This window comes from Bufo bufo, chromosome 10 (assembly GCF_905171765.1).
Source record: "Bufo bufo chromosome 10, aBufBuf1.1, whole genome shotgun sequence".
Lineage (NCBI taxonomy): Eukaryota > Metazoa > Chordata > Amphibia > Anura > Bufonidae > Bufo > Bufo bufo.
In genome coordinates, this window is record NC_053398.1 from 65,824,851 (window position 1) to 65,896,939 (window position 72,089).

Below are 72,089 nucleotides of genomic sequence, written 5' to 3' on the forward strand. Positions count from 1 at the left end.
TATTGGGACATATAACAAAATAAAACAAAGAATAAGTGCACTTGAGTACAAGAATGGATAGTTGAGGCTGGTATAAATGTGTATTCTGCACAAGGTACGGACAAGTCCTGTGGGATCCATGCCTGGTTCATTTTAATAAATGTAAGCTTGTCCACATTGGCTGTGGCCTGTGATAATGCTCTCTGCCGTGCTAAACACACGTTCACACTATACACTGGCTGCAGGGCAGGTCAGCACCTCCAAGGCTGACAAAGCTTTTCCACATTTGGGCCATGCTAACCCTGCCTTCTCAGGTGCTGGCGGTGCCCCAGCTGCGTTGGCGACCTCTTCCTCCTCCTCTGCCTTCGCCTTGTGCTTCCACTGTGCCCCCGCTGTCAGGTGGGAATGCCATCAGCAGCGTGCGCTTGTAGTCGCGCATCTTCCGATCAGTAACAGATGTTTTCACTAAATTTAGTTCCCTGTCAGCAATGCAGAGCAGGGGTTCATTCACGGCAAAAGGGGGTTCATGTCACCCAGCAATAGAACAGAGGATTTTGAGAGATTTAGGCCCCTGTCAGCAATGCAGAGCAGGGGTTCATTCACAGCAAAAGGGGGTTCATGTCACCCAGCAATAGAACAGAGGATTTTGAGAGATTTAGGCCCCTGTCACCCAGGCACAGCAGGGGTTCATTCACGGCAAAAGAGGGTTCTTGTCACCCAGCAATAGAACAGAGGATTTTGAGAGATTTAGGCCCCTGTCACCCAGGCACAGCAGGGGTTCATTCACAGCAAAAGGGGGTTCTTGTCACCCAGCAATAGAACAGAGGATTTTGAGAGATTTAGGCCCCTGTCACCCAGGCACAGCAGGGGTTCATTCACGGCAAAAGGGGGTTCATGTCACCCAGCAATAGAACAGAGGATTTTGAGAGATTTAGGCCCCTGTCAGCAATGCAGAGCAGGGGTTCATTCACAGCAAAAGGGGGTTCATGTCACCCAGCAATAGAACAGAGGATTTTGAGAGATTTAGGCCCCTGTCACCCAGGCACAGCAGGGGTTCATTCACGGCAAAAGAGGGTTCTTGTCACCCAGCAATAGAACAGAGGATTTTGAGAGATTTAGGCCCCTGTCACCCAGGCACAGCAGGGGTTCATTCACAGCAAAAGGGGGTTCTTGTCACCCAGCAATAGAACAGAGGATTTTGAGAGATTTAGGCCCCTGTCACCCAGGCACAGCAGGGGTTCATTCACGGCAAAAGGGGGTTCATGTCACCCAGCAATAGAACAGAGGATTTTGAGAGATTTATGCCCCTGTCACCCAGGCACAGCAGGGGTTTGTATACGCCAAAAATGGTAAAATGTCACCCGACAATTGAAAATAAGAATTTTTTTTTAATTTAGGGCACTAAAATTGGCACTTTTTTGCATTAAAATGGCTCTAAAATAGTCCTTCAAAAGGCTAGAGGGATGTAAAAGGCAGTAAAATGTGCTTAAGAGCATGGCAACTGCTCTGCAAACAAATGTGGATAAGGAAATAACTTAAACTGAAATAAAATAACTAAAAATTACAAATTATTAACCTGCAACTCAGAGAAGGCAACACATAACAGTATAGTGGGGCGCCAGTTGCACGTGACCGGTATTACAAGGGTAGCAGTATAGATATATTTGTGGTCATGGCTACGGCCAAGAGTTATCCGAAGAACCCTAGGGAGAGAAACAACGGGAACAACCTGACCCAGCTAGGCGTGTCTTAGCTGACCTGACTAAATGGCTTGTTGTGTGCCCTAAGCCATGATCGTGGGTAGGCCTATAAGTGGGCATACCCTGTGGAAATGAGAAGATAAGGGAGGGAGGGTGGGGCACCTGAAAACACACGCCTGGAAGTGAGGGTGTGGCTCGTATATGAAGAGCCTCCGCCCCTCCCACAAATGCAGGCTGACTAATCAGCCTTACCAACTTGTGGTCATGGCTACGGCCAAGAGTTATCCGAAGAACCCTAGGGAGAGAAACAACGGGAACAACCTGACCCAGCTAGGCGTGTCTTAGCTGACCTGACTAAATGGCTTGTTGTGTGCCCTAAGCCATGATCGTGGGTAGGCCTATAAGTGGGCAAAAACCAAGCCAAGTAGGGTAGAAAAGGAATTCGAATGGCATGTGCAAACTAATCCCCAAGCCAACTGCAAGGAGTCAGGGATCTCGAGCGAAAATTCGGGGTATATGAGGCAAGACCAGTAGGAGACCTACAACCCATCTTGTGGATGACAAGGCCAGAGACATGATGCTCAATATTGCGGATACTGCTCCAAAGCGGAATGGAGGACCGGGAATACGTTGTGAAATGGATCATAAAAACCAACTGAAACTAGTAAAGTTTGGTTCTAGTGAGAGTACTGGCAATGCCCTAGCCTCAGGAGATCGTGGGACCGCAACCTAACTGCCTAGACTATGCAGGAATGATGGCCAAAAAGAACTATGTAGATAGGAAGAGAGTCCTTGAATAGTTCCCCAGACAACAGCTAACTGCTAGCCGTGGTCCGCGCGTTTTTCTACTGTGAGCCCCTGAGAATTGTTATTACGATTGAGACGTGAAGACCGACTTACTATCCGAATCTTCTACCGTGAGGAAATGCTGGACTTTGTCCAAAATCCGATTCAACGTGGTTGTAGGGAGTCTGAGATTAGTGCAGCAAGAAGCTACGAAGCCATAATATACAAGATTCTGTCTATGCCCTCCCATGAGTGAGGGAATGCAATGCAATGAAGTTACCGGCGAAAATGAATTCCTGGTCGTGGTAAAAAGGCAAAGACTTTGTGCGGGGACCTGGTTCACAAGATATGGTCGACTACGATCAGAGACTGAAATGTTAGAGGGAATTACCCTACTTGTTCTTCCTCTGGCAGGACCTGAACGAAAGCATTAAAGAAAGATGAAATATCTGCGCAAGACATGACAATGATGCTGTAGGGCAAACCGGACCAGTTTGTGGTCAAAACATAAAGTGAGCAATCAACATGGAGTATTAGGAAATTAGGGAAGCAAGTATGTATGCGATACATAGGGGCCAAATCAGCACAGATGGACAACCAACCAGGCAATCAGCCCAGCAGGACTGAAAACAGTCATCGGGCCCCCAAAGCCATGGGGCCAAAGCTGTCATCGGGCCCCCGAAGCCATGGGGCCGAAGCGGTCATCGGGCCCCCGAAGCCATGGGGCCGAAGCGGTCATCGGGCCCCCGAAGCCATGGGGCCGAAGCGGTCATCGGGCCCCCGAAGCCATGGGGCCGAATCGGTCATCGGGCCCCCGAAGCCATGGGGCCGAAGCGGTCATCGGGCCCCCGAAGCCATGGGGCCGAAGCGGTCATCGGGCCGCCGAAGCGGTCATCGGGCCCCCGAAGCCATGGGGCGAGTTATTTTTGATTTATTTTTTATAATTATGACTATAAAAAGTGACCTGAATAAGGTGCAGGTGAAATTAAACCATGAGCCTGACCGATGTGGCAGGCGATACCTAAGATAAACTAACATGGCCTGAATAACATGCAAGGCAAAATATCGTTAGGAACGAGACCTGACCGACGTGGAAGGTGACCCCAATGTGAGTTCAACTGCATGACCTGAAAAGACGAAGGGAAACGTGACAGAAAATGGAGATAATAACGGGCATAAACTAAAATTAAACCTGAACAACATAAGCTGGCAAGCAGATAAAGATGTGAGTCATTCAAAACCAAAAGCATAGCTGCACAGGTGGACAGACAACCATTGGTCGGACCCCTGAAGCCATGGGGCCGAAGCAACCACTAGGGGCCCATGGGGCCGGGCAGCCGCCGGGATGCGAACCTTAGAATTAAGGACGGCTGGGGAAAAGATTGGGGCTTAACCCAACGGGTTTAGTAATGAACCGGGACTCGATAACCTAGAAAGACAAAATACATGGGGTAAAGCTTCTTAATGAAATGAGGCTGAAATGAACCACAAGTACTAATCTGTAAAATATAAATGAACAAAAGAAAACTTCTGAAAGGTGTGCCATGGAAAATAGTATCAGATGGCCGTATGACCTACCAATGTCGATGACAATTGTGAAATCCTCTAAGCCAAGAGCCATGCGTGAGAGCCCCTTATGGCGGGAGCCATGCGTGAGAGCCCCTTATGGCGGGAGCCATGCGTGAGAGCCCCTTATGGCGGAACAAGTATCAGATGACCGTGCGAACTACAAATGACGATGCCAGTTGTGAGGTCCTATAAGCAAAGAGCCACTCGTGCGAGCCTCTTATGATTTATTCTTTTTTTTTTTTTTTTTTTTTTTTAATAAACCACTTATGCAGCACCAGAATGCCTGGGGACTCGCATTACCATGACCCCCTCCAACAGCAAACCTGGAACACTAACCAGCCTACAACCATGTCGTACCCCTAACAAACAAAACATGAAAAAACGGTCATGGGGCCCCCAGAGCCATGAGGCCGGATCAGTCATAGGGCCCCCGAAGACAGAGGGATGACGTTGCGGTGACGATAAGTAATTAAAACGTAAGCCGGACCTGATGGCATATGAAGCGACTTGAATGATTGGATTGGCTAGAAGGTGGCTTAAGGAAGATGACTGCCAACAGGCGTTAAAAATATAGACATTAGTAATCAAAAGCACGTGCATACGTAAAACACTAACCACCGCGAACCATAAACCTAAACATGAAATTGAAACACAGATGGGAGAAAAAACAAGAGCCTGAGGCATTGCAAGTTCGCTAAGAGAAGTCTCTTATCGTGACAAACAAATAAACAGCTGTGAAAACATAGCAGGAAACTTACTGGCCCACTGACCTCTGCTGAGGAGGTGTTTGGTGAACTGGGGAAGGAGACCAATCTGAGTGAATACGAACCAGAAGTAAAAGGAGACCAGTCTGAATGAATACGAACCAGAAGTAAAAGGAGACCAGTCTGAGTGAATATGAACCAGGATTAAAACAGAAAGTAGGCCTATGGAATGTAACAGACCACCGAGGAAGGGAACGTAAGCCTGAAAAGAACGCCATTATGTTTGTCGGGAGAGAGGTACCAGAGCGGTGGGTGCAGACTGCCCCGGTGAGATTGAGCAAAACCATGACGTAGCAATGAACAGGAGAATGTAGCTTTGAGTGGGAGCAGAGTATAACACATGATGTAACAATAAATGGGTGAATGCAGCTTTGGATGTGAGTGGTACCTAAAAAACATGGTATGGGCGCAACTCTGAGTATGGGTAGCGCATGAAAAGCATGGTATGAAACAGACGTATAAATAACCTGAAAGTGAGCAGAGTATTGACGTGATGCGAAACCAGACACGTGGACGCAGCTCTAGTAGTGAAAGGAGTATAGGACAAGATGTGAAAGCAGACATGCGGACGCAGCTTTGGATGTGAACAGAATATTAACTTGATGTGACAGCAGACATGGAAAGCGGCTTTGGTGAGTGGGGTATACGACCTGGTGTAGCAGTAGAAGTGTGAACACAACTTTGGGTATAAGCAGAACATGGAATTTGGAATAAACGCAGCTCTGGTTGTGAGTGGAGCAAGGTGGGAACACCAGGGTGGTGCATCCAGAGCATGAAAACGGAGTAACAGTAGCAGCTATGGCTGTAAGCCGAGTATACAACATGTGATAACAGGCGTGTAATACGGATCCGGCTGTCGGCTGGGGATGGAATGAGATGTAACAGCCAACAGGTGACCGCAGCTTGAATGTGAGACCAATCTGAGTGAATACGAACCTAGAGTAGAAAAGTGCAGGACAGTAAGGACGTGCGGATGCAGCATAAGACATGAAATAAAAGCCGAAAGTGTAAATGCCGCTCAGGATAACAGCAGAGCATGAAAGTGTGGCAGGGTTTTTAAGTACATGGAGCAGTGAAATACGTGAAGTCTAAAGGATGGTGGTAGAGGGGGGAGACACATGGCAAGGAACAGCTGCAGCTACAGCAAGAGGCCTAAACAATAAACGCTGCGTCCGATCTCCAAACATGACGTCACGTGCAGCCCGGGTAACTATTTCTTTACAGCAAACCGGCTGAAGTAACTTTTCATACGAGACGAACGAAGCAAAGTGAAACTTGTAAGATTTATAGGAACTAACTCCTATTACCAACAAACAAAGTTGAAAAGAAAATAGAAGTATTTAGTCCCAACGAGCAAACCTGAGGTAGCAGATTCTGAGGCGAAGCCTCCCGTTCGCTAGCAAAATATCACGGTCGGCGTGGCTATCACATACGTGACACAGAGGGAGGGAACGAGGAAGGCCCTGCCCAAGTGAGAGGGAAGATGGTGACCCCTGACTCACCTGGCGGCTGGCACCTGGCTGCCCTGACGTCCCTAGACGGGTTCCTCACCCATACGCCGATCACGTGCCTCAAGCCCTGGCTTTCCCTGAGCTGAGCCCTAGGTAGTGAACAGGGCGATGGGAGCACTAGTCCGCACCACTAACTCTAAGGGAAAACACCAAGGGGAGGACAGACAACACAGACTCAACATATATTCCCAGGTGGGCGACAACAGGAGACAACAATAAGCCAAACAGGGATCCGGAGGGTAGCACACAGGAACGACAACCAGGATTAACCACTCCAGTGGGTCAGTATAGATGTCCAGGCAGGAAGCTCTATAACTGGCAACTAGAGAAGTGTGAGGGGAGAATATAAGGAGGTAGGGAGTGGCAGACAAGAAACAGCTGAGGAGGAGAAGCTACGGATCCCTGAGAGAGACAAAAGGATAGCAAGGCAAACACAGAAAACAATCATAAAGAAACACCGTGATCTTTAGATATAGAGCGTGCAGCCACCCGCTGCGACTTCCTGACCCCGGGTATAACGGAGTCAGACGTGGGTCTTGATACCCTCGTGACAGTACCCCCCCTTTCACGAGGGGCCTCCGGACACTCAGGACCAGGTCTCTCCGGATGAGAGGCATGGAAAGTCTGAATTAACCTGTTGGCGTTTACCTCTGACGCTGGAACCCACATTCTTTCCTCGGGACCGTAACCCCTCCAATGCACCAGATACTGAAGAGAGCGGCGGACCCGACGAGAATCAACAATTCTGGCTATTTGAAACTCCAGATTACCATCCACAATAACTGGAGGAGGTGGCAGCGGCGATGGTTCTAGAGGTGGAACATACTTCTTGAGTAACGATTTATGGAAGACGTTATGGATCTTAAAAGTCTGAGGTAGCTCCAGGCGAAAAGCCACAGGGTTAATGACGGCTACTATTTTATAGGGACCAATGAACCTAGGACCCAGTTTCCAAGAAGGAACCTTCAACTTAATATTCCTAGTAGACAACCACACATATTCATTCACTTCTAGGTCCGGACCTGGCGACCGTTTCTTATCGGCCATGCATTTATATTTACCACTCATCTTTTTCAAGTTAACTTGCACCTTCTGCCATACCGATGAAAGAGATGAAGAAAACCTTTCCTCTTCGGGAACCCCAGAAGACCCCCCCTCTTTGAAAGTACAAAATTGGGGATGAAAACCGTATGCACCAAGGAATGGTGACTTGCCAGTGGACTCCTGATAATGATTATTTATGGCAAACTCAGCTAACGGTAAATATGATGACCACAACTCTTGGTTTTCAGACACAAAACACCTTAAATATGTTTCTAGGTTTTGGTTGGTACGCTCAGTCTGTCCATTCGACTGAGGATGGAAAGCTGAGGAAAAGGACAAGTGAACCCCCAAACGGGAACAAAAAGCTTTCCAAAACTTAGAAATAAACTGGGTTCCCCGATCCGAAACCACATCGGAAGGGACCCCGTGAAGCTTCACGATTTCACTGATAAACACCTGAGCGAGAGTTTTAGCATTAGGAAGTGCGGGTAGCGCAATAAAGTGTACCATTTTGCTAAACCTGTCTACTACTACCAAGATAACTGTTTTACCCGCCGACAACGGTAAGTCAGTGATGAAATCCATTGACAGATGTGTCCATGGCCTATTGGGGATGAAAAGTGGCAATAAAGACCCTGCTGGACGTGTATGAGAGACTTTCGCGCGTGCACAAGTAGACACGAAATCCATTACATCCTGACGCAACCTTGGCCACCAAAAACGACGAGATAAAAGCTCCAAGGTTGCTTTACTACCCGGGTGTCCAGCAAGTGCCGAATTATGATGTTCTTTTAATAATTCAAGACGCAGGTTTAACGGTACAAACAATTTCTCTGAGGGGCAAGAGGCCGGGGCGTCCCCCTGAGCCTCTAACACCTTTCCCTCTAGAACAGAGTGTACAGCAGAGACAACCACTCCTCTTTGTAAAATAGGTACCGGATCACAAACATTACCCCCTCCAGGGAAACTACGAGATAACGCGTCTGCCTTGGTATTTTTTGCCCCAGGACGATAGGTGATAACAAAGTTAAATCTGGTAAAGAATAGCGACCACCTAGCTTGTCTAGGGGTGAGACGCTTAGCCGATTCTAGGTACAGAAGGTTCTTGTGATCCGTAATCACCGTGACGGGGTGGATTGCTCCCTCTAAGAAGTGACGCCACTCTTCAAGCGCCAGTTTAATCGCCAACAGTTCCCTATTTCCAATATCATAATTCTTCTCCGCAGAAGATAATTTTTTGGAAAAGAAAGCGCAAGGACGCCATTTGCCAGGAGACGGACCCTGAGACAATACAGCTCCCACTCCCACCTCTGACGCATCTACCTCGACAATAAAAGGCTGGGAGACATCAGGTTGAATTAGAACAGGTGCCGAGGTAAACCTCTCCTTTAGAGAGGAAAATGCATCTTTAGCGGCGTCAGACCATTTGGAAAAATCCGTCCCCTTCCTAGTCATGTCGGTAAGGGGTTTAACGATCACTGAATAATTTTTAATGAACTTTCTATAGAAATTAGCGAAACCCAAAAACCGTTGTAGGGCTTTAAGGTTCTCAGGAAGATCCCAATCTAAAATTGCCTGGACCTTCCCAGGATCCATGCGGAAACCTGAAGCAGATAATAGATATCCCACAAACTGTAATTCCTGAACAGCGAAGACACATTTTTCAATTTTCGCATATAATTTATTCGTCCGTAGGACCTGCAGTACTTGCCTGACATGCACCTCATGTGTTTTCAGATCAGCCGAATAAATTAAGATATCATCTAGGTATATGACTACAAACCTGCCGATGAGATGACTAAAAATATCATTAACGAAATGTTGGAAGACAGCAGGGGCATTGGTCAGACCGAAAGGCATAACTAGATTTTCATAATGCCCCTCAGGGGTGTTAAAAGCTGTCTTCCACTCATCCCCTTCCCTGATACGAATCAGATTGTAGGCCCCCCTAAGATCAAGTTTGGAGAACCACTTAGCACCCGCAATCTGATTAAAAAGGTCAGGAATGAGAGGAAGAGGGTATGGGTCACGGATGGTTATCTGGTTTAACTCACGGAAATCTAAGCAAGGACGCAGGCCCCCATCTTTCTTTTTAACAAAGAAAAACCCTGCAGCCACGGGTGAAGAAGAGGGTCTGATGTGTCCCTTAGCCAGACTCTCGGAGATATAATCTTTCATGGCTTGTCTCTCGGGACCCGAAAGATTATACAACCTGGACTTGGGTAATTTTGCCCCGGGAATCAGGTTAACCGGGCAATCATAAGGACGATGAGGTGGTAGTTTCTGACAACCCTTTTCAGAAAAAACGTCCTCAAAGTCCGAAATAAATGTAGGTAGGGAAGCTATGGAGGCGATTAAGCAATTGTTATTTAAGCAATTCTCTCTGCAATGCTCACTCCACTCCAATATCTCCCTGGCCTGCCAATCCACCACTGGATTGTGCGCTACCAACCAGGGAAGACTCAATACCACCGGAGAGGGAAGGCCCTCCAGAACGTAACATAAAAGACACTCATTATGGTGGTCCCCTACCCGAAGGTGTAAATTACGAACAATGTGGGTGAGGTTTCTCTGAGACAGAGGAGCAGAATCTATAGCGAATACGGGAATAGGTCTCTGCAGCGTACAGAGAGACAAACCCATAGTGCGGGCAAAATGGGCATCAATCAAGTTTACCCCTGCTCCACTGTCTAGAAAAACAGAAATAGACTCCGTCTTAACACCAAAAACAATGACCGCTGGTAACACAAATTGAGATGTTCGTATGGAGGAAACGTATACCCCCCGGCTGACATCCTCCGCACAGCCCGGGGTTAGTAGTTTTCCGACGGTCTTTTGTTTTTGAGAAAGGAGGGACAGACATTAATGAAATGACCCCTCCCCCCACAGAAAAAACAAGCCCCTCCCCTACGGCGAACCTCGGGAGGACGGACCTGACGAGAAGTTCCGCCTAGCTGCATAGGCCCATCTAAGTCAGTACAGGCTGACTGTTGCTTGGGAGAGGTAACCAATTGCTCCGGAATTTTCGATCTCTCCCTAAGACGTCTATCTATTCTGATAGAGAGGGACATAACAGCATCAAGGGAAAGGGGGGACTCATACAGCGCCAGTGCATCCTTAACCCTTTCAGATAACCCAGAGCAGAACTGACTCCTGAGAGCCGGGTCGTTCCACTGAGTATCCGTAGCCCACCTACGGAACTCTGAGCAATATTCCTCTGCTGACCGATCTCCCTGTAGGAGTCTCCGTAACTTCGACTCAGCCAGGGCGACTCGGTCAGGGTCATCATATATGAGCCCCAAAAAATCCCTCCACTGACCGAAGAGCCTGAGAACCAGGGGGTAACGAGAACGCCCAGGATTGCGGATCCCCCTGAAGCAGGGAAATGACAATCCCTACCCGCTGTTCTTCATGACCTGAGGAGTAAGGGCGCAACTTAAAATATAATTTGCAGGCCTCACGGAACGTCGCAAATTTGTCCCTTCCCCCAGAAAATCTGTCGGGAAGAGCAACCTTGGGTTCAGTGACAACCTGGTTACCCATAGCAACCGCTGGGGATGCGGTCTGCTGCATTTGCTGCTGTTGTTGGAGAACAGACGCCTTCAATCCTGCCACCTCCAAAGACAGGCTTTGAAGCTGTTCTGCCAAGGCATCAATAGGATCCATATTGGATTCTAAGTAGAGAGAGAGAAAAAAAAAACAAAAAAAAATTCAATTTTTTTTTTTATTTTTTATTTTTATTTTTCTCAAAAAGTAAGGGCCAGTTATAATATCACGGTCGGCGTGGCTATCACATACGTGACACAGAGGGAGGGAACGAGGAAGGCCCTGCCCAAGTGAGAGGGAAGATGGTGACCCCTGACTCACCTGGCGGCTGGCACCTGGCTGCCCTGACGTCCCTAGACGGGTTCCTCACCCGTACGCCGATCACGTGCCTAAAGCCCTGGCTTTCCCTGAGCTGAGCCCTAGGTAGTGAACAGGGCGATGGGAGCACTAGTCCGCACCACTAACTCTAAGGGAAAACACCAAGGGGAGGACAGACAACACAGACTCAACATATATTCCCAGGTGGGCGACAACAGGAGACAACAATAAGCCAAACAGGGATCCGGAGGGTAGCACACAGGAACGACAACCAGGATTAACCACTCCAGTGGGTCAGTATAGATGTCCAGGCAGGAAGCTCTATAACAGGCAACTAGAGAAGTGTGAGGGGAGAATATAAGGAGGTAGGGAGTGGCAGACAAGAAACAGCTGAGGAGGAGAAGCTACGGATCCCTGAGAGAGACAAAAGGATAGCAAGGCAAACACAGAAAACAATCATAAAGAAACACCGTGATCTTTAGATATAGAGCGCGCAGCCACCCGCTGCGACTTCCTGACCCCGGGTATAACGGAGTCAGACGTGGGTCTTGATACCCTCGTGACACAAAATCGGTTCCAACCGGCCAGGAGAGACGGCCCCGGCCCAACCTACTTACATAGTATGGCGCGTGCATACCACGGTAGCAGAGAGCAAAATAAGAAGCTCCATGCTGCAAAGAAAGATTCCTACCACCAGAGAAGCTAGTTTGCTAATGACACCCAGCAGCAGCTGTGCACCTGAAAACACACGCCTGGAAGTGAGGCTGTGGCTCGTATATGAAGAGCCTCCGCCCCTCCCACAAATGCAGGCTGACTAATCAGCCTTACCAACATGTATATATGACAATATACAAAATAGCTACAACAGCTCAGATGGCGGGTCTATTAATGTTATATTGGAGCTATATAGAAACATGCCATAACCATAATTAAAATGATAATTAAAATTAGAAATGAGTTAAGTCAAGGGACTTACTTCACCAGGGAGGAGGATGAACAGGATGGCTCAAGACACCTGTCCTCCTTACCTCCCTCGCCGAGGTCGCCTGTAAGATGGATACACACCCCGTCCTCGTGATGAAAGAAAACTTGAGGGCTTCAAACCAAAGATGCTTGTTTTATTCCAATTAAAAAGCTCGACGCGTTTCGGGGATTACAACTAAGTCCCCTTTATCAAGAGCATAAGTATAAGCACTCAGAGAAGGAGGTGGATATGGAGTCGGAGGTTGAGGAGGCGGTGAATGTGGTGTTGTAGGTGGAGGCAGCAATGGAGGAGGAGGAGGTAGCCAACAATGTTTTTTTTATTGGGGTAGGTAGCCCCCAAAATATTGGGACAAATAAAAAAAAAGAAAACAAAGAATCATTGCACTTGACTTGAGTACAAGAATGTATGTTTGATGGTGGTATAAATGTCTATTCTGCACAAGGTACAGACAAGTCTTGTGGGATCCAAGCCTGGTTCATTTTATTGAACGTGAGTTTGTCCACGTTGGCTGTGGACATGCGGCTGCGTCTGTCTGTAATGACGCCTCCTGCCGTGCTAAATACACGTTCAGAGAGTACACTGGCTGCAGGGCAGGCCAGCACCTCCAAGGCATACAGGGCAAGCTCTGGCCATGTGGACAATTTGGAGACCCAGAAGTTGAATGAGGCAGAACCATCAGTCAGTACATGTAGGCGTGTGCACAGGTACTGTTCCACCATGTTCAAATGCTGCCTCCTGCTAACACGCTCCATATCAGCAGTTGGGGCCGGTTGTTGCGGCGAGGTGACAAAGCTTTTCCACATGTCGGCCATGCTAACCCTGCCTTCTGAGGTGCTGGCGCTGACACAGCTGCGTTGGCGACCTCTTCCTCCTCCCCTGCCTTCGCCTTGTGCTTCCACTTGTCCCCCCGCGTCAGTCGGGAATGCTCTCAGGAGCGCGTCTACCAGCGTGCGCCTGTAGTCGCGCATCTTCCGATCACGCTCCACTGAGGGAATTAAGGACGGCACATTGTCTTTGTAACGGGCATCCAGCAGGGTGGTCACCTAGTAGTCAGCACACGTTAAAATGTGGTCAACTCTGCTGTCGTTGCGCAGGCACTGCAGTATGTAGTCGCTCATGTGTGCCAGGCTGCCCAGAGGTAAGGACAAGCTGTCCTTTGTGGGAGGCGTATCGTCTGCGTCCTCCGTATCCCCCCAGCCACGCACCAGTGATGGGCCCGAGCTGCGTTGGATGCCACCCCGCTGTGAACATGCTTCATCCCCATCCTCCTCCTCGTCTTCCAGTAGTGGGCCCTGGCTGGCCAAATTTGTACCTGGCCTCTGCTGTTGCAAAAATCCTCTTTCTGAGCCACTTCTAAAAGACTGGCCTGAAAGTGTTAGCGATGACCCCTCTTCCTCCTCCTCATCCTGGGCCACATCCTCTTCCATCATCGCCCTAAGTGTTTTCTCAAGGAGACATAGAAGTGGTATTGTAACGCTGATAACGGCATCATCGCCACTGGCCATGTTGGTGGAGTACTCGAAACAGAGCAACAGGGCACACAGGTCTCACATGGAGGCCCAGTCATTGGTGGTGAAGAGGTGCTGTTCCGCAGTGCGACTCACCCGTGTGTGCTGCAGCTGAAACTCCACTATGGCCTGCTGCTGCTCACACAGTCTCTCCAGCATGTGCAAGGTGGAGTTCCACCTGGTGGGCACGTCACATATGAGGCGGTGAGCGGGAAGGCCGAAGTTACGCTGTAGAGCAGACAGCCGAGCGGCGGCAGGATGAGAACGCCGGAAGCGCGCACAGAGGGCCCGCACTGTACGCAGCAGCTCTGACATGTCGGGGTAGTTGTGAATGAATTTCTGCACCACCAAATTCAGCACATGCGCCAGGCAAACCGGCTAGTCCCAGAGCTGCAACGAGATTTCGCCCATTATCGCACACCACCAGGCAGGACTTGAGGCTCACTGGCAGCAACCACTCGTCGGTCTGTTGTTCTATACCCCGCCACAACTCCTGCGCGGTGTGGGGCCTGTCCCCCAAACACATCAGTTTCAGAACGGCCTGCTGACGTTTACCCCTGGCTGTGCTGAAGTTGGTGGTGAAGGTCTGTCGCTGACCGGATGAGGAGGTGGTAGAAGAGGAAGCTGAGTAGGAAGAGGAGGCAAAGAATGATGCCCTGCGATCCTTGGCGGCAGAAGGACGTGCGCCTCCGCCTGTGGCCCAGCCGCCACTACATTTACCCAGTGTGCAGTTAGGGAGATATAGCGTCCCTGGCGGTGCTTACTGGTCCATGTAAATGTGGTTAGGTGGACCTTGCCACAGATGGCGTTGCGCAGTGCACACTTGATTTTATCCGATACTTGGTTGTGCAGGGAGGGCACGGCTCTCCTGGAGAAGTAGTGGCGGCTGGGAACGACGTACTGTGGGACAGCAAGCGACATGAGCTGTTTGAAGCTGTCCGTCTCCACCAGCCTGAATGACAGCATTTCAAAGGCCAGTAGTTTAGAAATGCTGGCATTCAGGGCCAGGGATCGAGGGTGGCTAGGTGGGAATTTAGGCTCTCTATCAAAGGTTTGTGAGATGGAGAGCTGAACGCTTCTGTGTGACATGGTGGAGATGCTTGGTGACAGAGGTGGTGTTGGTGGCACATCCTCTGTTTGCTGGGCGGCAGGTGCCAACGTTCCTCCAGAGGCGGAGGAAGAGGCCGAGGGAGCAGGAGGGGCCTGAGCCCTTTCTTGGTTTTGAAGGTGCTTACTCCACTGCAGCCCGTGTCTCGCATGTAGATGCCTGGTCATGCAGGTTGTGCTAAGGTTCAGAACGTTAATGCCTCGCTTCAGGCTCTGATGGCACAGCGTGCAAACCACTCGGGTCTTGTCGTCAGCACATTGTGTGAAGAAGTGCCATGCCAGGGAACTCCTTGAAGCTGCCTTTGGTGTGCTCGGTCCCTGGTGACGGTGGCCAGTAGCAGGCGAACTGTTTTGGCAACGGCTGCTCTGCTTTTGCACCCTGCTCCCGCTTTTGCTACGCTGTTGGCTCGGTCTCACCACTGCCACTTCCTCCGAACTCTGAAAGTCAGTGGCAGGACCTTCATTCCATGTGGGGTCTAGGACCTCATCGTCCCCTGCATCGTCTTCCAACCAGTCTTCCTCCCTGACCTCCTTTTCGGTCTGCACACTGCAGAAAGACGCAGCAGTTGGCACCTGTATTTCGTCATCATCAGAGACGTGCTGAGGTGGTATTCCCATGTCCTCATCAGGAAACATAAGTGGTTGTGCGTCAGTGCATTCTATGTCTTCCACCCCTGGGGAAGGGCTAGGTGGATGCCCTTGGGAAACCCTGCCAGCAGAGTCTTCAAACAGCATAAGAGACTGCTGCATGACTTGAGGCTCAGACAGGTTCCCCGATATGCACGGGGGTGATGTGACAGACTGATGAGCATGGGTTTCAGGCGCCACCTGTGCGCTTCTGCAGAAGACTGGGTGGGAGATAATGTGAACGTTCTGGATCCACTGTCGGCCACCCAATTGACTAGCGCCTGTACTTGCTCAGGCCTTACCATCCTTAGAACAGCATTAGGCCCAACCAAATATCGCTGTAGATTCTGGCGGCTACTGGGACCTGAGGTAGTAGGTTCAGTAGGACGTGTAGCTATGGCAGAACGGCCACGTCCTCTCCCTGCACCAGAGGCTCCACCAACACGACCATGACTGCGTCCCTTATTAGATGTTTGCCTCATAGTTAGCGTTCACAAAGCAAAGTGGTTAAGTCTGTTAAAAATAATTAACCGCCAATAAAAACCCTGATGTAGGGTATTGCACTCAATTGTTTTTTTTTAAACTCTATATGACAGTGGTATTTGTGGCCTAAATTTCACAGTAACTTATGCATGTCTAATCCCAGATGTGCAGTATATCAGAGGGGTTTTTCACCCCAGTAACCAAAAAGCCGTATTTCTGGCCAAAATGTGACAGTCACTTATGCACGTCTAATCCCAGATGTGCAGTATATTAGAGGGTTTTTTCACCCCAGTAACCAAAAAGCCGTATTTCTGGCCAAAATGTGACAGTCACTTATGCACGTCTAATCCCAGATGTGCAGTATATTAGAGGGTTTTTTCACCCCAGTAACCAAAAAGCCGTATTTCTGGCCAAAATGTGACAGTCACTTATGCACGTCTTATCCCAGATTTTGCAGTATATTAGAGGGTTTTTTCACCCCAGTAACCAAAAAGCCGTATTTCTGGCCAAAATGTGACAGTCACTTATGCACGTCTTATCCCAGATTTTGCAGTATATCAGAGGGGTTTTTCACCCCAGTAACCAAAAAGCCATATTTCTGGCCAAAATGTGACAGTCACTTATGCACGTCTAATCCCAGATGTGCAGTATATTAGAGGGTTTTTTTTACCCCAGTAACCAAAAAGCCGTATTTCTGGCCAAAATGTGACAGTCACTTATGCATGTCTAATCCCAGATGTGCAGTATATTAGAGGGTTTTTTCACCCCAGTAACCAAAAAGCCATATTTCTGGCCTAAATGTGACAGTCACTTATGCACGTCTTATCCCAGATTTTGCAGTATATTAGAGGCGGCGCTACGTGACTCCAGCTTAATTAGAGGCTGGGTCACATGCTGCAGTTGGCCAATCACAGCCATGCCAATAGTAGGCATGGCTGTGATAGCCTTTTGGGGCAAGTAGTATGACGCTTGTTGATTGGCTGTGCAGCCTTTCAAAAAGTGCCAAGAAAGCACCAAACCCGAACTTTTACGTAAATGTTCGGGTTCGGGTCTGGGTGCCGAATAACCTAAAGTTCGGTACGAACTCGAACTTTACAGTTCGGGTTCGCTCAACTCTATATACAAATAAACATCGACATTTCTGTTCCAGCAGGAAAAACATGACACTCCGAGACAAAAAAAGAACGCAGTGGTAAATGGCAGCGCCATAGCGGAGTGTATGAAGTAGCAAAATATATTGTCAGAGAAAAGGGTGAACAAACCAAGAACAATGTTACAACAAATTGATAAACCTAAAAACATAGGTGGAGATTTATCAAAATCTGTACAGAGGAACAGCTGACAGTTGTTCATAGCAACCAAACAGATTATTTTGTTAATTTTTAAGAGGCTTTATTTATTTTTTTACAAATTAAGGGTAGGGTCACACTGAGCGCATACGCAGAAATGTGCCGGGCAGCAGAAAATACGCTGTGTATGCGCCAGGAGCAGACACACAGGGCTTTTCTCCGCTGTGTCTGCAGTGAGGTTTGGAGGTGGCCCCACACGTCACAGTTACGTCGGTGCACTCGGCCCGCTTCCGAACCTTACTGCACACACAGGGCCGCGGAGGGAAAGCCCTGTGTGTCTGCTCCTAGCGCATACGCAGTGTATTTCCTGCTGTCCGGCACATTTCTCGCAGCCTCAAATACGTTGCGTATGCACTCAGTGTGGCACTACCCTAAGGGTGTATTCAAACGTACTGTATCCTGCACATATTTGGAGCTGTAGATTTGACATTGTGTTCAGTCATTCTATAGAAAACATTTATAATCCAATGGTAATTTTCATTTTACAATATGCTACTCTACCCAGGGAGCACTTGCGGTAAAGGTTAATTTCCTACATAACACAGATTTACCTGCAAAAAAAACTCCTATTTTACTTTCTATTATAGTCTATGTGCATTCCATTGTGTCATTCCCTTTGTCATTTCATAGAAACCTATGATAATCCCACTTAATCTCAATTTTAAATAATCCCACTGAACTTGAAGAGTAAACCTGCTAAAGATTTACTTGATATGTTAAATGGTTCAGACTCCAAATCAAATTTTGCCTCCCATTATAGTCTTTGGGCATTCCATTATGTCATTCACCTTTGCATTCTATAGAAAACCGTTATAATCCAAGGTAATTTTCATTTTACAATATGCTACTCTACCCAGGAAACACTTGTGGTAAAGTTTAATTTCCTACATAACACAGATTCCCTTACGTCCTAACAGCAGCACAGACGGGGTTAACTGCCCCCTGTGGACTGGTAGGACCGGCGGAATTTTTAATGAGCCCAAGAACCAATAATAAAGTTCCCACTCCCTCAAAAGGAGGGAACTACCCCCCAGCCACCGTGTTTTTTTTCTGTCCTTTGGACAGGTGGACTGGCGTGTAGCTCCCCCCTCCTTTTTTCTTTTTAGTTGGGGGGAGCATAGATTTTTCCCCTTGTATTTACTTCTTAGGGCTTTGCGATTGCCCTTTTCCTCTGGCCCCTCCTCCCCCCTCTAACCTGTTTTATCCTTGCGCTGTTCAGGGGAGCTCCAGCGATCCCGGTCCTCTCGTCGCTCTCTATTGCGGGTGCCGGCTGAGGGATTCCGGCGGCGCCGCGTCTGCGGCACTCGCCGCTACCTCCCCTGGATGACGTCACCAGCGACGTCACTTTTTGTGGCTCCTCCTCGCCAGCAGCTATGCGCTGCCGGCGCTGACTCCATAGCACGGGAGGAGAGGGGGGATTGTCTGACCTTTTGGGTTAGATTTTCTGTTAGGCAGGGAGATTATTAAGTCCCCTGTTTTCAATGGGGAATGACATCCCTAAAGAAAAAAAAAAAAAAGAGGAAGGAAAATAGGAGAAAAAGGGGGCAGGCTGCATCAACTGTGATTCATTTGCCTGCAATAGTTCCGCCCTAGGGCGGACCCTTACGCCTCCTTATAAGCCCTCAGTTGTCTTTCCTCAGTCTCTGGTTGTGCAGCTTTCTAAGCAAGCCTTCAGAGCCCTATTGCGCTGAGAGAGAATTTTCTCTAGCTTTCCTTGTGATATTGAGACCTCGGAGCTTCGTTCGCTGTTTGGTGGGCTTATTCTTAAGGTGATGTTTTGTCTTCTTATTGCTGAATAATATTTTAATCCTCCTCTTTCTTTTTCGCAGTCATGTCTTCTCCACGAGACTCTGACCAGCGGAAATCCACCTCCAAACGCAAGCACTTGGCCTGTTTCGACTGTAATACCCCCCCTAGACGACAACTGCCCGTATTCAAGATGTGACAGCTGCCGTTCCCGTACCACTACTGAACCCATTATGCAGGAAATGTATCAGTGGGCTAGGTGTTATGTGGATGATTCAATCAAGGGGGTAGTCAAGCTTTTGAATGAGAGGTTGCCGGGACCCTCCCAAACTCCTATGGAGGTCACCGCACCAAGCGAGAGACCCGCTGTCTTTTCTGTGGGCTCATCATCCTCTGACGAGGAGAAATCAACCTCATGTTTGTTTTTTCCCTCCAGAAAAAACTCAAAAGCTTTTGAAGTCCATCAGGTCGGGGGACCAGGATGTTGACGTTGGGGAGTCCTCTGATCCCGCCGGTCGGGCACAGCGTATCTTTAAGGCGGATGAGACCCTCCGTTCAGTCATGCGTACTTAATGGAAGAAACCGGAGAAAGGACCAGTCCTGACTCGCAAATTCAAGATGATGTTTCCAATGGCGAAACCCTTGATGGAATCGTGGGGTTCCATTCCCAGGGTTGACATGGTCATAGCCAAGTTGTCTAGACGCACTCTGGTGCCTGCAGATGATGGGTCGACTCTGCAAGACCCTCTTGATAGAAGGGCGGAGTGCACACTAAGAAGAAGCTATTCAGCCGCTACAGCTTCAGCATCTGCTGCCATAGCAGCATCCGAAGTGTCGTCCTTCTTGAGGAATACGTTGAATCAGATCTAGACTGACGTGGATCAGAGTGTATCCCGTGATGACATCCTGGCTGCCTTTAAAACTGGCTATGGACTTCCTATGTGACACTAGGCAAGTACAGCTAAAGCTCGCAGCGAAGACCATGGGCTTAGTCTCTGCAGCCCGTAGACCGTTATGGCTGAAACCATGGAAGGCAGATAATGCCTCAAAATATAATTTGTGTGGGCTTCCGTTTGAGCCCGATCGGCTTTTCGGGTCCGAGCTAGACAAAATTATGGAGGGCCTCTCCGATAATAAGGGCAAGAGTCTTCCGCAACAGCCCTTTCGAGGACGCTCCAGTCAGCATCGGGGGGCAGACAGGGCCAGCAGACTACTTCCCGTAGAAACTGGGGGGGCAGCGAAGATCTTCGAGGCGCCCCCGCAGACCCACTAAGGAGGCCAATCCCTCCTGACTGCGGGCCTCCCAGAGGCTCTTGGTTTCCCCCTGCTGTCCCTGCCGTTACGCCTCTGGCTTTCCCCGTACCCTCTCCCCAGATCCCCGTGGGGGGGCGTCTTTCCCATTTCAAGGAGGTTTGGACCCAGGAGATTGCAGATCCCTGGGTTCTAAGCATCGTTTCCTCCGGGTAACTCATAGATCTCATTTCTCTCCCCCAAGAAAGATTCGTTATCAATCGAGGCTTTCAGCCTGCCAAACAGAGGATTTTAGAATCCTACATCCAGGATTATATTTCAAAGGGGGCTCTGGAGGAAGTTGCGGCAGGGGAGCAGGGCCTAGGGATTTATTCTCCAGTATTTCTGGTTCCCAAGAAAACAGGCGATCTCCGGATGATAATCGATTTGAGATACCTCAATCGATTTATAAGAAGGCCAAGGTTTCGTATGGAAACCATAAGGTCAATCAGCCACATCCTCAAACTTGGAGATGTGATGGCCACTCTGGATCTCAGGGATGCTTACCTCCATATTCCGATCCATCCCGTTTCTCGGAAATATCTCAGGATCGCTGTCCAGATTTCCGGGGTTCTCAGGCATTTTCAGTTTGCCGCCCTTCCCTTTGGAATCTCTTCCGCCCCCCTTATCTTCACCAAGGTGGTGGTAGCAGTGGTGGCAGCACTGAGACTTCAAGGACTGACCATTGTCCCTTACCTGGATGACTGGCTCCTTTTGGCGGCCACCGTACCAGTTCTGACCCACCATCTTCATCTGGCAATTTCCTTTCTGCTCCGCCAAGGGTGGATCATCAACTGGCAGAAATCGAATGTGAGCCCTTCGACTTCAATACAATACCTAGGTTTCATAGTCGACTCTGTGGAGATGTCCCTTCAGTTGACACCAGAGAGGAAGTCCCGGGTACAAGACCTAGCAAGGTTCTTATCGGTACCACGACGAGTATCCATTCGGAATCTCATGAAGATGCTGGGGCTCATGTCATCGGCTGCAGACGCAGTCCCTTGGGCGTTATGGCACCTCCGCCCTCTTCAAACAGAAGTTTTGAACAGGCGGGACGGCAGCCCTACGGGGCTAGATTTCCTATACTCTCTATCCTCCCAAACTCGGAATTCCCTGAGATGGTGGTTCCATCTCCCTGCAGGGAAGTCTATGACCCAACCATCTTGGCTCATATTGACTACAGATGCGTCCCTAGTAGGCTGGGGCGCTCATCTAGACGGTTACACAGTTCGGGGAACTTGGTCTCCCAGGGAGCGGCATCTCTCCTCCAATATCCGCGAGATGCGAGCTATCCGGCTAGCCCTCTTTCACTTCGCCCCTCAGATCCGGAGCAAAGCGGTGAAAGTACAGTCAGACAATATGACTGCAGTTCTTTACATAAACAAACAGGAGGGTACGAGATCCCTACCCCTTCTTTCAGAGATTGGGGTAATTTTACAGTGGGCAGAGTTGAACCTATCCCATCTATCTGCCACCCACATTTGAGGGTCCCTCAACATGATTGCAGATCGTCTAAGTCGCAGATTACCGACCATGGAGTGGTCTCTGCATCCGGAGATCTTCAAGCAGATAGTCCTCAGATGGGGATTACCGGAGGTGGATCTCATGGCAACCAGGTTCAACGCCAAGGTACAGAGGTTCTGCTCTCTATACAGGGAGGACAACCCCCTGGCGATAGATGCTCTGTCGATACCGTGGAGGTTCGGGCTGGCTTACATCTTCCCTCCCTTTTCCATGATACCGAGGGTATTGATGAAGATCCGTCAGGATCGGGCCTCGGTAATAGCCATCATTCCGTTCTGGCCCAAGAGATCCTGGTTTACCCAGCTCATTCAGATGAGTCGGGGACAATACTGGAGACTCCCCCCGGAGCAGACCCTGGTGTCGTGGGACACACATCTCTGCCCAGATCTGCACAGATTCAACCTGACAGCCTGGAGGTTGATCAGTCCCTTCCCAGAGTAGAAGGGTTCTCTCAGGCGGTCCTGAGAACGCTATCACATTCAAGAGCGGAGTCCACTAAGAAAGCCTACTCCAGAGTGATGAGAATCTTCACCTCTTGGTGTGATTCCAACCAGGTGGCGTCTGCAGATCCGCCCCTTTCCGCCATACTACAATTCCTTCAGGATGGACTAGACAAGGGCCTTGCTCCGGCCACTTTGAAGGTTCAGATTTTTGCCATCTCGGCCTGTCTAAACAAGCCATATTCTCGGGATCCGCTCATCAAACGCTTCCTTAAAGGAGCCGAGAGATTGAAGCCTACAATACTGAGACCCATTCCTCAGTGGGATCTTTCAGTAGTGCTCAATGGGTTAGCATCTCCTCCCTTTGAGCCATTGGAGGAGGTCGGTTTTAAGTTTGTCACCTTAAAGACTGTTTTTTTTTTTGCTAGCTGTGACCTCAGCTAAGAGGGTTTCGGAGTTACAAGCCTTCTCGGCTCTGCATCCATATATCACCTTTTTGCAGGATCAGGTCCTCTTAAGGTTCTTACCCTATTTCAGACCTAAGGTTTTATCTTTTCAGAATGTTAACCAGGTAATTTCCTTACCAGTAATAGGAAAATGAGCGAGCACTCATACATGGAGTGCAGAATTATTAGGCAAGTTGTATTTTTGAGGATTAATTTTATTATTGAACAACAACCATGTTCTCAATGAACCCAAAAAACTCATTAATATCAAAGCTGAATATTTTTGGAAGTAGTTTTTAGTTTGTTTTTAGTTTTAGCTATTTTAGGGGGATATCTGTGTGTGCAGGTGACTATTACTGTGCATAATTATTAGGCAACTTAACAAAAAACAAATATATACCCATTTCAATTATTTCTTTTTACCAGTGAAACCAATATAACATCTCAACATTCACAAATATACATTTCTGACATTCAAAAACAAAACAAAAACAAATCAGTGACCAATATAGCCACCTTTCTTTGCAAGGACACTCAAAAGCCTGCCATCCATGGATTCTGTCAGTGTTTTGATCTGTTCACCATCAACATTGCGTGCAGCAGCAACCACAGCCTCCCAGACACTGTTCAGAGAGGTGTACTGTTTTCCCTCCTTGTAAATCTCACATAAACCTCAATGGGGTTCAGATCAGGTGAACAAGGAGGCCATGTCATTAGATTTTCTTCTTTTCTACCCTTTCTTGCCAGCCACGCTGTGGAGTACTTGGACGCGTGTGATGGAGCATTGTCCTGCATGAAAATCATGTTTTTCTTGAAGGATGCAGACTTCTTCCTGTACCACTGCTTGAAGAAGGTGTCTTCCAGAAACTGGCAGTAGGACTGGGAGTTGAGCTTGACTCCATCCTCAACCCGAAAAGGCCCCACAAGCTCATCTTTGATGATACCAGCCCAAACCAGTACTCCACCTCCACCTTGCTGGCGTCTGAGTCGGACTGGAGCTCTCTGCCCTTTACCAATCCAGCCACGGGCCCATCCATCTGGCCCATCAAGACTCACTCTCATTTCATCAGTCCATAAAACCTTAGAAAAATCAGTCTTGACGTTTCAGCTTGTGTGTCTTGTTCAGTGGTGGTCGTCTTTCAGCCTTTCTTACCTTGGCCATGTCTCTGAGTATTGCACACCTTGTGCTTTTGGGCACTCCAGTGATGTTGCAGCTCTGAAATATGGCCAAACTGGTGGCAAGTGGCATCTTGGCAGCTGCACGCTTGACTTTTCTCAGTTCATGGGCAGTTATTTTGCGCCTTGGTTTTTCCACACGCTTCTTGCGACCCTGTTGACTATTTTGAATGAAACGCTTGATTGTTCGATGATCACGCTTCAGAAGCTTTGCAATTTTAAGAGTGCATCATCCCTCTGCAAGATATCTCACTATTTTTGACTTTTCTGAGCCTGTCAAGTCCTTCTTTTGACCCATTTTGCCAAAGGAAAGGAAGTTGCCTAATAATTATGCACACCTAATATAGGGTGTTGATGTCATTAGACCACACCCCTTCTCATTACAGAGATGCACATCACCTAATATGCTTAATTGGTAGTAGGCTTTCGAGCCTATACAGCTTGGAGTAAGACAACATGCATAAAGAGGATGATGTGGTCAAAATACTCATTTGCCTAATAATTCTGCACGCAGTGTACACTTGGCAACCAAATTGACATGTGCAGAAAATATTTATTAAATCCCCATAAAATACAAGTAATAAAATAATGCGTTATGGGTAGATTCACTCTCCCTTCCTCAGTGGTCACTGGACCACTGAGGAAGGGAGAGTGAATCTACCCGTAACGCGTATAACATCTCAACATTCACAAATATACATTTCTGACATTCAAAAACAAAACAAAAACAAATCAGTGACCAATATAGCCACCTTTCTTTGCAAGGACACTCAAAAGCCTGCCATCCATGGATTCTGTCAGTGTTTTGATCTGTTCACCATCAACATTGCGTGCAGCAGCAACCACAGCCTCCCAGACACTGTTCAGAGAGGTGTACTGTTTTCCCTCCTTGTAAATCTCACATAAACCTCAATGGGGTTCAGATCAGGTGAACAAGGAGGCCATGTCATTAGATTTTCTTCTTTTCTACCCTTTCTTGCCAGCCACGCTGTGGAGTACTTGGACGCGTGTGATGGAGCATTGTCCTGCATGAAAATCATGTTTTTCTTGAAGGATGCAGACTTCTTCCTGTACCACTGCTTGAAGAAGGTGTCTTCCACAAACTGGCAGTAGGACTGGGAGTTGAGCTTGACTCCATCCTCAACCCGAAAAGGCCCCACAAGCTCATCTTTGATGATACCAGCCCAAACCAGTACTCCACCTCCACCTTGCTGGCGTCTGAGTCGGACTGGAGCTCTCTGCCCTTTACCAATCCAGCCACGGGCCCATCCATCTGGCCCATCAAGACTCACTCTCATTTCATCAGTCCATAAAACCTTAGAAAAATCAGTCTTGACGTTTCAGCTTGTGTGTCTTGTTCAGTGGTGGTCGTCTTTCAGCCTTTCTTACCTTGGCCATGTCTCTGAGTATTGCACACCTTGTGCTTTTGGGCACTCCAGTGATGTTGCAGCTCTGAAATATGGCCAAACTGGTGGCAAGTGGCATCTTGGCAGCTGCACGCTTGACTTTTCTCAGTTCATGGGCAGTTATTTTGCGCCTTGGTTTTTCCACACGCTTCTTGCGACCCTGTTGACTATTTTGAATGAAACGCTTGATTGTTCGATGATCACGCTTCAGAAGCTTTGCAATTTTAAGAGTGCATCATCCCTCTGCAAGATATCTCACTATTTTTGACTTTTCTGAGCCTGTCAAGTCCTTCTTTTGACCCATTTTGCCAAAGGAAAGGAAGTTGCCTAATAATTATGCACACCTAATATAGGGTGTTGATGTCATTAGACCACACCCCTTCTCATTACAGAGATGCACATCACCTAATATGCTTAATTGGTAGTAGGCTTTCGAGCCTATACAGCTTGGAGTAAGACAACATGCATAAAGAGGATGATGTGGTCAAAATACTCATTTGCCTAATAATTCTGCACGCAGTGTACACTTGGCAACCAAATTGACATGTGCAGAAAATATTTATTAAATCCCCATAAAATACAAGTAATAAAATAATGCGTTATGGGTAGATTCACTCTCCCTTCCTCAGTGGTCACTGGACCACTGAGCAAGGGAGAGTGAATCTACCCGTAACGCGTATGGTGACACAAGTGATGTACCTGCATTGAAAAGCCTCCGATAATACTGTATGGCCATACAGAAGAAAATTTCTACAGTAAAGGATTAACTATTCTTATCGTCGAAAGCTGTACCAAAGGAAATTGCGGAACAGAGTGGCAACTCCCGCGATCTTTGGAACTCCCGCAAAATTTAAACCAGCTTGCTGTATGGAGCGACTGAATAAGCCGGCAAATATTTAAAGCTCCATTGAAGCAATAGGGAGACAACAGACGCTAGACGGTAAGCCAAATATCGATTTAAAGTTTTCTTCGATTCAAAGCTCATATTGACCTTAAAAGGATATGCTATAAGAGACTTTTCACATTATCAGGATTCCTGTGGACACTTTATGAACATATTGCGCTCCCAGTGAATACACCTACAACATTTTCAGTGACATTCAGTTTCCCAAATTGGGATAGAGTGCTAGAAGATAATACCCCTCTTTCCCAAATAACAGTATATACTTGAAGTTTTTTGGTGTGATATATATTATTGAATTTATCGATACTATTGAGTGGTATCGAATATTTCAACATTGAATTTTCTACCATTCAATTTATCAAATATTTCTATTGAATATATTTTTATCGAATATAGTACCGATCATATCTACCACAATATATGTGACTGTAATGTTGTATATTATTGCTACATTGTTCTTATAAATTTTATTACTTGTATTTTATGGGGATTTAATAAATATTTTCTGCACATGTCAATTTGGTTGCCAAGTGTATGAGTGCTCGCTCATTTTCCTATTGCTACATTTGCCTTTTAACCCCTTAAGGACACAGCCTTTTTACACCTTAGGACCAGGCCATTTTTTGAAAATCTGACCAGAGTCCCTTTAAGTGCAGATAACTTTAAAACGCTTTGACTTATCCAGGCCGTTCTGAGATTGTTTTTTCGTCACATATTGTACTTCATGACACTGGTAAAATGGAGTAAAAAAAAAAATTTTTTTGCACCAAAAAATACCTAATTTAACAAAAATTTGGAAAAATTTGCAAATTTCAAAGTTTCAGTTTCTCTACTTCTGTAATACATAGTAATACCCCCAAAAATTGTGACTACTTTACATTCCCCATATGTCTACTTCATGTTTGAATTGTTTTGGGAATGATATTTTATTTTTTGGGGATGTTATAAGGCTTAGAAGTTTAGAAGCAAATCTTGAAATTTTTCAGAAATTTACAAAAACTCCATTTTTAGGGACCAGTTCAGGTCTCAAGTCACTTTGCGAGGCTTACATTATAGAAACCACGCAAAAATGACCCCATCTAAGAAACTACACCCCTCAAGGTATTCAAAACTGATTTTGCATACGTTGTTAACCCTTTAGGTGTTGCACAAGAGTTATTGGCAAATGGGGAGGAAATTTGAGAATTTCATTTTTTTGTCTAATTTTTCATTTTAACCCATTTTTTCCACTAACAAACCAAGGGTTAACAGCCAAACAAGACTGTATCTTTATTGCCCTGACTCTGCCGTTTACAGAAACACCCAATATGTGGCCGTAAACTACTGTACGGCCACACAGCGGGGCGTAGAGTGAAAGGTGCGCCGTATGGTTTTTGGAAGGCTGATTTTTATGGACTGGTTTATTTACACCATGTCCCATTTGAAGCCCCCTGATGCACCCCTAGAGGAGAAACTCCCTAAAAGTGACCCCATCTAAGAAACTACACCCCTCAAGGTATTCAAAACTGATTTTACATACGTCGTTAACCCTTTAGGTGTTGCACAAGAGTTATTGGAAATGGCGATGAAATTTGAGAATTTCATTTTTTTGCCTAATTTTCCATTTTAACCCATTTTTTCCACTAACAAAGCAAGGGTTAACAGCCAAACAAGACTGTGTATCTTTATTGCCCTGACTCTGCTGTTTACAGAAACACCCAATATGTGGCCGTAAACTACTGTACGGGCACACAGCGGGGTGTAGAGTGAAAGGTGCGCCGTTTGGTTTTTGGAGGGCTGATTTTGCTGGACTGTTTTTTTGGCACCATGTCCCATTTGAAGCCCCCCTGATGCACCCCTAGATTATAAACTCCATAAAAGTGACCCCATCTAAGAAACTACACCCCTCAAGGTATTCAAAACTGATTTTACAAACTTTGTTAACCCTTTAGGTGTTGCACAAGATTTAATGGAAAATAGAGATACAATTTCAAAATTTCACTTTTTTGGCAGATTTTCCATTTTAATATTTTTTTTCCAGTTACAAAGCAAGGGTTAACAGCCAAACAAAACTCATTATTTATGGCCCTAATTCTGTAGTTTACAGAAACACCCCATATGTGGTCGTAAACCGCTGTACGGGCACACGGCAGGGCGCAGAAGGAAAGGAACACCATATGGTTTTTGGAAGGCAGGTTTTGCTGGACTGTTTTTTTTTACACCATGTCCCATTTGAAGCCCCCCTGATGCACCCCTAGAGTAGAAACTCCAAAAAAGTGACCCCATTTTAGAAACTACGGGATAGGGTGGCAGTTTTGTTGGTACTAGTTTAGGGTACATATGATTTTTGGTTGCTCTATATTACACTTTTTGTGCGGCAAGGTAACAAGAAATAGCTTTTTTGGCACCGTTTTTTTTTGTTGCTATTTACAACATTCATCTGACAGGTTAGATCATGTGGTAATTTTATAGAGCAGGTTGTCACGGACGCGGCGATACCTAATATGTATACAATTTTTTTTATTTACCGTATATACTCGAGTATAAGCCGACCCGAGTATAAGCCGAGCCCCTAATTTTACCCCAAAAAAAAGGGAAAAATTATTGACTCGAGTATAAGACTAGGGTGGGAAATGCAGCTATAATGCAGAGTGTATGTGTATATAATGCACACACTCTACATTATATACACACATCTGCAAGAGGGTGACTCCCTGTATTTAATGCAGAGAGTGTGCATTATATACACACACACACACTCTGCATTAAATACAGGGAGCCATCCACAGATCTCCCCCCTAAACAGTGCCATCCACAGATCCCCCCTCCCCTAAACAGTGCAATGATGGCACTGTTTAGGGGAGGGGGGATCTGTGGATGGCACTGTAGGGGGATCTGTGGATGGCACTGCCATCCACAGATCCCCCTACAGTGCCATCCACAGATCCCCCTACAGTGCCATCCACAGATCCCCCTACAGTGCCATCCACAGATCCCCCTACAGTGCCATCCACAGATCCCCCTACAGTGCCATCCACAGATCCCCCTACAGTCCCATCCACAGATCCCCCTACAGTGCCATCCACAGATCCCCCTACAGTGCCATCCACAGATCCCCCTCCCCGGCGCTCACAGCAGTATATTTAAACTAATTAATAACCTTTAACTGTGGTTATCTTACTTTGTCTTTGCTCCGGTAATACAGGCAGTGCGGGGAGCGGCGCTCACTCACTGACGTCACGCGCCTTCTCCCACTAGGCAGCGCAGGCGCGTGACGTCAGTGAGTGAGCGCCGCTCCCCGCACTGCCTGTATTACCGGAGCTAAGACCTAGACTCGAGTATAAGACGAGGAGGCTTTTTGAGCACAAAAATATGTGCCAAAAAACTCGTCTTATACTCGAGTATATACGGTATGTAAGTTTTACACAATGATTTCATTTTTAAAACCAAAAAAATGTTTTAGTGTCTCCATAGTCTAAGAGCCATAGTTTTTTCAGTTTTTGGGCGATTATCTTAAGTAGGGTCTCATTTTTTGCGGGATGAGATGACGGTTTGATTGGCATCTATTTTGGGGTGCATATGACTTTTTGATTGCTTGCTATTACACTTTTTGTGACATAAGATGACAAAAAATGGCTTTTTTTACACCGTTTTTATTTTTATTTTTTTACGGTGGTCATCTGAGGGGTTAGATCATGTGATATTTTTATAGAGCCGGGCGATACGGACGCGGCGATACCTAATATGTATACTTTTTTTTTATTTATGTAAGTTTTACACAATGATTTCATTTTTGAAACAAAAAAAATGATGTTTTAGTGTCTCCATAGTCTAAGAGCCATAGTTTTTTCAGTTTTTGGGCGATTATCTTGGGTAGGGTATGATTTTTGTGGGATGAGATGACGGTTTGATTGTTGCAATTTTGGCGTACATGCGACTTTTTTGATCACTTTTATTACCTTTTTTGGGAAGTAAGGTGGGCAAAATTTCAATTTCATCATAGTTTTTTATTTTTTATTTTTATGGTGTTCACCGTTCGGGTAAAGTAACATGACCGTTTTATAGATCAGGTCGTTACGGACGCGGCGATACCAAACATGTGTAGGGAATTTAATTTTTTTCATTTTTTATCAGTGATAAATGTGTTTTTTGATTTTTACTTTTTTTTCACTTTTATTCACTTTTTTTTGACCCAGACCCACTTGGTTCTTGAAGATCCAGTGGGTCTGATGTCTGTATAATACAGTACAGAACAATATATATTGTACTGTACTGTATTTTACTTACACTGAACAGATCTATGCCTTTCAGCACAGATCTGTTCAGCACCATGGACAGCAGGACGCCTGAGAGGCGTCCTGTTGCCATGGGAACCTTCCCCGTCTGCTCAGAACTTCGCAGACGGGGAAGGGTAAGGAGGGGATCTCTCGGGGGGGGGGGCTGTCTGGGGGCTCTCTCCCTCTCCATCAGGGGGCTGCAAAGGCACAGCAGCCCCCCGATGGGAGAGGGAGGGAGCTCCCTGCGCTGTTAACCTTTTCCATACAGCGGTCCGTACGGACCGCTGTATGGAAAGGGTTAAACGGCTGACATCGCATCGCAGATGTCAGCCGTTTATACCAGGGTGCCAGCAATGTGCTGGCACCCTGGTATACCCACTGAACACCAATGAATTTTCAAGGGGAGGCGGGCGGGGGATCGCGATCCCGCCTGCCGCACCGCCCGCCTCCCGCACCGCCCACACCGCCCGCAACCCTCCCCCTGCACCTCCCGCCACCATAAAAATCATTCGGGGGTGCAGGGGGGGGGGTGAATAAAACTTTTTTTAGGCATATAAAGTTTCTGATCCCCGCGGTCAGGGACCGCGGGGACCAGAAACTGCAGAAATCGCAGAAAACCGCAGGTCTGAATTGACCTGCGGTTTGCCGCGATCGCCGACATGGGGGGGTCACGGGACCCCCCCGCACATTTAGCCTAGGTGCCTGCTCAATGATTTGAGCAGGCACCGGGTTCCGATCACTGCCGGCCGGGCGGCAGTGATCGGAACAACACATGACGTACCGGTACGTCATGTGTCCTTAAGTACCAGGACATCATGACGTACCGGTACGTCATGTGTCCTTATGAGGTTAAGAGAGGGTGGGGTGATTCCCTCTATATGAGCTTGCAGCACCATACCTTAACTACTTGCTAGTGAGCCACCACAACCTACCACTAATTTCCTTACCAGTTTTATTTTCTTCCGCCTCCTCCGATGTTCCTGTCAGACATCCTCTGGACATATCGAGATGCCTCCAGACCTATGTGGATAGGTCCAAGGAGTTCAGGATTGATGAGAATCTCTTCATCCTGTTTGCCGGTAAATCTAAAGGCCGCAAAGCGTCTAAAGTTTCCATTAGTCGCTGGATCAGAGAAGTCATTAGAGAGTCCTTTCTGTCTCAATCTCTGGACCCTCCGGAGTTTGTTAGGGCCCATTCTACTAGGGCCGTTTCAACCTCTGTGGCGGAAAGAAATAATCTTCCCTTATTTTTAATCTGTAAATTGGCTTCCTGGAGCTCTGAATCGACCTTTATATCGCACTACAGAGTTGGTGCTAAGTTTGCGGAGTTTTCGGCCTTTGGGCAGACTATCCTTAATTCTGCCAGGCAGGAAGGCCCTCCCTAGGGGTTTCTTCTTGTTATCTCCCCGTCTGTGCTGCTGGTAGGACGTAAGGGAATCGTTAATTTTTAACGATAATTAGTTTTCCCTTAGTCCTAACAGCAGCACACAAATTTCCAACCCTAAGTACGTATGCTTGCTGAAAACATGGTGGTTGGGGGGTAGTTCCCTCCTTTTGAGGGAGTGGGAACTTTATTATCGGTTCTTGGGCTCATTAAAAATTCTGCCGGTCCTACCAGTCCACAGGGGGCAGTTAACCCCGTCTGTGCTGCTGTTAGGACTAAGGGAAAACAAATTATCGTTAGAAATTAATGATTTACCTGCAAATATACTCATATTTTACTTTCCATTATAGTCTATGGGCATTCCATTGTGTCATTCCCCTTGTCATTTCATAGAAACCAATGATAATTCCATTTAATCTCAATTTTAAATAATCCCACTGAATTTGAAGAGTAAGCCTGCTACAAATTTACTTGATATGTTAAATGGTTCAGACTAGTGATGGAAGAACATCTGCCGGGACGGTTCGCGAACGTGATTGCGATCAAATGTTCACGAACCGCAAGTTCGCGGCGGGTCCCCTTCATTTTAATGGCAGGCGAACCTGAAAAACGTTCAACTCATATTTGCAGCCAAGAAATAATTACTAGAAGTGCACAAATAGTCCCACAACATGGACAGTGACATACTAGATGTATTATTCGAATTTGCGATCTCCATTCATTATTTCTTTCAATGCAAAATATCGGCAATATAATTTTCACGTACGGGGGCGACAGGTATATCACACCAGTTATAATTATTTTTTCCAGTACCGTTTGTCACTGTGTGTAGCAGAGGGAACGCAGCAAATGCTGCTGTACCCAAATGCACTATATAGAAAGTATATTATTTGTATATAACACCCGCTTCTATCATTTTTTTGGGAGGCGACTGGTATATCACACCAGTTATAATTATTTTTTCTACTTGCGTTTGTCACTCTGTGTAGAAGCAGTATCGCTGCAGAACCGCTTACCACTGCTGCACAATACAAATCCACTATAATATGCTTTCTATGTTAGTATATTATAAGTGTATTACACCCCTATATACTACACACCTATCAATAGTACACCTATACCAGTCCTTAACCCCTTAAGGACTCAGCCCTATTTCACCTTAAGGACTTGGCCATTTTTTGCAAATCTGACCAGTGTCACTTTAAGTGCTGATAACTTTAAAACGCTTTAACTTATCCAGGCCATTCTGAGAGTGTTTTTTCGTAACATATTGTACTTCATGACACTGGTAAAATGAAGTAAAAAAAAAAAACATTTTTATTTATAAAAAAATACCAAATTTACCAAAAATTTGTAAAAAATTGCAAATTTCCAAGTTTCAATTTCTCTACTTCTATAATACATACAAACCGGATTCCAAAAAAGTTGGGACACTAAACAAATTGTGAAAAAAAACTAAATGCAATGATGTGGAGATGGCAAATGTCAATATTTTATTTGTAATAGAACGTAGATGACAGATCAAACGTTTAATCCGAGTAAATGTATCATTTTAAAGGAAAAATACGTTGATTCCAATTTTCACGGTGTCAACAAATCCCAAAAAAGTTGGGACAAGTAGCAATAAGAGGCTGGAAAAAGTAAATTTGAGCATAACGAAGAGCTGGAAGACCAATTAACACTAATTAGGTCAATTGGCAACATGATTGGGTATAAAAAGAGCTTCTCAGAGTGGCAGTGTCTCTAAGAAGCCAAGATGGGTAGAGGATCACCAATTCCCACAATGTTGCGCAGAGAGATATTGGAGCAATATCAGAAAGGTGTTACCCAGCGAAAAATTGCAAAGACTTTGCATCTATCATCATCAACTGTGCATAACATCATCCGAAGATTCAGAGAATCTGGAACAATCTCTGTGCGTAAGGGTCAAGGCCGAAAAACCATACTGGATGCCCGTGATCTCCGGGCCCTTAAACGACACTGCACCACAAACAGGAATGCTACTGTAAAGGAAATCACAGAATGGGCTCAGGAATACTTCCAGAAACCATTGTCAGTGAACACAATCCACTGTGCCATCCGCCGTTGCCAGCTGAAACTCTACAGTGCAAAGAAGAAGCCACTTCTAAGCAAGATCCACAAGCTCAGGCGTTTTCACTGGGCCAGTGTCACGGCTGAGGATGGGGAAAACCCTCAGCCGTGCGATGTCATAGATGGTAGTCACTGCTTGGCCAGGAGCACAGAATTAGGGAGCAGGTCGCCTCCTAACGCATCCCTAATCTGACCCTGACTCCTAGCTGCATGAGCCGACCTTGAAGGTAAAAGGGCTCATGCTCCGGAACCTCGGATCCCTAGTAACCCTCCGCAGATCCCTAAAGCTAGGAGCAGGGTAAGACTACCTGTTCCTCCTAGACACGGAGAAACAGGAGTCTCACAGGCCAGGCTACCAAAAAGGGGAAACATAAACAACTTATGGCAATGGCAGGTAAATGCAACAAGTATAGCACCTACCTGCCACAGACACAAAGCCTGGAACCCATGCAGAAGCGCTGCTGTCCAAAGAACACACACGGACACAGCACACACCAGACATTACACAGGAACCCAGGACCATAAGCTGCAATAAACAAACATACCAAAAACACACCTTAACCTCTTAAGGACACATGACGTACCGGTACGTCATGATGTCCTGGTACTTAAGGACACATGACGTACCGGTACGTCATGAATGGTTCCGATCACTGCCGCTCGGCCAGCGGTGATCGGAACCCGGTGCCTGCTCAAATCATTGAGCAGGCACCTGGGGCAAATGCGTCGGGGGGTCCTGTGACCCCCCCATGTCGGCGATCGCAGAAAACCGCAGGTCAATTCAGACCTGCGGTTTTCTGTGTTTCCGGGATATTCGGGTCTCTGAAGACCCGATAACCCGGAACAGGATGGTGATGGTGGTGTGATTTCACTCCACCAATCACCATCCAGCGATCCTGAGTGGTGATGGTGACATCACCACTCAGGATCGCTTTCTGATTGGTCTGTGGGCGGTCCGGCGGCAGATTCAAAAGAGGCAGGCGCTCCTCTCCTCCTCCTTTTGTGTTCCGGAGCTGGAGGAGAGAGGAGCTGCCTGCACGTGTGTCTGCCAGCACCCCCAGGACCCGATCTGTGCCCCCAGGACCCGATCTGTGCCCCAGCACCCCCCATCAGGTACATAGGGACAGCACAGGGAAAGTTTGGTTTAGGCAGGAAAAAAAAAGGGAAAGTTAGTTTGTGAACTTTTATTGCATCACCCTAAGTTAGGGTGTCTGGGGTCCACAGCACAGCTGTGTGACCCTTGACCCCCCAGGGGTGCTGCCACTTCCCCCCCCCACCCCCTGCCCCCCCCCCACCTTTTTTGGGGTGCATTTTTTTCTTTTTTCTTTTTCTTTTTTGGTGTACGCTGACTGTGGCCGGCACTTAGTGTCCGGCCACTGTTAGCGCATCGCACACCTCACCGCTGATCAACTTCGGACGGTTGATCAGCGGTTTTAAATTTTTTTTTTCTCATTTTTTGCCCTTTTTTAATTAGTTGGTTTTTTTTGTTAGTTTTAGGGTGAGTTCGTGAACACCCGTGCCCCCACACACACGCACACAAAATAAAGAGTTACACACACGCACATATACACGCAGACACACACTCCCCTATGGCCCGCCGGACGTTCTCGGCCGAGGAGGCATACGCCCAGCTTGCCTCTGACTCCGAGAGTCCCAGTGAGGATGAGGATGACCCCACATTCCTGTTGTCATCCGCGTCCTCATCATCTAGCGATGATGATGAGCCCTCAAGGCGGCGGATACGCCGCCAGGCGGAGCAAGGGGACCGCCATGTTAGGGACCCTGTGGCCCAGCCTGGTACGAGCAGCTCTGGGGCTCGTACTGGTTTCCCGGCCCACCAGTTAAATCCACCGGAGCCCCCTGCCGGTGAACTTGTCTGGTGTAGCCCAGAGCGATACGAGCCTGTGATTCCTGATTTTGTAGGCCAATCAGGAATCCAGATTTCCACTAGTGGGCTACACTGAATATGACTTTTTTTGTCATTTTTTCAGTGACCCACTGGTAAATCTGATGGTGGAGCAGACGAATCTGTACGCCCAACAGTTCGTCGCTCAACACCCGGGCTCCTTTTTGGCCAGGCCCGGTGGCTGGACGCCGGTCAGTGCAGCCGAAATGAGGACATTTTGGGGCCTCGTGCTGCATATGGGCCTGGTCAAGAAACCCAGTGTCAGGCTGTACTGGAGTGGGGACGTCCTATACCAGACCCCACTTTACAGTACAGCCATTACACGCTCCCGGTTTGAGGCTATCCGGAAATGTCTGCATTATTCCGATAATGCAGCATGTCCACCCCGAGGTGATCCTGCCCATGACCGTCTGTATAAGATACGGACGGTCATCGATCACTTTGGGGCCAAATTCATGGAGGCCTATGTACCTGGAAGGGAGGTCGCAGTTGATGAGTCTCTCATTGCGTTCAAGGGGAGACTAATTTTCCGCCAGTATGTGCCCTCCAAGCGGGCGAGGTATGGCGTAAAGCTATACAAAATTTGTGAGAGTACCTCAGGGTACACTTACAAATTTCGTATATACGAGGGGCGAGATTCCCGGATTCAACCACCAGAATGTCCCCCCACTCTGGGTGTTACCGGGAAACTTGTGTGGGACCTTATGTACCCACTGCTGGATAAGGGTTACCACCTGTACGTGGATAACTTTTATACCAGTATCCCCTTGTTCCAGTCCCTTGCCGCCAGATCCACGTTCGCTTGTGGGACCGTGCGGAAAAATCAACGCGGCCTCCCTGCCCCCCCCCTCCAGGTACCTATCCCCAGGGGTGAGACCCGTGCCCTTACCACTGGAAACCTGTTGCTGGTCAGGTATAAGGACAAGAGGGATGTCCTTATGCTGTCCACAATTCATGGTAACGGCATCACCCCTGTCCCTGTGCGAGGTACCGCGGCAACGGTCCTCAAGCCCGATTGTATCGTCGCCTACAATCGGTATATGGGAGGAGTTGATCTCTCGGATCAAGTCCTCAAGCCATATAACGCCATGCGCAAAACCCGGACATGGTACAAAAAAGTTGCGGTCTACTTGGTGCAGGTTGCCATGTACAACTCTTTTGTACTATCCCGAAGCGCTGGCAGCACAGGGACATTCCTCCAGTTCTATGAGGCAGTCCTCATGGCCCTGATATTTTCGGACCGGGAAAGAGCAGGCCGGAGTACCTCGGGAACTGTAGGTGCCCGGATCGTCCCTGGCCAACACTTTCCAGGTGTGGCCCCCCATACTGGAAAGAAGGGACGAACCCAAAAAAGGTGCAGAGTGTGTCACAGGAGGGGGATACGGAAGGACACCACTACTCAATGTGACACGTGCCCCGATCATCCGGGCCTCTGCATTATTGGTTGCTTCAGGGAGTATCACACTTCCATGGAGTACTAAATTTATATCCCAATTTAGCACTGACATCGAAAAAAAAAACTGGTTCTCAGACTTGAGACACCCAAAAAAACGAAAATAATTTATTAAAAGTAGACATATTAGGTATTGCCGCGTCGGTAATAATCTCCTCTATAAAAATACCCCACGACCTAACCCCCCAGATTAACACGGTCAAGGAAAAAAAAAAAAAAAGGTGCAAAAAAAGATTTTTTTTTGTCACCTTACATAACAAAAAGTTTAATAGCAAGCGATCATAAAGTCATATAGCCCCTAAAATAGTGCCAATAAAACCATCTGCTCGTCCCGCAAAAAATGAGCCCCCACATAAGATAATCAGATAAAAAAAATAATAATAAATGACACCTAGACTTTAGAGATACAAAAAATTTTTTTTTGTATCAATAAGGATAATATAGTCTAAAACCTAAATAAATGTGAAAAAAGTAGACTTATTAGGTATCGCCGCGTTCGTAAGAATCTCCTCGATAAAAATACCCCATGATCCAACCCCCCAGATTAACACGGTCAAAAAAAAAAAAAAAAAGTGCAAAAAACGATAATTTTTTGTCACCAAACATAACAAAAAATTTAATAGCAAGCGATAAAAAAGTCATATAGCCCCCAAAATAGTGCCAATAAAACCGTCCGCTCGTCCCGCAAAAAATGAGCCCCCACATAAGATAATCGGATAAAAATTTAATAAAAAAATGACACCTAGACTTTAGAGATCCAAAATTTTTATTTTTGTATCAAAAAGGATAATATAGTCAAAAACCTAAATAATTGTAAAAAAAAGTAGACTTATTAGGTATCGCCGCGTCCGTAAGAATCTCCTCTATAAAAATATCCCATGACCTAACCCCCCAGATTAACACGGTTAAAAAAAAAAAAAAAAAACGGTGCCAAAAACGCAATTTATGGCACTTTTCCATTTCAATCCGTTTTTTCCGGTAACAAAACAAGGGTTAACAACCAAACAAAAGTTAATATTTATTACCCTGATACTGCAGTTTACAGAAATGCCACATTTGTGGTCGTAAACTGCTGTATCATTAAAAGGGAGGCCGCAAAAGGAAAGGACCGACATGGTTTCTGGAAGGCCGATTTTGATGGCCTTTTTTATTGACACCATATCCCTTTTGAAGCCCCTCTGATGCCCCCCTAGAGTAAAAACTCCCTAAAAGTGACCCCATCTAAGAAACTACACCCCTCAAGGTATTCAAAACTGATTATACAAACTTTATTAACCCTTTAGGTGTTTCTCAACAGTTAATGGCAAATGGAGATGAAATTTCAGAATTTCAATTTTTGGTAATCTTGCCTCACAAAAATGTAATATAGAGCAACTAAAAATCATATGTACCCTAAAAATAGTCCCCCAAAAAATGCCACCTTATCCCCTAGTTTCCAAAATGGGGTCACTTTTAGGGAGTTTCGACTCCAGGGGTGCATCAGGGGGGTTGAAACAGGACACGGTGTAAATAAACCGGTCCATAAAAATCAGCCCTCCAAAAACCAAACGGCGCACCTTTCACTCTACGCCCCGCTGTGTGGCCGTACAGTAGTTTATGGCCACATATTGGGTGTTTCTGTAAACGGCAGAGTCAGGGCAATAAAGATACAGTCTTGTTTGGCTGTTAACCCTTGGTTTGTTAGTGGAAAAAATGGGTTAAAATGAAAAATTAGACAAAAAAATGAAATTCTCAAATTTCCTCCCCATTTGCCAATAACTCTTGTGCAACACCTAAAGGGTTAACAACGTATGCAAAATCAGTTTTGAATACCTTGAGGGGTGTAGTTTCTTAGATGGGGTCATTTTTGCGTGGTTTCTATAATGTAAGCCTCGCAAAGTGACTTGAGACCTGAACTGGTCCCTAAAAATGGAGTTTTTGTAAATTTCTGAAAAATTTCAAGATTTGCTTCTAAACTTCTAAGCCTTATAACATCCCCAAAAAATAAAATATCATTCCTAAAACAATTCAAACATGAAGTAGACATATGGGGAATGTAAAGTCATCACAATTTTTGGGGGTATTACTATGTATTACAGAAGTAGAGAAACTGAAACTTTGAAATTTGCAAATTTTTCCAAATTTTTGTTAAATTAGGTATTTTTTGGTGCAAAAAAAATTATTTTTTTGACTTCATTTTACCAGTGTCATGAAGTACAATATGTGACGAAAAAACAATCTCAGAACGGCCTGGATAAGTCAAAGCGTTTTAAAGTTATCAGCACTTAAAGTGACTCTTGTCAGATTTGCAAAAAATGGCCTGGTCCTAAGGTGGAAAAAGGCTGTGTCCTTAAGGGGTTAATGACATCATGTGTGACATAAACTTATGACCACAAGGGTGGCCCACACTGGCAGATGGTAAATAACCAGGAGGATGCCTCCAGCAACAGTGGCGTCTCTAGCTTTCAAATTTTGGGGGGGCACAATGGGGGCCAGGACAAAAGTTGGGGGGGCAGCTATAACAACGATACATTTACGCAAGTACGCTTAGAAATGCTGCAATACTTTACCTAATACCTAAAACCGCAACAGGGAAGAAAAGTCCAGCTGTCTGTGGATGACACTTTTATAGAGAGGGGGATCTGTGGATGACACTGCTATGGGGGGGGGATCTGTGGATGCCACATACCGTATATAGCATCTTATGCTATATGTGTCATCCACAGATCCACCCCATGACAGTGTCATCCCCATTTCCCCCTCCATAACAGTGTCATCCACAGATCTCCCTCCCCGCCTCTCACAGGAGTGTACATATATAAAATAAAATAAACATATTTCACATGAACACTTACAGTTACTTGGCTTGGCCCTTGGGGATCTCGGACGCCACTTCCACACTTGGCCGGGGGCTCAGCCTAGCTGATGTTGTGTTTTATCCTAATGAGAAAGATTTCATAATAAGGATTTGGAGAAGGGGCAGAGGAATAGCAGAGCAGGGAGAGGTTGGTGCTGCTACTAGGGGGTCATACCATGGAGGAGTAATAAAACCCACCATAATGCCCCCCAGTAGAAATAATTCTCCTTATAATGTGCAAAACATACCCCCTTATGCCCCCAGTTGAGCTAATGTCCCCCATAATGTGCCAGTATAAAATACCCCTATATAGTGCCCCAGTAAATGCCTCCATAGTGCTCCTCTCCCCCCTTCCTGCTAGTGCCCCCCATAATGTACCAGTATAAAATGCCCCATATATCGTGCCCCAGTAGATGCCCTCAGTGTCCCCCATAATTTGCAAGTATAAAATACCCCTTCTTAGTGCCCCCCGTAGATGACTCCATAGTACTCCTGTCTCCCCTTCTCCATAGTACCCACCATAATGTGTCCCAGTATAAAATGCTACTGTACAGAGCCACCCATATAAAACACCCCTTCTTTGTGGCCTCAGTAGATGCCCCTATAGTGCCCACCAATAATGTGCCAGCAGTAAGTGCCCTCAATAACATGCCACTGCCAGTAACAAGAGCCCCCCAATGTGCCAGTAATAAGCCCCATCACGTGCCAGTAACAAGAGCCCCCATCACGTGCCAGTAATAAGCCCCCCATTACGTGCTAGTAATAAGCCCCCATCACGTGCCAGTAATAAGCCCCCCATCACGTGCCAGTAATAAGCCCCCCCATTACGTGCTAGTAATAAGCCCCCCCATTACATGCTAGTAATAAGCACCCCCCATTACGTGCTAGTAATAAGCCCCCCATTATGTGCTAGTAATAAGCCCCCCATTACGTGCCAGTAATAATGCAGTGTACTCAAGTTGTGTTTAATAGTGTTTCTGGGTGTAGTAGTGCAATAGACACTAACCTGAGACGGCTGACTCTCTGCATAGGCAGGTGATGGTAGGAAAATGTTCGTGACGCCAGTGCCAATTAAACGGTGGCACGCCGTTTGCTGATAGCAGGAATAAATGAGGAACACTGTGATGTTAAAACAGAACTCCAACTTTAGTAATTTTCATAGAGACATTAACGGAAGCACAGTTCCTTTGCATACAGTTGATTTCTCAATACGGTCGATGCAGGCAATACAGATTAAGCAAGGTGACTTCAGAGTGTGACACACAGGACTTGCAGTACAGGAGCTTGCACTCTATTTCTGACTGATCCTGGGACATAGAAAATCTTCTCCAAGGCCCAATACCTTAACTCTGGCTTATATCCTTGGTTTTAGCTTTATAAAGTACCTCCTCTGTTATCTTGAGTACCTCTTGCTTCTCTGCGCTTTGCCTCTGTCTCCCTCTCAGCTTCCTCCGGCTCTTCAACTAAGATATTCCTGTTTCTGTTTATGGGAATTCAGGAGGGGAACCTTCTCCTGGAACGCAGGCTTCAGGCCTGGACTTGTCTCTGACATTGTCTAGTCTCCAACCACAGACTCCCACTTAGACTAGACTCTAGAATCAACTCTAGACTCAACTTCAGACTGACTTTCCCTTCCCTGACTGGGCCTTATATAAACTAGGGCTCCCTAGCTCCCTCTAGTGACTAAGAGCTGGAATGACACCCCTAGCAGGCCTGTACATGCAAGTTTCACAGTAACAGGGAAATACATAGCATTACATTACATGACAATTTATAAAGATGACATATACCAACTTCCCCATAATTAAGGAGGGCCGACAGCACACCAAGTGACACTTTTGTAGTGACGGGAATTACAGTCCCCGTACACTACATACCCCACTGCTTTAAGCTGAGTACGACCTCGTACTCCATCAGGGCTCGCTCAACTGGAATCTCTACCTGAAACAGAAAAAGACACATGCAGGCATACATTTATGTAATTCATCTGCATTTACATTCATATCAGGTCCAATTGGCAAAGGTGAAGGGTAGTGACAAGGGGCGTCGTTCTCTTCTCTCAGGATAGTGAATGGAACTGGGGCGCTGACCTGGCACAGCGTAACATTATAACCAGGATAGTCCATGACAATGAATAAGTCCATAATAGAACAGCACAATAGATAAAACAGTATAAAAGTTCTTGGAGGCTCAAAGAACAAACATGAGTCCGTACCCAGGTTATTTTCCTAATAAATCACAGAGGCTCTCGTGCGGTGGAGTCCATCTCTGGGCACATTTCCTTTTAAAAAGAGTAAGAATCTCAGAGGCTCAGGTCCTTTTGAGTCTGTCTCCGGGCACGGTTCCTTAGTATCAAGTTGCACAATAAAATTGTAGAATATAAAACAAGTGCTGTAATACCCCTGATCAACCTGAAAAGGGGGTAAAGGGTAAAAGGTGCAACTCAGGAACAGGCACAACTTGGCGTGGGATAGCAAAAGCAGGCAGGAGGTCCTGGAAACAAACGTGGCTTTGTTGACTTCGTGATTTCAGTGGTCAACACCTACCACTGAGCCGTGGATGAACTGGCAGCAGCAACAAAGGACCAGGAAACGTAGGACCCCTGTCCTGGAAGGGTTAACAGCATATTTCGTTGGTGAAATAAATCAAAGGCCTAGCAGGCTGATTCACAGGGGTATGTCATCATTACCCGGCTCTGCTGGCAAGTACGGCCTGTAGTAGTCCTCTACAGGAGGATGGGCCCACATAACAGTGTTAGGGGGAAGCTGCAAGGTGAAGGGGCCCCTAATAGGTATTGGCCCCATGGGCCTAGAGGTAAACCCTTGGGTGGACCGTACCGGTCCCGGCATGATAATTGTGGGATGAAGTGGAGTGGATACCGCCGCCGCAAGCGGTCCGGTGGGCTCTGTGCAGCAATTCACAGCAACAGGGGGTCTTCTTTGGGGCACTGGCGGAGCGGTGGCAGCAGAAGGTACTCTACGGGTGGTGACAGGCACCCTTACCTCGTCCTTCTTCGGCGGCGTCTGGATCCTGGCGGTCGCGATCTTGCGCAGCTCCCGCAACTTCTCCTCCAGCCGGACAATCTGCTCACCGATGCTCTCCGTGTCAGAGTCGCGGTCATCTGCTGGCGCCGCCGGCGCAGGTACAGTCGTCGATGGCGCGGACTCGGCCTCTGCAGGTTCTGGTGATGCATCGGGTCTCCGACCCCTCCGGATGTTCTCAAAGGTATTTCGAAGTCCCTTTAGATTTTCCATCTCTTGCATGGTCTTCTCCCGACGAGGCAGCTCGGGGGAAGGGTAAGGGCTCACCCATTTTTCCAACACGGTTGGCTGCCAGAAGACGTTAGGCCCAATGAAGGAGCTCCGCTCCTAGAAGGCGTGATGGGCCGGCTCTGGAGAGCGTTCCGGTTCCCGCTCGCAGCCAGAGTAGTCTTCTTCTTCTGCCTCCCAGTCCTCAGGTTCTCGCTTGGGACGGGTCACGGCAGTGGCATAAGGGCCTCTCAGGCTCTCGGCAGGGGTGAACTCCACTTCCTCTCCCTCGCGGAGGCTGTGCTGATAGGAAGGGAGGTAGTCTCTCTTGACAAACCTTCTATTGACATATAGGTCTCTGCCAGTCATGTAATCTTGTATGAACCCGTAGCCACGGGTTTTGTCAAAGGACACCACCACTCCCTTTCTCCTTTCCAGGCGGGGTTGGGTGTTGGTGTGTCTTTCATGGATTGTCTTGGTCAACTCTTCATAATAGATCTTGGTCTTTGTATTCCGCTTTATAGCGGCCTCCCGGATCTCTGCCATTAGTGAAGACCACTTGAAAGAGGGCTGAAAGAAGTCTCTCCAAGAGCCATAGCAGGGCTCTGGTTCTTTCTCCCGTGGCGGGCAGGCGGGTTTCTCCGGTCCCGGAGAGTAGGCCGGTGGAGCCTCCTCTGGCTCTACACCAATATCACTCATTTTTGAAATCTCAGGTGCGGACGTTGCAGTAACGCTCTGTTCACTTTCCAACATGCTCGATCCTTCTCTGGAGAGCGATAGGGTCGCGTCAATTAAATCAGCCAGCTCCTCCCCTTGCACTGGGAGGCCGCCCCCCAGGTATTCCAGTATATGGAAGGCGGTGTCCATGCTGGCAGACATGCAAATGTCCAGATAAGCAGTGGCGCCTGACCTTGAACTCCTTCCCGCTATTTCCTCAGAAAGGCGCCAATTTTTCCCGCCTTTTCGGGATGAAGATGACGCAGCAGTAAATTCAGCAGGCTCAGCGGCCATCTTTAGCAAGAAACGCTGTCTATTCACTGACAGCAAGCAGGATTGTAAAAAGTCCACAAAACCACACTCCAATGTGGCGATTTCCTTCCTCTTGATAGCGCAACACTGCACAGCGCTTTTTGGAGGTTTTAGGTACACTTTGGGTAAGATTTTCAGTCCACAAAGTCCATTTTAAATAAACAGGCAATTTGTCACTTTGGTCACAGGGCAACTGTATAAGGCACAAAGTTCACGCTTCTTGCACTAGAAAGCGTGCGTATCCTGTTCGTGACGCCAAAAGAGAGGTGCAGCATACTCAAGTTGTGTTTAATAGTGTTTCTGGGTGTAGTAGTGCAATAGACACTAACCTGAGACGGCTGACTCTCTGCATAGGCAGGTGATGGTAGGAAAATGTTCGTGACGCCAGTGCCAATTAAACGGTGGCATGCCGTTTGCTGATAGCAGGAATAAATGAGGAACACCGTGATGTTAAAACAGAACTCCAACTTTAGTAATTTTCATAGAGACATTAACGGAAGCACAGTTCCTTTGCATACAGTTGATTTCTCAATACGGTCGATGCAGGCAATACAGATTAAGCAAGGTGACTTCAGAGTGTGACACACAGGACTTGCAGTACAGGAGCTTGCACTCTATTTCTGACTGATCCTGGGACATAGAAAATCTTCTCCAAGGCCCAATACCTTAACTCTGGCTTATATCCTTGGTTTTAGCTTTATAAAGTACCTCCTCTGTTATCTTGAGTACCTCTTGCTTCTCTGCGCTTTGCCTCTGTCTCCCTCTCAGCTTCCTCCGGCTCTTCAACTAAGATATTCCTGTTTCTGTTTATGGGAATTCAGGAGGGGAACCTTCTCCTGGAACGCAGGCTTCAGGCCTGGACTTGTCTCTGACATTGTCTAGTCTCCAACCACAGACTCCCACTTAGACTAGACTCTAGAATCAACTCTAGACTCAACTTCAGACTGACTTTCCCTTCCCTGACTGGGCCTTATATAAACTCCCTCTAGTGACTAAGAGCTGGAATGACACCCCTAGCAGGCCTGTACATGCAAGTTTCACAGTAACAGGGAAATACATAGCATTACATTACATGACAATTTATAAAGATGACATATACCAACTTCCCCATAATTAAGGAGGGCCGACAGCACACCAAGTGACACTTTTGTAGTGACGGGAATTACAGTCCCCGTACACTACAATAAGCCCCCCCATCGTGTGCCAGTATTAAGCCCCCCCCATCGTGTGCCAGTATTAAGCCCCCCCATGTTCCAGTATTAAGCCCCCCCATCATGTGCCAGTATTAAGCCCCCCCATCGTGCCAATATTAAGCCCCCCCCCATCATGTGCCAGTATTAAGTCCCCCCATCATGTGCCAGTATTAAGTCCCCCCCATCATGTGCCAGTATTAAGTCCCGACTCCCCCCATCATCATGTGCCAGTTTTAAGTCCCCCCCATCATGTGCCAGTATTAAGTCCCCCCCCATTGTAATAAGCCCCCCCCAATGTGCCAGTAACACTATTGTAAAAAAAAAACAAAAAACAAAACACTTATACTTACCTCAGTGTCAGCGATGCGATGCAGACTCTTCCTGTGTCCCGCGCTGTAAGGCTCAGGCGGCGCGATGATGTCATCGCTCCGCCTGCGGCGGCCTCTGATAGGCTGCCGGCCTAGTGCCTGCAGCCTATCAGAGGAAGAGGAAGGGACACGCCTCTCCCTCCCCTGCACCTCCGCTGGCACAGGCAGATTACAATGGAGATGAGCGCAATGGAAGCGCTCATCTCCCTGTGCCCGGCGGCGGCGGCTCACTTAGGGGGGGGGGGGGCATTTTAGTTGGGGGGGCACATGGGGGGGGGCACAGCATGATGTAGGGGGGCCGGGGCCCCCTCTGGCCCCCCCCTGGCGACGCCACTGTCCAGCAACCATGGCTGAAGTACCCCTCAGCATCTGGTCTCCAGAAAGGCTTTATAGCCCAAAGTAGCCACACCCACACTCAGACACACCCAGTGTTCACACAGAAAGAAGGAAGTTAACCCTTCCTACACCAGGCAAGGTAGTGAAGCTACTTAAAGGGAAAAGCACATAAACACACTCACCTGTTACCGCCGGCAACGGCATGCGTGGCAACCATGTCCTGAGGAACAGCCAGCAGGCCGAGACACTGCCATCACATGCACACAACACCAGACGTTACCGCGGACAACTACAAGTGAAGGGAGGTGTCACAGTGCATACAAACATAACCTCGTGCACAACAAACAGACAAAGTGCATACACAAAACTACACGTTGCCAAAGACAACCGCATGCATATCTGTTGTCCACGGCAACCGCACTTGAGGCATACAACTAAGTGCCCCCAGCTGCGGTTGACACAACACCCAAACCGCGGGCAACTGCATGCGGCTCCCAAGGAGTCACGACCATGACCATTATCGTGACAGCCAGGGATCATTTAAAATGGAGTGTGGCAAAATGGAAGACTGTTCTGTGGTCAGACGAGTCACGATTCGAAGTTCTTTTTGGAAATCTGGGACGCCATGAAATCCGGACCAAAGAGGAGAAGGAAAACCCAAGTTGTTATCAACGCTCAGTTCAGAAGCCTGCATCTCTGATGGTATGGGGTTGCATGAGTGCGTGTGGCATGGGCAGCTTGCATGTCTGGAAAGGCACCATCAATGCAGAAAAATATATTCAGGTTCTAGAACAATATATGCTCCCATCCATTTTTCAACAAGATAATGCCAGACCACATTCTGCATCAATCACAACATCATGGCTGCGTAGGAGAAGGATCCGGGTACTGAAATGGCCAGTCTGCAGTCCAGATCTTTCACCTATAGAGAACATTTGGCGCATCATAAAGAGGAAGGTGCAACAAAGAAGGCCCAAGACGATTGAACAGTTAGAGGCCTGTATTAGACAAGAATGGGAGAGCATTCCTATTTCTAAACTTGAGAAACTGGTCTCCTCGGTCCCCAGACGTCTGTTGAGTGTTGTAAGAAGAAGGGGAGATGCCACACAGTGGTGAAAATGGCCTTGTCCCAACTTTTTGGGGATTTGTTGACACCATGAAATTCTGATTCAACATATTTTTCCCTTAAAATGGTACATTTTCTCAGTTTAAACTTTTGTTCCGTGATTTATGTTCTATTCTGAATAAAATATTAGAAGTTGGCACCTCCACATCATTGCATTCAGTTTTTATTCACGATTTGTATAGTGTCCCAACTTTTTTGGAATCCGGTTTGTAGTAATACCTCCAAAAATAGTTATTACTTTACATTCCCCATATGTCTACTTCATGTTTGGATCATTTTGGGAATGATATTTTATTTTTTGGGATGTTACAAGGCCTAGAAGTTTAGAAGCAAAAAAATTTTAGGGACCAGTTCAGGTCTGAAGTCACTTTGCGAGGCTTACATAATAGAAACCACCCAAAATTCTAGAAACTACACCCCTCAAGCTATTCAAAACTGATTTTACAAACGTCGTTAACCCTTTAGGTGTTCCACAAGAATTAATGGAAAATAGAGATACAATTTCAAAATTTTACTTTTTTGGCAGATTTTCCATTTTAATAATTTTTTTCCAGTTACGAAGCAAGGGTTAACAGCCAAACCAAACTCAATATTTATGGCCCTGATTCTGTAGTTTACAGAAACACCCCATATGTGGTCGTAAACCGCTGTATGGGCACACGGCAGGGCGCAGAAGGAAAGAAATGCCATACGGTTTTTGGAAGGCAGGTTTTGCTGGACTGGTTTTTTTGACACCATGTCCCATTTGAAGCCCCCCTGATGCACCCCTAGAGTAGAAACTCCAAAAAAGTGACCCCATTTTAGAAACTACGGGATAGGGTGGCAGTATTGTTGGTACTAGTTTAGGGTACATATGATTTTTGGTTGCTCCATATTACACTTTTTGTGAGGCAAGGTAACAAGAAATAGCTGTTTTGGCACCGTTTTTATTTTTTGTTATTTACAACATTCGTCTGACAGGTTAGATCATGTGATATTTTTATAGACCAGGTTGTCACGGACGCTGCGATACCTAATATGTATACTTTCTTTTTATTTATGTAAGTTTTACACAATGATTTCATTTTTGAAACAAAAAAAAATGATGTTTTAGTGTCTCCATATTCTGAGCCATAGTTTTTTCAGTTTTGGGGCGATTGTCTCAGGTAGGGGCTCATTTTTTGCGGGATGAGGTGACATTTAGATTGGTACTATTTTGGTGGGCAAACGCCTTTTTGATCGCTTGCTGTTGTACTTTTTGTGATGAAAGGTGACAAAAAAATGGTTTATTTAGCACAGTTTTTATTTTTTATTTTTTATGGTGTTCATCTGAGGGGTTAGGTCATGTGATATGTTTATAGAGCCGGTCGATATGGACACGGCGATACCTAATATGTATACTTTTTTTCCCCCTATTTACCAATTTTTTTTAACTTTATTTGGGGAAAATGAATTATTTTTTAATTTTTACTTGAAACTTTTAATTTTTTGGGGGAAAACTTAATTTTTTCAACTTTTTTTCACTTTATTTTTTGTCCCACTTTGGGACTTGAACTTTTGGGGGTCTAATCCCCTTTACAATGCATTCCAATACTTCTGTATTGGAAGGCATTGGCTGTATGAGTAATACAGTGTGTATTACTCATACAGCTTCCTGCCTGTGAGATCCAGGGGGCTGGATCTCACAGGCTCGTCACCGGAAGGCAGCGCAATGCCTCAGGAAGGCATCGCACTGCCTTCCATGCCATCGGGTCCCCCCTACAGCCCCATGGGGACCCGATGGCACCACCGCCGCCGCACCAGGTAAAAGCCGCAAACCGCAGGTCTGAATTGACCTGCGGTTTGCGGCGATTGCCAATGCGGGGGGGTCACATGACCCCCCCGGCATTGTGACAGGATGCCCGCTGAATGATTTCAGCGGACATCCTGTTCCGATTAACCCCTGCCGCGCCACAATGTAGTTTTAAACTTAGGACGTACCGGTATGTCCTGGGTCCTTAAGGACTCTGCAAACATGGCGTACCGATACGTCCTAAGTCCTTAAGGAGTTAAAAGGACTTTTGTGGACCTATTTGATAGCGTTTGTGTGCCTAACAGTCTGTCCCTGGTCCACACAGCAACCTTTCCCTACACTGACAAAAGACTGAATGTGAAATGGTGGCCAGATCGGGTCTATTTATAAGGTAGGGGGTATGTCCATGGGCTGAAACGTCTCAATTGGTGTCCTGTACCACCTGATGGATGTGTCATGGGTCAAAGTTCTTCACAATGTAAAAGAACATGGCGGACACGAATATCTCCATATGTTCGCATGTTCGGCGAATCGCGAACTGGCAAAGTTCGCCGATAACCGACCGCCGGGCGAACCGCAAGGCCATCTCTAGTTCAGACTCCAAATCAAATTTTGCCTCCCATTATAGTCTATGGGCATTCCATTATGTCATTCTGTAAAGGGAGAATATTAATCACCAGTATTTATGCAAATATCAATAATTAATATTCATAAATAGGAGGATCCGTCTACCGATGACTACGCCTATTTATACCTTTATTAAAGATAACACTTTCACTTTGCCTTACGCTAATCACTAAACTAGCTGCAAGTGCCTAACGGAGCTAGCTACCGCTAATAACCACACGTTACACAGTAGGTATAATACAAATAATACAAGATATTTATTATCAACCTACAGTACACAACACTAAATACACTATTCAATCCCAAGTTCCACCCACAAACTAACTAATACACACACGCAATAGCAGCCCACCCCACCTGGCTCTAAAACTATCCCTAAGGGAGTAACAAGGGGTTAATACAGACTCAGCTGTTGCTGGGGTGTGCAGGGCAGCCGTGTAGGGGTATCAAGGGGTACCAGGGGTAGATGATGGGGTAATATATACCAGGGGAGGTATAAGGGTTGAATAACAGGGGTGTCGCCGTCTTTAGGTCACTCCCCTCAGCAACCGTGGACTGTGCTTCTTTCTTTCTCTTTGTCAGTGTTGCTCTTCTGGCGTCAGCCACCCCCAATGTCAGTGCCAGTCTTTTGGTGTCAGTCACTCCCAATGATTCCGGAATGACTTTACCCTCAATACATGTAGCACCTCCTTCTGGGGTACGGACGGCCGTAGGCTGGCCTTTTAACACAAGTACGACATCCATCTTGATTGAAGACTCCATTGTTGGAGAGGTTCTCCCATGGGCAGATACGTAGGTCTTTACAAGGCAGGTCAGACTTTCTGGTGAGAGGTGATGTCATAGTACCTAAATTCTAACTGCAGGAAAGAACCCCGCACTACTACCATTCAGTCCAACCCTTACAAACGTCACCGTTGTTGAGGTTAAAGTTGCAAATACCTTAGTAAAGGAGGGGCCTGTCCCTAGGGAATCTATTCTTCCCCACTCACACAAACAGGTCACATTCCTCCCAATAAAGCCAAATTCAATTTAGTGTGTGTACCCATAGAGACTCAGTCAACCTGGCATGTCTGTCTACACTTCCAAGGACACCGGTAGGTAACATGCCCCCTTGTCAATGGGAAATGACTATAGGATACAAGTGTGCGTCCAGTCATATTGTAGTATGGCTGTCACCCAGTTGCACCTAGAGTGTCCATGGGTACACAAGGAACTTATATGTAAATAATCAATATATATATACACACGCCATACTATGAGGTCACAGTGTGGCCTTGAATTACATCCCGAACCCTCATAGGAAACCCAACTACAATATAATATATAAATACACATAATACTATGAGGTCACAGGATGGCTTTGGCTTTTCATCCTGAACCCTCATAGGAAACAGTATGTCCATACAATCTCTGGCTTCAGGACTTTGTTGGAGCTAAGTCCTGAGCCTCCTACGATTAACTTCGTGAAGTTCTGTCTGGTTATGGTTTAGTTGTTACGCAAGTCTCTTGACCCTCCTGTAGATTAGACACAGTCCCATATACATGACGACTACTAGAACCAGAAGAACTATCACCGGGTGTATCAATAGGTTGAAAAACGAGGTTGCCTTAGGACTGTATCCAAAAAAGACTCTCCCACCATGAAATCTTTGAGTCCTTGTCCAATGCTGTGGCAACCACGGCGATTTTCGTCCGGTCATGGGTAAGTCGGATGGTGGCCTGTTTTTCCGTCTCCCGAAGATGTATAATTTCTTCCTCTTGGCTGAAGTCCACCAGGAGCTGTTTAAGTTCTTTGCCGAAGCCAAGAGGAATCTTCTGGAGTCTCACAGGAACATCGGGGCGAATGTCGAGTCTTTTTTCCGGGGTAATCGGGGTTCTTCCTTGCTGCTCTGCGACGTCCAGACCTAGAATGGGACTAAGGGTACAGTACGCTCCGGGGAGGAGTACTCCTTGCTCGGTACAATTAAGTCCATAAATTGTATACGATCCGTTACTCCCTTGGTATCAACACCAATACCCCTGTCCTAAGTATTTTAAAGAGGACGAGGGTATTGGGTTGGCCTTCATCTCACAGGTCCCCTCGGTGTTCCAACACTGGTGTCTAAGCACCCGATCCCGACTACCCTGAGAGAAGATGGCATCCTCTCTCAACCAACATCTCTCAGTGTCAAACAAAGAAGGATGGCCTTCTTCATAGGTTAGAACGCTCGAGGGGAGCTGGGGATGAAGTACCGTTCGGTTGTTCATCACCGTTCCTAGATTGATGGCACTGTATGCCTGTCTGAGGCGACCGGACACAGGTGCCAAGGACGAAGCAGTGCAGGTTAAATTTCGACATCCATGCCACTGAACCACCCACCAGTTGGTATGATTGATGGCGAAAGGAGAGATCAATGGACTTATTCGCTGACGGAGGTTGAATGGGAAGTGGCCGCTGTGTAACGCTGAGAAAATATGTTTAAGGTTGTCCGAGAGTTTGCTTTGGACCTGCGTACACGCCAGAGCAAGCTGAGCCCGATCCTGTTCTTTCAAGAGACCCACAACTAACCTCCTAAACTTCTCATGTATAGCAGAAGATAGAGAGGTAGTGGCATCTATGTGCGAATGTTGTAAACCCTCTAAGAGGTGGTTTACATCAAGCTGGGTCTTGAATCCTTCCCCGGCGTGTCGTGCAACCTCCCCAAGCTTACTTCTCAGGACTTCCATATCCATAGTGTTCAGGGCGCCCACTCCCAAAGCACCTCCGCCAAGTCCCATAGCCACTAGATCTCTCCTCCCCCTGTTCTTCCTATGTCGGGAGTTGTCTTTTCTTACCTCTTGCCCCGCCTCTATCTTACCATGTCAATTTGGTTCCTAACAAACTCCTCACACCTGTGATCCCATTGGTCAACTCGGAAGTCATCTACGGAAATTCTCCAGGTAAACATGATGAATTTGGCATCCGTGATGATCTTCCAGGGGTATGACAGTTGAGGAGCTATAGGATCTGCCAATTGATGGATAGGGGCGGTGCAAGAGTCCGAATGCGGTTTTACCGGTTGGAGATCTTCTGTATCGTAGGGGACCCTCACCACTGTTACACAGATCTGCCCCCTTCCTTTGAACGGATACCACTGTTCGTTTTCTCCAGCCTGTAACACTAGCTTCCCTACAGGTTTGGTTTGGGACAGATAGACCCACTGAGTAAAGGTCCTGCATCCTTCGTCTACTGCCTCACAAAAAGGCCACTTAAACGAACCATCTATATTGATGTCAAAGTTAATATCCCTGCCCCTGGGGTCTTTCCAATCAGAAGACACATACCTACCCCGGTATTCTTCAGTCATAGGGGTACCATCCATCCATACATCCACCGTAGGGGTATCTACCCCGTTGCACACCAAATCCCACCTCCAGGGATTAGTGTCCAACATCACCATCTGGGTTTCCTGCTCCCAGTGGGCATAGGTGATAAAATAGTATCCTGTCACCTCAGGAACACAGTTGTTTCTCATGATCGTGATCATGAAAGACCATATGGATGGAGATCCCTTTAACTAAACATACCTAGGGTCCTTGGCATCGGTCCGTACCTTTAAAACTGTGACTCGATATAAGCCTTCCAATTTTACCGGATCACTCTGGAACAAATGGCCTGACCAGAGTCACTGCAGTTTAACTTTAACATCATTATACTGGTTTGCAAGTAATCAGTGGACACATGTTCCTGAACATAACTGGATTCCCTGGTGATAATCATCTGGGAATCCCTCAACATGCAATAAGCTTTCAGGGTGCCTTTTACCGGAATGGGCCTATCAAAATACGTCCTAACCCTTAACCTGTCCTGGATATCCTTCCCCAGGAAGGTAGCCTTCAGGATGTACCAACCGCTGTACTCTGCCCCAGTGACATCTTCAGGACTCAGCATTCCCTCCTTGGTACACAACACCATAGTAGTGTTGGCTCTCACTTGCTGGTAAGGGTGCAAGTGTGGGTCCCTAGACACCCATCTTAAGGATTTGATAGGTGTAGGGTCCGAGTCCTGGAAATGTCTGAATTCCTTGAGACAGAGGGCGTGTAAGTCATGTTGTATGGCAGACACATTCTCCACCGGGGTATAATGCTGAATTACACCGTTGGCAAAACCCTCTCTCTGGAAACCATACAGATACCACTGACCCGATGTAAAGGTGAAGTTCTCGTATGGTTTCCGGATTTTGCCACCCAAACATTCCACCATTAAAAGGCCGGGTCCATTAAGTGATATGTTGGCCATACCAATGTTAGTCCCCAGGCCCTCCCCTGAAAAGGCCGATCCTGCCATCAACATGCTTACCACCAGTGTCACAAGCTGGAGACGTATCCTATTCAGAGGACGCCTAGCTCTTCCCTGGCCATGTGGTCCCATGGCGTATCTCCCTCTTGTGTTCTGTAATTATATGGAGTGTGATAAGTGTAATGGATTCGCCATCGACCCACCAAGCCCTCTCCCCCCCTCACCCAACTCGGAACGGTATGCGTTATTGAGTTGGGGAGGCTTGGGTGGCCTTGGCCTGGTCGATGTGAATCCACAAAACTTCCTGCCGTCTACAGGATTTATTTTTGTTTGTGATTGGCCTTTGTACCTTCAGCATGGTGTCTCCCATTACTTCAAGGACCTTGTAGGGTTCTTCCCAGTTTGCGTCCCATGGGCCAGCCCGAAGGAAGACTATCACCATATCTCCTACAGCGGGCATTGGTGTTTCCCCCTGTAGATGCGGTTTGTGCAACCGTATCGCTGCATGAGGCAGTAACTCCTTCAGGTTCTGCTGAACCTGTTGGAGAAACATGTCTCTGGCGATGGCGTTCTTCGTGGGCTCCGACACTTGGGGTTCGTTAGGCAGGCATAGGGGCATCTTACGTCCGGTCATAAGTTCAAACGGAGAGATACCGGTACTGGAGGCCTCGGTGGCTCGAATACCCATTAGTATGGCAGGAAGATAGGTTACCCAAGAGGAACTCTTCTCCAGCAGTGCTTTGGTAAGCTGAGTTTTGATGGTCCGGTTCATCCGCTCCACGATGCCCGCTGACTGAGGGTGATAAGGCACATGAAACCTTTGCTTTATGTCTAAGAGACCACAAAGCGCTTTCATTACCTTACCCGTGAAATGGGTCCCTCTGTCTGATTCTATCACTCTGGGGATACCCCATCGTGACAGAACCTGTTCCCAGAGAACACGGGCAGTAGTGGTAGCCGTATCGTTGACTGTGGGGATGGCTTCTACCCATTTTGAGAAGACATCCACTATTACCAGTGCGTAACGGCAGTTACGACTTTCGGTCGGCAATGGTCCAATAAAATCAATTTGTATCGTAGACCATGGACCATCAGCAGGAGGAACTTGCTGCAACACCGGCTTCAGGGCTGATGCCCTTGGGTTGACTTGAGCACACACCAGGCACTGTTGAGTAACCTCCTCTACTGAATTGGACATTCCTGGCCAGTATAATTTGTCTCTCAGGAGAGGCAAGAGTTTATTCCGGCAGAGGTGTCCAAACATTTGGTGGTTCAATCGCGTCAGCTCTGCTTGCAGATGCTGCGGGACCACCGGAAGAGGAAGTCGCTGAGTACCAGTATCGTAACACAGGATCCCTTGCTGTACAGACCAGGGATATTGTGGTGATTTGATATGTGTCATGAGAAGAGGATCTTTGGCTTGTTCCTCTTCAAATGACACTGGGCCGTCACTCAGATGGGTACGCGCTGCAATCCGGCGCGTTGGTAGTGGCCCAATGCCTGGTTCCCGGAGGGTACCAGACACTGCCGCTAGTTTAGCCATCTCGTCTGTCTTGTTGTTACCCATTATCAAAGGTTCATCCCCTTTTTGATGCGCCGCGATTTTGATAATGGCTGCTTCCGTCATGTGTGCCATTCCCCACTCCCACAGCTCCTTCAGGACCGACACATGAGCCAGAGGTTTGTTTTGACTGTCCACAAATCCTCTTCTCTTCCATATGTCAAGATGCAGGGTGAGGGAGCGAACTACATATGAGCTGTCGCTATATATAGTTCGTTTCCCTGCGGCTGAAGAAGCAGAGCTTCTTTGACAGCCTCTAGCTCTGCCCGCTGTGCCCACATGTGACCCGGTAACCTGACAAGACTCTGGGTACCAGTGGTCTCATCTGAAGGGTTAAATAGAATAAGCTATATGATCTGTATGAAGGACAGGAGGTTGGGTGACATCATACAAGAGGGTGACTATATTTACATTGACCTTCTGTTTGTATAAGGAACTGTTCCTAGTCAGCACTATTGTAATGAGAGCTGCAGCTGTTCTTGTATGTATGTATGGATGTATAGAAAAGCCTGTATGGTCAAGAATAAACAGAGCTGTTACTGACATCATACTGCATGTGTCACTGATAGTTCTCCGGGCCTGTCTTCGGGGACAAAGAAAGGAATCAAGGTGCATTGAGGAGGAAAGGATACTTTCAGCTGGGGGTTCGTCTGCGGAATAAAGTACACAGGAATTCGGTAAGTAATGGAACATTCCTGTCTTTAACGACTGGGGACATTTCGATGCTTTCAGTGAAATTTTCTGTTGCTTCTATTTTGATTCCGCTTTAGACACACTGAAAGAAATGGTATCTATCTTTAGGCAACATAGACTGAAAGAAATGGTATCTATCTTTAGGCAAGATAGACTATAGATAGATTACTGTACAAGTCTAACAGATAAATTCTTTAGGGAAGGATTTAACAGAGGAATTCTTTTGGGAAGAATTCAAATAGAGTCTGCACCTTGATTTCTCTTGTCACCCAATTTCTATCGCTTCTTTTCTGTCGCTTTCTTATGCTTTCTGTTATGTTATGATGTTATGAAGCATTAAGTAATTTTTATGCTGAAGGTAAGCAGCAAATAATACTGTGAAAAATGTACTAACTTTATTGTGTGTGTCCTGGATGAACCCGCTAACCCAGAAACTGGTGAACGCAAGTAACGGTTTTAAGGGATAATACTAACAGACAGTTGAGAAGGAAGTTGTGCATAGACATAAGTCCTTTACGGTTCAGTACAGCCAGTCCTGGGGAGAGTTCTGCTCTGCCTCCGTCTCAATTAAGTTATAAGAAATGGGTGCAAAGCAAGGAAAGGTCTCTCCACCCCCTCCGAATGTAGGAGAAACATGTAAGGATTATGTAGCCCGGGTCTGTGGGACTGATTATAATTTAGTTACTCCCTGGGTGGATAATATGGCAGGATGAACAGAGAGGATGAAGAGTATAAAATCGTTTCCTCGGGAAGGGGCTAATGACACCTTCCATATGGATATGGTAACAGGGTTATGTTTGGGTGACACTGAAGCTTACCCATATTATGGTCCAGACCTCCAGTGGGACATGCAGTATATGAAGTCGGGAGGGGAAAATTGGCTTACTTATGCACCATATTGGTATGATAGACCAAATAAAAAGGTTAACAAACAGAAGGCAGAGAACCAGTGGCTACCAGTAATGACAAAATAGAATGGCAGTTGATAGGTGCAGTATAAGACCCTAACACGGGTCTTGTCTGCAAAGAGGGGAAGCCATGTATCCCAGTTGCAAGCGCCCCGATTTTAATTGCACAATATCATGGTCTTGGCCATAGGAGAGCACGGGCAACCACTGACCTCATTCGGAGAGATTTTTTTTATACCAGGTCTTAGATCAATTTGAACAAGATATTGCTCGTGCCTCTCCTTTCTCTCCACAGGAACCTACGCATCCTTTCCAACCAGGGGCCGTGGTGATAGTCCAGCGCCTGCCAAAAGGACGAAAACAGACTGAGTTCCCGTTTGGACCACCCACCCGAGTGGTAGTAGTCACCAGAACAGCGATTCTCACAGAAGAGGCTCCAATCTGGATTCACGCTAGCAGAGTGAAAAGGGTCCCTGAGGCTTCTTCTCCGGTGACAGACAAAGACAAAGAGGGTGAAGCAGGTGTGAAATCCCTGAACAAAGAGGTGAGCTCAGAAGAAGTTTCCCTGAAAAGTGCCTTGCCACAGGCTGAAGAAGATGACCCCACAATATTCTGGGAGATTTGTTTGTCTGCTGATAATTATTAATCTTTGTGTTTTCTTGCCAGTCTGGCCTATTACTACATGTATTTATCACCCAGAGGAGATGAGTTTCTTCTGTGGTGCACCAAATAATCAGTTAGTATATAAAAGAGCTCAGGAGCAAGAATCCTTTGCTCCCGTCCCCTTTTATTCTGAACAGAATAGTATAGTCAGGATGGCAAATGCCCTAAATGTTAGTTCATTGTGCCTTAAAGACTTACAGAGCCCACGGGATCTTATACAAACATGTGTTATTGCTGTGCCTACACCCGATGAATCCCTCCTTGAAGTCTGGGCGATGGCTAACAATACACAATCTTTTATTCCCTTGTATGACTTCTGTGGGGAGTGTCAGAAATTAGGAAATAGCAGGGATAATATTAGAATAACTACTATTAACGTGACTGCAGCAGAGACTTGTTTTACCTTTTCCCAGGATATGACTTTATATTGTGATAATAGAGACATAAAAAGTGGATTACCTAAGAATAGTGTATATGATTATATTGACGACACCTGTAAAAAGAATAGTAGGCTTGCTAGCTCCCTGGATAATTCCATGAGTTGTAATAATACCATTGTGACTCCCAGTTTTATCTATAATATAATGCTCCCTAAGGGATGGTTTTTGTCTTGTGGTAACAGCACTTATAATTACATTCCTGCTAATGTTATTGGAGGTCCCTGTGCGTTATCCAGGCTGACTTTGGCTCTTCCCAGTCAACCCCCTATCAGGAGAGCTTACAGATCGGTTACCAACACTTTATCAGAAGACTGTGACTCTACTTTACCCCTTCTCAGCCGTACAGAATATACAAGTTTGGGCGCCTCTATATTAGGAGTGCCTGGACTGGCTATATATAATACTCGTACTATAAATTCTATTGCATGTGACTTGGCTAAATCTCTGAATCATACCTCTATCGCCTTATCAGACATGCTTTTAGATATACAAGGCGTAAGAGGAGCAGTGCTAGAAACTAGATTTGCTGTGGATTATCTGTTACTTTAAAATAATATAGGATGTCAAGATTTTAAAGGAATGTGTTGCTTTAATTTACCTGATCATTCCAGATCAATCCAGTCCCATATTCAAGCGTTACATGAAATTGCTAATAATATCAGGAAAGATGTTGATTCATCCTCTTGGTGGACTGGTTATTGAGCTGGCTGCCGGATTTGAGTTGGTTAAGAACATTATTGATCAGTATTATAATTATAATTGCTACCTTGATTGTCATATGTTGTTGTATCCAATGTATCCCTTCCCTCATACAGATGTTTTGTGTAATGTGTCCAAAACCCACAGACCCTGGACAATCATATGCTACTTACCTCTCTATGAGAGAAAAAAGATAAGTTATATTCATGACTTAAGAGGGGATTGAAGGGTTAAATAGAATAAGCTATATGATCTGTATGAAGGACAGGAGGTTGGGTGACATCATACTAGAGGGTGACTATATTTACATTGACCTACGAAAGTAGCCTGGAGAAATATCCCAGCGGTCTGGTCTCATACCCTACTTTCTGTAGAAGGACCACTGAGATAGACTCCATCCCTGCATGCGCCTGTATTGCCATTTCCCCATCTGGATGTGGAGTGGCCAACACAGGCGCCAAGGTTGAAAAGGCCTCCTCCTGCGCATCGGACCAACCTTTGATTGAGGGTTCTTCTCCTCGAAGGAGCTCATAGAGAGGTTTTGCTTTGGCAGCGAAATCCTCTATGAATTCCCTCATGAAGTTGGCCACCCCCAGGAATTTCCTCAAATCCTGAAGAGTGCCGAGCCTGGGTAACTTCACCATGGCTTCCACACGGGCTGTCATGATTCCTTTGGCTCCAAAGGAAATTTGGACCCCAAGGAAGTTTACCTCCGTTTTGTCCAAATTTGCCTTATGGGGACTCCTAACGTGACTACTATTAACGTGACTGCAGCAGAGACTTGTTTTACCTTTTCCCAGGATATGACTTTATATTGTGATAATAGAGACATAAAAAGTGGATTACCTAAGAATAGTGTATATGATTATATTGACGACACCTGTAAAAAGAATAGTAGGCTTGCTAGCTCCCTGGATAATTCCATGAGTTGTAATAAGACCATTGTGACTCCCAGTTTTATCTATAATATAATGCTCCCTAAGGGATGGTTTTTGTCTTGTGGTAACAGCACTTATAATTACATTCCTGCTAATGTTATTGGAGGTCCCTGTGCGTTATCCAGGCTGACTTTGGCTCTTCCCAGTCAACCCCCTATCAGGAGAGCTTACAGATCGGTTACCAACACTTTATCAGAAGACTGTGACTCTACTTTACCCCTTCTCAGCCGTACAGAATATACAAGTTTGGGCGCCTCTATATTAGGAGTGCCTGGACTGGCTATATATAATACTCGTACTATAAATTCTATTGCATGTGACTTGGCTAAATCTCTGAATCATACCTCTATCGCTTTATCAGACATGCTTTTAGATATACAAGGCGTAAGAGGAGCAGTGCTAGAAACTAGATTTGCTGTGGATTATCTGTTACTTTAAAATAATATAGGATGTCAAGATTTTAAAGGAATGTGTTGCTTTAATTTACCTGATCATTCCAGATCAATCCAGTCCCATATTCAAGCGTTACATGAAATTGCTAATAATATCAGGAAAGATGTTGATTCATCCTCTTGGTGGACTGGTTATTGAGCTGGCTGCCGGATTTGAGTTGGTTAAGAACATTATTGATCAGTATTATAATTATAATTGCTACCTTGATTGTCATATGTTGTTGTATCCAATGTATCCCTTCCCTCATACAGATGTTTTGTGTAATGTGTCCAAAACCCACAGACCCTGGACAATCATATGCTACTTACCTCTCTATGAGAGAAAAAAGATAAGTTATATTCATGACTTAAGAGGGGATTGAAGGGTTAAATAGAATAAGCTATATGATCTGTATGAAGGACAGGAGGTTGGGTGACATCATACTAGAGGGTGACTATATTTACATTGACCTACGAAAGTAGCCTGGAGAAATATCCCAGCGGTCTGGTCTCATACCCTACTTTCTGTAGAAGGACCACTGAGATAGACTCCATCCCTGCATGCGCCTGTATTGCCATTTCCCCATCTGGATGTGGAGTGGCCAACACAGGCGCCAAGGTTGAAAAGGCCTCCTCCTGCGCATCGGACCAACCTTTGATTGAGGGTTCTTCTCCTCGAAGGAGCTCATAGAGAGGTTTTGCTTTGGCAGCGAAATCCTCTATGAATTCCCTCATGAAGTTGGCCACCCCCAGGAATTTCCTCAAATCCTGAAGAGTGCCGAGCCTTGGCTTCCACACGGGCTGTCATGATTCCTTTGGCTCCAAAGGAAATTTGGACCCCAAGGAAGTTTACCTCCGTTTTGTCCAAATTTGCCTTATGGGGACTCAGCTTGAGTCCTGACTTTGCCAGGAGTCCCAGCAGCTCTCCCAACAGAACCAAATGTTCCTCCATGGTTTCTGTATGCAAGAGCAGGTCATCCACGTATTGTAGAAGGCATTCCGGCTGTGAGAACACACTCAGTACGGCCGCCAATGCCTGATGAAAATACGTGGGGCTGCTGTGTAACCCCTGGGGCAGTACAGCAAACATTTACTGTTTGTCCCCCACCGTAAAGGCAAATTTGTACCAGCATGACTCCGTGAATTCGATGGAGAAGAACCCGTTAGCAACATCTACGGTCGAGAATACGCGGCTTTTGCCGCTTATTCTGGCCATGATGTCGGGAGTCTGGGCCACCACTGAGCGGACATTGGGGTGTATTTATTGAGGACCCGGAGGTCTATGGTAAGCCTCCATGCACTAGAGTCCTTCTTGACTGGCCAGAGGGCATTGTTGCACTTTGAATTACCCTCAATGACCACACCCCTAGTCTTCAATTCCTGGACCGTGTCCATAATTGAATGGGTGGCCTCTGGTGGAAATCGGTATTGGCGTTGAGGTGGAGGGTCAGGACCCTGTATGTCCACCTGAACGCCAATCAGTCTGCCACAGTCGTTTTTGCTCTGGGCCCACAGCTCGGGATGCTCGTACACAATAGTCTCCAGGTCTAGATTGTGTGAGACCTCAGGCCACTTGTGTTCGAGCATATCAGTAGAATTCTCTACTGCTTGCAAAGGTGGTCCCAGACACTGGCGTTGGATGACAAACACCTTAGCTCGCCTGGGACCCTTCCACACAATGCAATTTGCCAGATCCAGGATCCACCCATTTTGTGTCATTACATCGGTTCCGATAATGTTATCAGAACCGGGGTAATACCACATGGGTATCCTGAGGGTCGTGCACCTGGTAATCTGGACGATTACCTCTTCAATTCTGTGGGCCATCACCCCTCCTTGTTGGTGATCAAATCCGATCACCACATATTGAGGGCTGTTGGGGTGTAAATCGTGTTTGACATTAGTGATGGAAATTTCCGCACCCGTGTCAAGCATGATTTTCGTTTCCTGTTCTTTTATTGTGGCTTTTATGTGGGGTCTCCCTGAAGAGTCCAGTATGATGGGACATACTGGTGCCAGTTCTTGAGGGACCCCTAACCCTCAGTCGATGTCCACCAGACTCCCAGTAGGTACCTGTGAGGTATATACTGCCACTTGTGCACTTTCACCCTGAGTATTTGGTGTGGAATCTTTTAATTCCACACCCCCTATGACATTCACGACAGCCAAGCGTTTTGGTGATTGGCCTGGTGAATGTCCCAGATTCTTATCAACGTGTTCCCCCACTGACTTGGCAAAATTAGGTTTCAGTCTGAAACCATTATTATTGCCAGTCTTTTCCGGGTTTGTCCAGTTATTTTGTGGACAATTCCTTCTAATGTGCCCGTATTGTAGACATAGGAAACAATGAATGTTTCCTGACTTTTCCCATGGCGGGGCCGTGGGGCGAACGGTTGATGCAGACCTTGTGTGCTGTACCCATTCCTCTTGTGATCTAACGTGTACAGGCACACGCTCCCTCACTTTAACGGACTTCTTATTGTGCAGTATATCCTGTCTATACTGCTCAATAATCATGGCCGCATCCGTGAGGGATGCTCCCTAGCTGCACTTAGCCGGATTGCAGTATAAAGGTATGGGAACTTTTCCACAAACATGCGCACCATGCCTTGTGGAATCCCAATACCCTGATCCTTAGTAACCCTCCTGTACATCGCTTCAAACCGACTACACAATGACAAAGGTTCATCATGTATAGTAGGCTTGAACTTTGACAGGACCTCTGGAGTGACGTCCCAATGACCCATGGACAGTCTCGTGAGTATGGAGAGGCATTCCTCCTTATCATGAAACTGGCCATTCGTGGGTTGCATCCTCCCAGTTACCTCATACCTTTGGTTAAGGTGTGTCGGTAACCACAATTTTAACAGCTCCATACGGTATTCCGGAGCCACTGAATATTTACATGATACATGACAGTGACCCTCGAAAATATCGCATGAAGTGAACGGATCTACATTGGGATCGTATTTTGGGATCTCCTTGCAGATCCGTAACAGGAAGTTTATCCTTTCCATACTGGAATGGTTAGGATAAACCCCTTCCTGTTTCTCCGGATGTGTTGGTGGATTGGAAGCGGAATATGGCCATCCACTTTCCTCTTCCCATCCGTTGTCCTGTTCCTGGAAACGGCTGCTACTCCTATTCTCCCCAGGTTTCGGGGTGAATCGTAGCGACCGGTCCACCTGTCCCCTAGTATCTACCACTGCGGATGTGTTATCTGCTGGAGACCTTGGCGCTGTCGCCGCTGTCTCCCCCTGTGCCGTTCCCGAAACGAAGGGATTAAAAGTGCTGTGTTTACTTAAGTGTTGCAGTGTGGAGAAGTTCATACTCACTTTTTGCTGAGCGTCCATCTTCTCGTTGGTGCCGTACTTCTTTGTCCTACGTAGCTGCTTGGAAGAAGTCCTTTTTCTACCAGATCGCTTCTTCCCGACCAGCTGGACTTGTACGCTGCTCCAATGAAGATGGATCTCCTCCAGTGACGTGTCTTCCTCTCCCTTGCAACACTCGAGCAAATCTAAAATTATTAATACACAGATAGATTATAGATTCTCTGCTAGAGATTTAGATCTGCGTTTGGTACTATAAGGAAGAATCGTGTTACCTTTTCGAATTATCAGGTTCTAGACGCTCAGACCGCGGACTGCGTCTCTCTTGCCTGATAATTCACAGTATAAGCGACCTCTAGCCTCAAGACCAAATACAGATTTCAAAATCTAAGCAGTGGGCCTGGCTCGCCAATGTAAAGGGAGAATATTAATCACCAGTATTTATGCAAATATCAATAATTAATATTCATAAATAGGAGGAGCCGTCTACCGATGACTCCGCCTATTTATACCTTTATTAAAGATAACACTTTCACTTTGCCTTACGCTAATCACTAAACTAGCTGCAAGCGCCTAACTGAGCTAGCTACCGCTAATAACCACGCGTTACACAGTAGGTATAATACAAATAATATAAGATATTTTTTAGCAACCTACAGAACACAATACACACAATACAGTACCATAAATACAACACTAAATACACTATTCAATCCCAAGTTCCACCCACAAACTAACTAATACACAGACACACAATAGCAGCCCACCCCACCTGGCTCTAAAACTATCCCTAAGGGAGTAACAAGGGGTTAATACAGACTCAGCTGTTGCTGGGGTGTGCAGGGCAGCCATGTAGGGGTATCAAGGGGTACCAGGGGTAGATGATGGGGTGATATATACCAGGGGAGGCATAAGGGTTGAATAACAGGGGTGTAAACCAAGGGAGCAGGGGATGTAGGGGAATGAGGGATTGGTGGTATAGGGGGAGTAAGATAGGGGGAATTCGTTGGTGGTATAGGGAGGGTTAATGCAGGGGAATAAGGGTTCGTAGGTGGTATAGGGGGGAGTAAGGGTTAATGCAGGGGAATAGATAATTGTCATTGGTGGTATAGGGGAAGGTAAGGGTTAATGCAGGGGAATTCGTTGGTGGTATAGGGAGGGTTAATGCAGGGGAATAAGGGTTCGTTGGTGGTATAGGGGGAAGGTAAGGGTTAATATCGTTGGTGGTATAGGGGTTGCAGGGGTTAATGATACTCAGCGCTCGTTGTCCAGGGGGTGCTCGTTCGTCTAGGGGATGATCCTCTCCGGTTTGCTGGTGGTAAGTCCGTCTCCTGAGCGTAGCGCCGCCGGACAATTTGAGCTCAGCGGCGCTCGCTCCCGTTTCCCCAGTGCCGCGGCGCGCATGTGCGCCGCCGGCAAGAACACTTGGGCCGGCGCGGGGATATGACGTCCTCCGGAGCGCGCTTCCAGGCAGGGGTATCCTTTGATCCTCCCGCCTATGGAGTGGATGCACACCTCCGGCGCTGTAATTACAGCGCTGGAGGTCAGCCACACACAGGGGCATGGGAAATCTTTGTTCCCATGTCCCTGTTAGACACACCACCAGGCGCATTCCAGAGGGAGGCAGCCGGGGAGACTGGCCACAATTCCTTTCGCCATATATGTTTATAGATACTTGGGGCACATCTATAAACATATATGAGCGGACATGATATATACATATAGGGGGCAGATAATAATAAGCCCACCTATACCATATTTATAAATATATTATATACATAGAGATGCATGCTGCCGAGGGGACGTACATACAGTACAGACCAAAAGTTTGGACACACACACCTTCTCATTCAAAGAGTTTTCTTTATTTTCATGACTATGAAAATTATAGATTCACACTGAAGGCATCAAAACTATGAATTAACACATGTGGAATTATATACATAACAAACAAGTGTGAAACAACTGAAAATATGTCATATTCTAGGTTCTTCAAAGTAGCCACCTTTTGCTTTGATTACTGCTTTGCACACTCTTGGCATTCTCTTGATGAGCTTCAAGAGGTAGTCCCCTGAAATGGTTTTCACTTCACAGGTGTGCCCTGTCAGGTTTAATAAGTGGGATTTCTTGCCTTATAAATGGGGTTGGGACCATCAGTTGCGTTGAGGAGAAGTCAGGTGGATACACAGCTGATAGTCCTACTGAATAGACTGTTAGAATTTGTATTATGGCAAAAAAAAAGCAGCTAAGTAAAGAAAAACGAGTGGCCATCATTACTTTAAGAAATGAAGGTCAGTCAGTCAGCTGAAAAATTGGGAAAACTTTGAAAGTAAGGGCTATTTGACCATGAAGGAGAGTGATGAGGTGCTGCGCCAGATGACCTGGCCTCCACAGTCACCGGACCTGAACCCAATCGAGATGGTTTGGGGTGAGCTGGACCGTAGAGTGAAGGCAAAAGGGCCAACAAGTGCTAAGCATCTCTGGGAACTCCTTCAAGACTGTTTGAAGACCATTTCAGGGGACTACCTCTTGAAACTCATCAAGAGAATGCCAAGAGTGTGCAAAGCAGTAATCAAAGCAAAAGGTGGCTACTTTGAAGAACCTAGAATATGACATATTTTCAGTTGTTTCACACTTGTTTGTTATGTATATAATTCCACATGTGTTAATTCATAGTTTTGATGCCTTCATAGTCATGAAAATAAAGAAAACTCTTTGAATGAGAAGGTGTGTCCAAACTTTTGGTCTGTACTGTACATCTCTATGTATATACACACCCCACCTGGACAGGCCCATGAAAAAGGGCCAATATATATACAAATATATATGTCTATATGTCAGGGCATATATATATATATATATATATATATATATATAAAAATCTCACACTTCCCTCAACACATTCACCTTTGCATTCTATAGAAAACGGTTATAATCCAAGGTAATTTTCATTTTACAGTATGCTACTCTACCCAGGGAACACTTGTGGTAAAGGTTACTTTCCTACATAACACAGATTTACCTGCAAATGAGCTCATAGTTTACTTCCCATTATAGTCTATGGGCATTCCATTGTGTCATTTCCCTTGTCATTTCATAGAAACCAATGATAATCCCACTTAATCTCAATTTTAAATAATCCCACTGAACTTGAAGAGTAAGCCTGCTAAATATTTACTTGATATGTTAAATGGTTCAGACTCCAAATCAAATTTTGCTTCCTATTATAGTCTATAGGCATTCCATTATGTCATTCACCTTTGCATTCTATAGAAAACGGTTATAATCCAAGGTAATTTCAATTTTACAATATGCTACTCCACCCAGGGAACACTTACGGTAAAGGTTAATTTCCTATATAACATAGATTTACCTGCAAATAAACTCATATTTTACTTCCCATTATAGTCTATGGGCATTCCATTGTGTCATTCATCCTTGTCATTCTGCAGAAAACAGTGATAATTCCACTTAATCTGAAAATGTATTAAGCCCAATGAATTTGGAGAGTATGTCTGCTAAATAATTATTAAATATGTCAAATGGTTTTGTCTCTAATTAAAATATTACATTTCCATTATTCTCTATGGGCATTCCACTCTGGTCCATTATTCTCTATGGGCATTCCACTTTTCTGTTGAAGTCTATGGGCATTCCACTCTGTCATTCCTTTTAGTATGCCCCTCGGGATATGCCCCCATTGTCTGATAGACCCTCTGGGACCTGCACCTATCTCGTAAACACAGCCAACAAAGTCCCAGAGGGTGCACTGCGCATGCGCAGCTGCCCTCTATTCATTTCTATGGGGCCACCAAAAGTAGCCGAGCACTAGGGTGAATAGGATTTTTACTTGCTTTATTCTGAGCTATGTCTCATGCATAGCTCCATATGGAGATTGCCATGGCAGGCCTGGAGCACTTCAGCAGTGTCCAGGCTGCCATGGCAACCGATGAGATCCCTGCAATTTTACTGCGGGGGCTCCGATCGGAAGGCAGAGGGAGCCACATCCCTCTGCCTTCATTCACAGGTGCCGCGACCAGCGTCATGCTGATCGTGGCACCTGAGGGGTTAAATGACGGGGCAGCTCGATGGCTGCTCCCTGTCAGTGTGGGCGGCTGCCGGTTCTATGATTCAGCTTGCACCTGCCGTGTATGGAGCAGTCCGCTGCAGAGTCCCGATGCATACATGCCCTCACACATTATTACATAGTGGTACGTCATAACGCATGAAGGGGGAATTGGGGGAGGTCCGCCCCGGGTGCCAGCTCTCAGGGGGGTGCCAGAAGCAATGAGCGCTTACATCAATACAGATGAAAGCGCTCATTGCTGGAGCGTCGGGGCACGGGAGCCCATAGTTCCCTGCCCCGCTGCCGATCACCGGCATAGGCTTTAGGCCTGAGGCCTATGCAGTAGTGAAATCCCGACGCAGGTGTGCATGATGACGTCATCGCACGCGCCTGTGCCGTGATGCAGCAGCACAGTGAAGTGTGCGCGCCTTCCTCTGCAAGCGAGTATTTAGCGTTTAGGTTTTTTATTTTATGTGCCAACTATGGGGGGGGGGGCACACAGTGTGGGGGAAATTACTGTGGAGGGGCAGTGTGGTGGAAATTACTGTGTGGGGGGCAGTGTTGGGGAAATTACTGTGGGGGTAGGGAATTACTATGGGAAGCAGTGTGGGGGAAATTACTATGGGGGGGGCCTTGCTATTGGGGAGGCACTGTAGGGGCAATTCTATTATTTCTGGGGACACTATACAGGGATTATTGCCTGGCGCACAATATAGGGTGCTATTATTACTGGAGGAAAAGAGACAAAAGGAGACAGGAGGCAACGCCTCGTGTGTGTGGCTGTATTACAGTCTAAATGCACTTTATACAAGAAGCGCTTACCATGTGTTGTTGTGTAGAGCCACAACAATTGTATGATGCTTTTTGCTGGTATTTCCCGTCCATCGTGCGGGGTCCTGTACTGCTGCCAAGGTTCCTTTTTCTCTGCCCCAGGTGTGGCAAGAGGGATAAAGTAGTTGAGATAAAAAGATTAAAAGAATAAAAAATCCATTTTCTTTTTTAATAATTATGCAAGAATTTTGACTCCTGCTTTCAGCGCCGAAAAAAGGTTCAGAAAAATAAAAATCTTTTTATCTCAGCTATTATTACTGGGGGCACTCTAGGGGACATTATAGCTGCTGTAGACACTATAGGGACATTTAGGGTAATTTATCAAACTGGTGTAACGTAGCACTGGCTTAGTTGCCCTTAGCAACCAATCAGATTCCACCTTTCATTTTTGACAGCTCTTTTGGAAATCCAGTTCTACGTTACACCAGTTTGATAAATGACCCCAATTATGTCTACTGGGGTCACAATTTTTTCAGCAGTATAGTATCTGGGGCATTGGGGGGGCACAACGGGCACAGTATTGGGAGTGGCAGCAGGATGACACTGTGGGGACACCAGGAAGGTGAGGTTGATGGAAAAACTGAGAAATCTAATGTAACAAACTGTAGAGACAAGATGAAAGAATTTGTCATGGCGGTCTAACGGAGGAGAAGAGGAAAGAGAAGGTCTACATGACAGATGTCCCTGGATGTAAGAGGTATGTGGTGAAGTATTGGAAGGGGGGGGGGGGGTGCCAGAGAAAGGACCCGTCCTGGGTGCCAAACACCCTAGGCACGCCACTGCATAGGAGATGCCCATCATAGGAGGCTCCAGAGGTGGCCCAGCCTCACAGGGAATACATTTCACACCTCCAGCTGCCGGACTGCAAGCAAACTTATCTGACAGGACGACCCCACTTGCTGGGGGCCTGAGCTGGTCAACTGCATCAAACAAAGCCCCCAGACAGTTTGGAACCGGGAGTTCATAAGGAGTTATGAAATTACCACACATCTTTGTCACCTTACATAAAAAAAGCGTAATGCCAAGTGATCAAAAAGTCTAATATAGACCAAAATAGCGCCAATCAAACCGTCACCTCATCCCGCAAAAATTGAGCCCCTACATGAGACAATCGGCCAAAAAATAAAACAAATATTGCTTTCAGAAAACGGAGACACACAAACATGATTTTCTTTTCATTTCAAAAATGCTTTTATTGGGTAAAACCAAAATAAAATAAGAATAATAGATATAATAGGTATCGCCATGTCCATAACAACCTGAGCTATAAAAAATATCACATGATCTACCCACTAAGGTGACTGCTGTAAAATAAAATAAAAACTGTGCCAAAAAGCTATTTTTCGTCACCTTACATCAAAAAAAGCGTAATACCATTCGATCAAAATGTCCAATGTAGACCAAAATAGTACTTATCAAACCATCACCTTATCCCGCAAAAAATTAGCCAATCGTCAAAAAAATATGGCTTTCAGAAAATGGAGACACAAAAACATGATTTTTTTTCAAAAATGCTTTTATTGTGTGAAACCGAAATAAAATAAGAATAGTAAGCATAATAGGTATCACAGCATCCGTAACAACCTGCTCTATAAAAATATCACCTGATCTACCCCCTAAGGTAAGTGCCATAATTTAAAAACTGCCAAAAAAGCCAAAATAGTACCAATCAAATTGACTACTCATCCCGCAAAAAAAAGCCACTACATAAGACAATCAACCCAAAAAATTGGGCTTTCAGAAAATGGACACACAAAACATGATTTCTTTTCAAAAATGCTTTACTATGTAAGCTGAAATATATAAAAAAAATTGACATATTAGTAGAGTTCCGGTTCGACGGGTTCGGCCGAACTTGAGAAAAAAGTTCGAGTTCGGGGCCCGAACTTGACCCCCGAACCTGAACCCCATTGAAGTCAATGGGGACCCGAACTTTTGAGCACTAAAATGGCTGTAAAAATGTAATGGAAAGGGCTAGAGGGCTGCAAATGGCATCAAATGTGGTTAAGAGCATGGCAAGTGCTCTGCAAACAAATGTGGATAGGGAAATGACTTTAAATAACATAAAATAGGTAAAAATAAAAAATAATAATCTTGATCTAGGAGGACGAGGTCCATATGGAGTAGGAGGTTGAGGAGGCGGTGGATGTGGCGGTGTAGGTGGAAGCGGCGGTGGAGGAGGAGATAGCCTACACTGCTTTTTGGTTTTAAATTTTATTTTTAAAATTAGGGTACACCCCAAAATATTGGGAAATATAACCTGTGATAACCCCCTCCAGTCATGCTAAACACATGTTCAGACAATACACTGGCTGCAGGGCAGGCCAGTACTTCCAAGGGGTAAAGGGCAAGCTCAGGCCATGTGCCCAATTTGGAGACCCAGAAGTTGCAGGGGCTGACCCCTGTCAGTCAGTTCGTGTAGGTGTGTGCACACTTACTGCCCCACCATGTCGCACGTCCCCGTGATGTTCACGATCCAATTTGATATCTGCTCTATAAATTTTCAATGTTCTTTTATGCGCCTACCATGGTGATCACGGGTGGCAAATTTAAAATTATATAGTTGAAATATGGGAGAAATTATTAAAGCATAAAAGTGTGACAACTTTTCAAAGTTTAAGCATTGAATGAAAGGATGTGGCGCGCATTAATTACTGAATAATTTATTAAATTGTATTCCCTGTCATTCCCTGTCACCTATGTGTAACGGAACTCCTGGCACCCCGATCGGGTACCTCCGTCGATAGATGCTCCTAGTGCTTCCAGAGGACTCCAAGCACTCCACTTGACACCGTCAGCGCTGCAGACCCCACGAACCGCCGAAGCTTGGTGGAGGTCTCGCCGTCTCCTACCCACCCTGGACCTACGACAAGGCTCCAGGCTCCAGTGGGTGAACCTCTCCTAAATGCAGAGAGCAGGAACCAGGAACAAGCTCTTACAAGAGCTTCTACTCAGGGGAGTATTGGGATATAGCAATCCCCAAGAGTGTAGTTATCGCATTCCCCAAACATGAGCCAAAGACTTCATGAAGGTATAAAGCAGCACCCTTTATTGAGGGCTACCCGCCCGTATTTATCCAGGTCCCCATCTGGTGGACACGCCCCTAGGGGACCAGAAGGAAGACTGTGACACAGGACAGATACGTAGCAACTCAGGATACACAGACACAACACATCCCCACAAGTCATCATGGTTTCCTCCTCTCTGCCCTGGAGACACCTGAGGAGCAATTCAATTATCTCTCAGGACAAAGGGAAATCGCCAATACACATGTGGAGACAACAGGACAGAAATCACCACCCAAACACACAATGTCACACCCCCACAGCAAACACAGACATTTAACATATCCCCAGATAGCTCAAGTCTGAGTGCATATCATTAGGTGAATGGCACTCAGAATACACAAATACAATAATATTAGCTATCTGGGTACCCTCA